The 53440-nt window shown below is 47.1% G+C and overlaps 2 protein-coding genes across 5 annotated transcripts in view; one reads left to right on the top strand and one right to left on the bottom strand.

Moving 5' to 3' along the window:
* RAB19 (RAB19, member RAS oncogene family) overlaps positions 1 to 4320 on the top strand; it is a 14260-nt gene extending 9940 nt beyond the window's left edge. Inside the window, exon 4 of the mRNA XM_047694911.1 lies at positions 3646 to 4320. Coding sequence (XP_047550867.1) covers positions 3646 to 3914 — 269 coding nt within the window. The 3' untranslated portion in view covers positions 3915 to 4320. The remainder of the gene's footprint in view (positions 1 to 3645) is intronic.
* A 12579-nt stretch (positions 4321 to 16899) lies between these two features.
* MKRN1 (makorin ring finger protein 1) lies at positions 16900 to 51331 on the bottom strand. 4 transcript variants are annotated; one of them, XM_047694909.1, is made up of 8 exons: positions 51215 to 51331; positions 29912 to 30040; positions 22389 to 22615; positions 21765 to 21991; positions 19330 to 19544; positions 18431 to 18541; positions 17735 to 17873; positions 16900 to 17395 (listed from the first exon to the last, which is right to left on the bottom strand). In XM_047694909.1, exons 2-8 carry the CDS (start codon positions 30031 to 30033, stop codon positions 17183 to 17185), a joined length of 1254 nt encoding a protein of 417 aa, XP_047550865.1. In that variant the 5' UTR covers positions 30034 to 30040; positions 51215 to 51331; the 3' UTR covers positions 16900 to 17182. The 4 variants fall into 4 exon arrangements, with proteins under 4 accessions (XP_047550865.1, XP_047550863.1, XP_047550866.1 ...); XM_047694907.1 differs by lacking the exon at positions 51215 to 51331 and adding an exon at positions 41903 to 42266; XM_047694910.1 differs by lacking the exon at positions 51215 to 51331 and adding an exon at positions 41638 to 41658.
* Positions 51332 to 53440: the final 2109 nt, after the last annotated feature.

The raw sequence follows: 53440 nt of genomic DNA on the forward strand, positions 1-53440 counted from the left end.
GTGACCCTGTGTTTAAAATCCTTGGGGCCCCCCACATCCCCCCTGGAGAAGGCTGGCTCTTACCTTCTCCTCATCCCGTCTGCTGTTTGTGACCTCCCGGCTCTTGGTACCCCCCAAGAGAGGGAGAACTCAGAAGCCAACTTCCTTTACAGGTTACACAGGATGCTCTTTGACTTCCCTCAGCACCTGCTTTGTCCCCTTAGGATTTCAGGCAAACGTCCCACTTCCACTGCTGTTCTATTTCCAGGTCCACAATCTCTCAGAAAAGAACTCTTCATGCCTAAGATTTCAGCCTTCAGATCTGTCAGATCTTAGAAGACTGCATTCTGTGTTATGTGACACCCTCAGTAGGTCTGGGCCAACACCCCAAAGTCAAATGCATCCTTATTTATTCAGTGCAGTGGAATGTGCAACCTAGTCATACAAAGCAGGTTGAATAAAAACTTCAAATGCCAGTTTGGGGCAGATTTTACCATCGGAGGAATGACCAAATACACTTAGGGGTTTCCCAGGTTTTTGGATCTGGGAAATGTGGACAAGGGATTATACACCTGTGCTATGAACAACTGTTACCATTCACCTGGTCCTCCGCCTGTATTTCTCCGTGGCTTGTGTCGGATCAGAAAGTTCTTGTAGTTGACTCAACTGTCTGTGTGTCTGTCTGGTCACCCTGACAAGATGAGAACTCCTTCCTTCTGGGCAGGAACCTCTCTCTGGGTGCCCCCCACACAGCCCTTAGCAAGCAAGGGCTCAGACCGCAAGGGGCGAACACACGGTTTCTTTCCGTGTCCAGGTGTCCCGGCTCATCTTGAAGTGTGCCGCCCCCAGTGGCGGGGAGGCCGGGCACTGGACAGACGGGGCTGCTGACCTGCCGTGGCGATGGGGCAGGTTGGCGGGGAGCAGGTCCTAAAAAGCAGAACCAATGCAACTGAGCCCAGCACCCACAGCTCTGAGGGAGGGATGCAAGCAGACCACACTCCCAGCTCGGGGACACCCACTCCTCTGGCATCCCTTCCCCCACCTGCCTTCCAGAAGCAGCACTGTGCCCCGAGCTTCAGCCTCATGGGCTAGAGATGCACGTGCAGCTGTGTTGGAAGATACGTGCCTGAGTCAGTTTCCAGTGGCAGCTTAAAATCGTGGGAAGGTGTTCTCTCTCAATTCCGGAGGCCAGAAATCTAAACCCGGTATCACTGGGCCAAAACCAAGGCATCCGCAGGGCCACACCGCTCCGGGGGCTCTGGGAGACAATCTGTTCTTTGCCTCTTTCAGCTTTTGGCGGCTGCCACAGATCTCTGCTGTGGCCACAACACCCAGTGTGTATGTCCCTCTCTACCTCCCCTCCTGCGCGTGTGAAGTCCTCCCCCAGCCCACGCAGCAGGTTACATGGGGCTGTATTGGGGCCCAGGCAGCTAATCCAGGACCCTCTCCCCATCTCTAGATTCTTTTTTTTTTTTTTTTTAGATTTTATTTATTTATTTGACAGACAGAGATCAGAAGTAGGCAGAGAGGCAGCTAGAGAGAGAAGGGAAGCGGGCTCCCTGCTAAGCAGAGATCCCAATGTGGGGCTCGATCCCAGCATCCTGAGATCATGACCCAAGCTGAAGGCAGAGGCTTAACCCACTGACCCACGAAGGTGCCTCTCATCTCCAGATTCTTAATAACATCTGCAAAGACCTTTCTTCCAAATAAAGTAATATTTAGTCTCCAGGGATTAGAACCTGGTTATCTCTGGGACTCAGTGTTCAGCCCAGCCCCGTAGGTAGATGGTGTCTCAGACTAAACACTTATAAGAAAGATTCCCTTGGCCCCGAGCCGACACTGCCTGACAGAGGGATGGAGTCCTGCAGCCCGCAGCCCAGGTCTGCATTAGTGGGTCCTACTTCAGCCTACTTCAAAAACAAAACAAACAGAAAAATTAAGTAGTCTCTACACCCAACAGGCAGCTCAGATTTACGATCCTAAGATCTGAGTCCCACGCTCTACCAAATGATCCAGCCATGTGCCCCTGAATAGGTATTCTTTTAAATTATTTTATTGAGGGGCGCCTGGGTGGCTCAGGTCATGGTCTCAGGGGCCTGGGATTGAGCCCCGAGTCGGGCTCTCTGCTCCACAAGGAGCCTGTTTCCCCCTCTCTCTCTGCCTGCCCCTCTGCCTACTTGTGATTTCTGTCAAATAAATACATAAGATCTTAAAAAAAAAAAAAAAAAGATTTTATTTATTTGAGAGAGCGCGTGAGTGGAGGGAGCAGCAGAGGGACAAGCAGACTCCATGCTGACCATGGAGCCCAACATGGGGCTTGATCCCACATCCTGAGCTGAGATCAAGAGTTGGCTGCTTAACCAACTGAGCCACCCAGGCATCCTCTAAACAGACATTTTTAATTTCAGTATATGTCAGTCCATCAATCTTTCCCCAGCGATACAGTGCACACCTCTGCATACTGTTCATGGTACGCTAGACACCTCCCTGACCTGAAGGTCCTCCTTCAACAACCTGTGAGTCTTTAACTGTTCTTTTTTTTTTTTTTAAGATTTTTATTTATTACAGAGAGAGCGAGAGAGGGAACACAAGCAGGGGAAGCTGGAGAGGGAGAAGCAGGCTCCCTGCTGAGCAGCGAACCTGATGCAGGGCTTGATTCCAGAACCCTGGGATCATGACCTGAGCCCAAGGCAGACAATGGCTGAGCCACCCAGGCGCCCCCTGTAATTGTTTCAAAATGAAAAATTTTAAAGGTTTTCTTGGTGGGGACAGTTATTTATGGGAAAAAGGGTCTAAGAAAGCTCCTTTAAAGGAAAAAACACCAGTTGAGAAACACCAGTCTGGCCCATCTCAGTTTACCGTAGATTTGTAATAAATTCTAATGTCTGGTAGAACAAATCCTGGGAAAACAATTTTACCTCTGGATTCCTGCCTCAGAGAAATCCAAGTCTAATGATTAGAGGCATGTTGGGGCTAAGTGGAGAAGTAAAGAGATGGGTCACTCTTCCTTCTATAACCATGTTCACAAAACCTGTCACTGAACATTCCGAGGTAACAGGGAATGTTCTATATCCTGAGAGGAATGATGGTTACAGAGCACGTCCGTTTGTTAGGATTCACGAACTGCACACTTAAAAGTCTGCATCCGACTGTATTTAAGTCACAGCTAAATCTGTGTTCATCCCACACCTTCAATCCAGCAAATCCTAATCACAATCCCCTCAACTAGCGCAGGCCCCATCCCACCGTATCCAACCTTTTGTGGTTTGGAAAAGAGAGCAGAAAGAGAAACAAGATTTGAAGGAAGCAGCATGAAGCCTGAGACACCCGCTCGGGCACCGTTTTTACCTTGTTAGACTTAGAAGGAAGGAATGACTATTGCTCCCTAGAACAGAGGGGCTCCATGGGTCCCTCCATATAAAACACACCCCTCCAGCCCATTTCTCCAAGCTCCTCAAGATGTCATTTGACAGTGAATTAAGACAATGGCTCTGTTTTCATCATCAGGGGTTTCATCTTCAGTAAATCTGCCCACAATGGCTGTTCAGGGATGAATCATGCATGCCCATCACTGAACTAAAATGTTTCTATTAAAGGTTCATTAAAAAGCAACAACAACTCAGATTCAGTTCACCCATGGAACATCTGCTTCTCTCTTGCTCCCAGGGAACAAATGTGACCTATGGGAGAAACGGCATGTCCTGTTCGAGGACGCCTGCGCCCTGGCTGAGAAGTGCGGCCTTCTTGCTGTTTTAGAAACATCCGCCAAGGAGTCTAAGAACATAGAGGAGGTCTTCGTGCTGATGGCCAGGGAGCTGATCGCCCGCAACAGCCTGCACTTATTTGGGGAGAGCACCATGAACAGCCTGGCCCTGGATTCTAGGCCAATCCTTGTGGCCCAGGGTCCGAGGGAAAAGACCCACTGCTCGTGCTGAGATGTGCACGAGGCCAGCCGCAGCCAGGAGACGCCGCGTCCGACGTGGAAGGTAGCCGGGTACCCTGTCAGCGGCCACGCAGCATTTCAAACCAAAGCAGACTTGCCGCTGGTCCTTAACCCTTCCCGCCCAGATGGGGACCACTGTGCCTGGACTCACACCCCAGGCCAGACCTGCTGCCTCTGAGCAAAGCCACACCACTGTTTCTCTTGGCTCCGCTTTGGACTTGAAGGCAGAGGTAGGAAGACAAGGTCTGCTCTTCCTTATACTTCCATTTTGTCTCCCCAACCCTTCCAACCATTTCCTACTGAATTCTGCTTCTTGCTTGAAGAAGGTAGTGAAGAAAGAATAAAGGAGGGATATTAAGAGAGGGGAGAGGATGTTTAGAACATTCCAGAGCAGTTTAAAATAGCTGGGGTGAGGGGCGCCTGGGTGGCTCAGTGGGTTGAGCCGCTGCCTTCGGCTCGGGTCGTGATCTCGGAGTCCTGGGATCGAGTCCCGCGTCGGGCTCTCTGCTCAGCGGGGAGGGAGCCTGCTTCCTCCTGTCTCTCTGCCTGCCTCTCTGCCTGCTTGTGATCTCTGTCTATCAAATAAATAAATAAATAAAAATCTTTAAAAAAAAAATAAAATAAAATAGCTGGGGTGCAGGGGAGGGTGTGTGTGTGGGGGGGGGGCTGCAGTGAAAAACCAGAATGCTGTTCACTTTTGCTTCCTGAAGTTCACACCTCAGGTCTTTAGTTTGAGGAGCAAACCCTTGACATCAAGACCATCAATATTGTCTTGCCGAATGGTCAGGAGCCATGAGATGGAGATGGAACTGATCTCATTCTATCCTAGTGGGGCTGATGTGACCACCCTCCTAGAATGTGGGAGATGCTGACAATTTCCTTCTATAGTACCTTCTACAGTACCACTCACTTCTACAGAAAACTCACTTCTGAATTGAAATTCAGTTGAGTCCTAGATGAATGTCAAGCCAATACTGGCCTCGCTGAGTGCCCCCCACCTTGCAGGCTATGTATAGAACCTGTGAATAAACAACATTGTTTTTTCAAAATTCCCTGACGGTTGCTGCTGGGGCACATCTTGTAATTGTAGTAAGAACCACAGGGCTGGAGCAGCCGCAACCATGGCCCTGAACCAGGAAATGTCCGTGGGGTGGGGACTCACCCCTCAGCACCACCCAGACGCTGGGACCAGCACAAACAACCACTAACCATGGGCAGCTCCCAAGTACTTGAAATGTGGTTCATTCAAATTTGACCTGAGCTCTAAGTGTAAAATACACACCAGAATTTGAACACTTAGTGCACACACACACGATTAAAGTATCTTACAATCATTTTATATTGATTGTATGTTGAAATGGTATTTTAGATATACTAGGTTAAATGAATATATTAACGTTTCACCTGTTTGTTTGTTTTTTTTTTTCATTTTTTAAAATGTGGCTACTAGAAAAACTTAAATCACGTACGTGGTTCACACCATGTATGTATCAGGCAGTACAATGAAGCAATGGTCCTCAAAGCATAGCTCACCAACTGGACATGTGAAACCAGCCAGGCGATGCTCGGTGCCAATTCTTGAGCTCCGTGATTGGACAGAATCAGATCTTTTCAGAAATCCACATTCACCCAAGCTTGCCGGCCAAGTCTTCCCCACACTGAAACGTTCAAATTGTTCCTGCGTAGAGATGGGGAGGGGAGCACGGTTAGGAGGAAGACCATAGAGAATTAATCACACTTTTTTTTTCCTTAAGATTTTATTTATTTATTTGAGAGAGAGAGAGACAGTGAGAGAGAGCATGAGCGAGGAGGTGGTCAGAGAGAGAAGCAGACTCCCTTTGGAGCTGGGCACCCGATGTGGGACTCGATCCCGGGACTCCGGGATCACGACTTAAGCCGAAGGCAGTCACCCAACCAACCGAGCCACCCAGGTGCCCCAATTAATCACATTTTAATTCATTTCACTCTATTTCACTCCATATTTGTTGGACTCACCTTTAAGAAGAAAGAGGGAAATCTAGCTCCAGGCCACAGAGAACATATGTCAGAGGAGATCGACCGCTTTCAAGTTCCTGTTAGTTACTGTTCTAGAGGAAGGGTGAGGCACAGCAGCCTCTCGCAGGCAGATCAGGAATATATCCGTACGGAGCCTCTGCAGGATATTCCGAGGAGGCAAGAAGCAGATAGTCGTTACGAAAGGTAAGGAATATAAGGAAAACCGAGTAGGTCGAGGGAGAGAGGGAGCAAAGAGGCTGAGAATGATAGGAGAGTAACTCCGTTTCCGTGCACATCAATCCCAATGCTCTGAAGACCTCATCACCGGCTTCCCGGGTTATGCCCTCTGGGGATCAGCTGGAATTAAAATATTCCTCCCAGCAGGGTACACGTGTGAGAACACGGCCCCCTGGACACCAGCATGCTCTAATTCACCAACCCGGGCTTCTGCCGAGATTGCAGGACTTCCACAGAAACCCTCAAGTACCCTGGAAAGGGACTTGAAAGGGTATCCAGCGTGGAATGATGGGGTCACTGAGTGCGGGGGCTCAACTCCTGGGGTTCAGGGCAGCCTCGTAGCCCTGCAGGCTCCCCTTTAGAGGGCCTGGCACCCAAGAAGGCTGTGTGTTGCTGAATTCTGGTTATATTTTACATCCCCAAAATTGTGTAGTTGTTAGGTAACGAGTTATGTGAAATTAAATTCTAGAAGGGGCCCTTTGGAAGGACAGTAAGATGGCAAAGGCCTCAATATTTTGTCTGCCCATGTCAAGTACGTTTCCATGTGTGCGGCAATCTTTCAGTTAATATTTCATCATTCAGAGACAAGCCCTAAATCTCTTTCTGCCGCTTCCAGTCGGCGACGGGAGAAGAACTGGGCACAAACAAGTCAGCTGCAAGAGTTGGGGAGCAGGGGACAGCCGTCGGAAAGGACGACTGCCCCGAGCAACTCCACAGTCTCACTTTTGTTGGATAGAAACAATAGCCAACAGAAGGACCGGTGAAGGTCAAACGTTAGTCACGTCTTGGTCAAGCAAGGAGGAGGATAAAGTTTAGAGTTAACCAAGCACATTCAAAGGACTCATCTAACTAACAACTCATCTAACTAACAACGGGCACTTCTGGGAAGAGAAAGGAACGAAAACGGAAAAGGGAAGCAGGCGGTTTTCATTCCACCCTGAGCTGACCAGGCGTTCCTGGGTGCTCGGCTTCCCTGAAGCAGGCGGCATTCTGCCCTGGGCGGGCCGGGCATCCCCAGCTGCACAGCTTCACGGTCCTATATCGTCCTTCTCCCCAAAAACCTGTTGCCAGTATATGTATTTCTTAAGGCCATTATCTAAATGTGCTTGGCAACTAGTAAAATCCTCCAGGGGTTACAGTTTAAGTAACAAATTGTTCCGAGGGGCAGCAGCATCTTTCCCCTTCTGTTACTGGGAAGGTCCATTCATAGTAATGGGAATAGGACTACAACAGTATTAATAATGGCAAACACATAGAGCGATTACTGTGTGCCCAGTGCCGTACCAAACACTTTATATTAACTCAGTAAATCCTGGCTACTATCTGTTGAAGTGGGTACTATTCATAATTCCTATTTTAAAATGACAATATAAAATACTGAGGGATTAAGGTCACACAGCTGTAAGTGGCAGAACCAGGATTCCAAACAATCTGGTTCCAGGGCCCACTCTCAGCAACAAAGCTGTACTCCCCCAGCAGATAATGACCGGTATCAGACTTGGGTTCCGTCCTATTAACCCCTCATCATTAATACACAAACACAGAGAAATAATCCTAAAATACACTCTCAAACGTATGTTTCACTATCCTTCAAAGTCATCCAGCTCTCTCTAGAAGCAGCTGGAGGGAGGGGAGGAGGCAGTGTGGGAGAGACAGGGGCCAAGTGGCCGGTTGGGTGGATTAGGCTCCTCCCATCCTCAGGCATGGAGGAGCCGTGCCTGAGTGATGCGGCCCAGCTGGAGTCCACTTCCTCTTGAACAGGGATGATGTGGAAAGTCCACTTGGCTCATATGCAAGGCTATCTGGGGGACCCAAGGCCAAGTAGGCGGAGTTCTACCGTAGCACAAGGGTTAGATGGGGAGGATGGAGAGGCAAGCACCTTATTAGTGGTCCCTGCAGGTCGCTTACAAACCTCCAGGTAATGAAGAGGTTCTGGTGATTCACATGGAAGGCAGTAATAGTGCCTACTTCAACTTTCCATTTTCAAAAATACCAGTGTTGGGGCACCTGAGTGGCTCAGTGTAGTTAAGCCTCTGCCTTCAGCTCAGGTCATGATCTCGGGGTCCTGGGATCTAGCCCCACATCTCTCTGTTCAGCAGGAAGCCTGCTTCCCCTTCTCTGCCTGCCTCTCTGCCTACTTGTGATCTGTTAGATAAATAAAATCTAAAAAAAAAAAAAAAAAGATACCAGTGTCTGCTCAAGAGCCTGTGATCAATTATTGAACAAACATGCAGACGCTCCCAAGATTCACTTAGTTGGCCTGCGGGGCCATCAGAATCATGATAGATGTTAAGGTGGTTTTGACGACATAGTTTCTTCTGTGCTCGTTCTTGAACACATTGCTTCATCTATACCCAAAAACAATTGCCGAAGACTGGAGGCACCAGGAATTGGAGGTCAAGTACAAGTTAATAAGGAGCACAAGTAATGGGTGATAATCCTGCTGCACGTAAGTTGCATTTACTTAGCATTATTACTTAATTCTACTTATTTTTTTTTTAAAGGTGTCGATTGTACGTTCTGCACCCAGGGAGGAGCCCAATTCAGGGCTCAAACACATGACCCCCGAGACCTAGAGTCACACACTCCACCAACTGAGCCAGCCAGGTGCCCCTGAATTTACACTCTTACATGGTATAGCAGGATGTCCCTAGAATTTAACAGACCCTAAAACAACAACAAAGTGATGATTTTATCCAACTAGTGTTTTCATTTATTGGGAATAAAATTATGCACACACTGTGTCAATTTTCAGAAATGCTTGCAAACAGCTACCTGAAACCTTCTCATCTAATTTAGAAGCAAAATTCCAATTACAAAAATAAAATTTGTAAGATCAGTAAAACACAAAACCATTTTTTATTTCATTACTTGGGAGAGGGAGGGAGGAAGGGAGGTGGGGAGGCAGAGTACCAGCAGGCAAGAGGAAGGGAAGAGATAGTCAAAGGCAGAGGGAGCAGCAGACTCCCATAGAGTAGGGAGCCCTATACAAGGCTTGATCCCTGGACCCTGGGATCATGACCTGAGCAGAAGGCAGACGCATTATCCACTGAGGCACCCAGCATGTGCCACTTCGGAAAAGTTTGTTGGTTCCTCAAGATGTTCAAACATAGAATTATCAAAACCCAGCACTTTTGGGGGCGCCTGGGTGGCTCAGTGGGTTAAGCTGCTGCCTTCGGCTCAGGTCATGATCTCAGGGTCCTGGGATCGAGCCCCGCATCGGGCTCTCTGCTCAGCAGGGAGCCTGCTTCCTCCTCTCTCTCTGCAGGCCTCTCTGCCTGCTTGTGATCTCTCTCTGTCAAATAAATAAATAAAATCTTTAAAAAAAAAAAAAAAAAAAACCAGCACTTTTGCTTTGAGGTATATATACCAAAGAAATGAGAACGTGTCCACACAACTTGTACGTGCTGAGTGTTCCCAGCAGCGTTCACAGCCAGGACTGGGAACCCAAGTATCTAGGCATGGACAACCCATGAACAAAATGGTCCAGCCACACAGTGGAACTCCTCTGCCCTAAAGAGAAGTGGAATTACGGATACACGCTGTTAATAAACCTCGAAAACATCATGGGAAGTCAAAGACGCCAGTCACGAAAGCTCACATATCATGATTCCGTTTGTGTGAAGCGGTCACAGTAGGCCAGAGACAGCAAGCCCCTCTCAGGTGCGAATGCCACAGGCCAGTGGTTGCTGGGGATTATGGCAAGGGAGGGATGAAGAGACTAATGGGAATGGGGTTTCTTTCGGGAAAGATGAAAATGGTCTGGAACTAGATTGTGTTGAGGACTGCTCAATGTTGTACTGGAAAAAACACTGAACTGCACTTTAACCCGTTCTTTAAAAAAAAAGGAAATAATGGCATGAGAAATGGATCAAGATAAAGGATTTTCTCAAAGGCGGTCTATCGGTGTGATGGGTGGGCATAAACAGCACTACCAGGATAGTGGCAGGGGTGGGGTGGGGAATGGGATGTCAGAGGAGCATAGGCACGAATGGCCCCCAGCAGCCTGTACAGGTGCCCAAGACGATGAAGGACTGCCATGGAGAGCAAAGCAGCAGCGGTCCTAGAAATGGTGAGTCTACAAGATGTGGCAACTCCCCTAGCAAGATGAGCTGGAGGAATAACCAGTTATGGGTATGTCAGGATAGCCTAGGGGAGCTCAGTCGGTTACAGGATCCTACTCTATCTCAGCTCAGGTCCTGATCTCAAGGACAGGAGTAATTTCCCACTGAAAAAAAAAAAAGGGGGGGGATCAGTTAGAATGTAAATCTTAGGAAGGAGACATTTACTATCTGTTCTTTTTTATACACCCAGTCACTAAAAGAAGTTGAAGGCTCAAAATTTCATTAAATTAAGATTAGAAGTACAGTGTATTTAACTGGACTTGGACCCTTCCTGCTGAAAAACTATTGGAACAGCAGGAGAAAGAGATGTGTTGCCTGGTAATTATAGTGGGGTTGCAGAGCAGAAAGTATGTTCTTGAGTACTTAGGGGGTGTCATGTCTCTAGTATCCTCAAATGGATCCGCAGGGTCAGACATATGCAGAATGAAAACTCAAGGATAAACAGTCAATCTGAAGTTTAATACACTATCACTGTGGTTTTTCTGTGAAGCTGAAGGTTAAATGACACAAGGCCATACACTCTGAAGAGCTCACTGCACCCACCCCTCAAATCCAACAGTGATCAGAACAGCAGTGTGCTCAGCTTGAGTATTAGAATACTCGAAGATTGAAACTAGACTTAAGATTGGGCCTTTCAAGTTGCATGCAGGAGGGTTTACTGGTCACTGACTTGCTTGACTGCTGGTTATCAAACACTGGAATGAGGTAAAAAATGCTCTCGCTCTCTCTGGCTCTCAATGTGTTGCTGCTCCGTTAGTTAAGTCTGCAGTTCCATATGCTGTCAGTTGGAAATTTCTAATTTAAATCAATACTCCACATTCCCATGGCCACTTAGTTTTTCCCTATCACATGCCTGAGCATATAAACTCACACAACATAAATCCCAACCAGTGAAAACACACAAGCCCCATAGACTGCTTTCCCAACACCAGGCGGGGGGCCAACAGCCTGTGCTGCCTGTTGAAACACACACACACACACACACACACACACCCCAACTTCTCAGGCTCCCACAGTCGTCCCAGCGCTAGCAGGAAAGGACCCCCACTCAGTTACAGGCTCCAGCTCACCGAGGTCCCCACCTCCCCCCACCCTTGGTGAAGTCTGAGCTCTGCTGGCTGGTTCCAACAGCAGGGTCAGGAAGGATCTCACTATTTACTACAATACCGAACTTCACCAATGCAGCCTGGGTTACTGACACTTGAGGGGCCACCAGATGCCAAGAATGGACCTAAGAACTGCTGTCTGCTCTGCCTGTGACTGCCTCAGGGCTTCCACACAGCTCTTCCTTCTGAAGGATGCCCTTTCTCCCCACCCTCCCACCCCCCCCCCAATCTCTGCTGTCAGAGGTGAGCCAGGCCTCTTATTAAAACCTCTCATTATAGGGGCACCTGGGTAACTCGGTCTGTTAAGTTTAATCTCAGCTCAGGTCATGATCTCAAGACCTCCAGCAGGCTCTGCTCAGTGGAAGGCCTGCTTGACATTCTCCCTCTTCTGCTCACACTATCTTTCAAAAGCTCATTTTCATCTACACCTTTATAATACTCAAATTATCATAAACAACCACTAAAACACAGTATTTACTCAAATACTTGAGGTCCGCAGTAAGAAAATCACATGAATATGCTAAGTTCATGGAAAAAAAAAGTGTTATAGGATAGTTCATGCCAGGATACATTGGGAAAATGAGCACCAAATCCCAACCTCAAAAATCTTCCACATCTCGATCATTTGGGATGGAGACTCTCCCCTCTCCTGAGACTTAGGGATCCAGGTAACATCTCCATGACAGCAAGAGGGACTGGACTGGAGGCCTGTAGCAGGTGCCCGGGAGCACTTACATGGCACCAGATGAACTGCAAAGGAGTCTGGGATCTGGAGGGACCACAAGGACCATTTTGCAGAGCACGCTTTCTGCTGTGTGCTCACACCTCCAGGGTAGGCCCAGTAGCTGGCAAGTGCTCTGTCTGTAGAATGTTATCCAGTAATGGAGTCGAACACCAAAGGCAAGGGCCATGGGAGAGTGAGTGAGGCTGTGTCTACCCTAAGTAAAAGCCAGCCCTCTGGTAAGCATGCCATCTGGAAGGAGTCTTCATTTTTTTTTTTTTTTCCAAATCCAGTTTTACATTATAGATTATGTTCACTGTTGGCCAAGACAGGACTGCATAAGCATTCTGGAAGTCTCTACATTTGAAGGGGAAGCAGCTTCTGATTAAAAGGAAATAAGCACATCAACTGGACCCGAAAATTAACCGGCTTATTGGGTACTCCATGGTGAATTTGCGTCTATGTGCAGCTGAGGTGGTCTAATGTGGAGACCTGGTTAGTTTTGGGGAGGATCTTCAGTATTTTGTATTTAATATCAGCAATGGGAGTTTTTTTTCCTTTTAAATTTTGGAGAAGTGAGAGCAGGAAATGGGAGGTTCAGAGTAGCCTATAGTGGGACTCCGGGATCATGACCTAAGGCAAAGGCACCAACAGAGACACCCAAGCACCTCTCCTCCTGTCATTTAATACAAAGCAGCAAGCACTGCCTTGCTCAAGTTACTTCAGAGGCCCACTTTTGTACAAAAGGAGCCTGCTTGGGGTGGCGAGGATCGAGCCCCATGTTCAGCGGGGAGTTGGCGGCTTCTCTGCTCCCACTCACGTGCACCCTCAAAATCTGGAATTCCTTTGCTGCACATGCCTACAGAAACGGCTTCCGGTGTTTGAAGGGTATTTAGAACTTACCTTCTTCCGTCTCTACCCTACTTACAACAATTTTCTCTTAAACTGATCTCTGAGCACAATGTGGGGCTTGAACACTTGAACCCAGGACCCTGAAAGACCTACAGACGCATGCTCTGATTGAGCCAGCACCAATTTAAATAAGTGCTTGACATTTTTTTTCTAAACATTTGTCAGAGAAGCAGGCAGACAGACGGAAGTATCCTGCAGAGACCCTGATGCGGGCTTGACCCCAGAACCCTGGGATCATGACCTGAGCAGAAAGCAGAGGCTTAACCCACTGAGCCACCCAGAGGCTCCAATGCTTGTTGCCCTTTTGAATACTGGTCTCCTGGGGGCACTTGGGTGGCCTGCGTCGCTAAGCAGCTGCCTTCAGCTCAGGTCAGGCCAGGGTCCTCCTGCATCTAGCTCCTTGCTCAGGGGGGAGCCTACTTCTCTGGTCCCTCTGAGAAAAAAAAATTTTTTTAATTTTATTTGTCAGAAAAACCAAACACCAAGTAGGCAGAGGGAAAAGCAAGCAGGCTCTCAGCGGAGCAGGAACCCTGACAGGGCCCAATCCTGGAACTCATGACCTGAGCCTATAAGGCAGCTGATTGACCAACTGACCCACCAGGTGCCCTGACAGAATCCTTAAAAATCTTACCAGTGGGGCGCCTGGGTGGCTGGCTCAGTGGGTTAAAGCCTCTGCTTCGGCTCAGGTCATGGTCCCAGGGTCCTGGGATCGAGCCCCACATGGGGCTCTCAGCTCAGCGGGGAGCCTGCTTCCTCCTCTCTCTCTGCCTGCCTCTCTGCCTACTTGTGAGCTCTGTCAAGTAAATAAATAAAAGCTTTAAAAAAAATCTTACCAGTTAAACCTTCTAAAAAATGCATTAAAATCATTAGTAACACTACCAATGGGTAAGGCAAGAAACCAAGTACAGTTCGTGTATTTTCCCTAACAATTTTTTTTCATACCCATTTTTTTTAAAGGTTTATTTGCCAGAGTGAGTGAGTGAGCACAAGTAGGCAGAGCAACAGGCAGAGGGAGGGAGAAGCAGCCTCCCCACTGAGCCGGGAGCCTGATGCGGGACTCAATCCCAGAACTCTGGGGACCACGACCTGAGTGGAAGGCAGACACTCCAATGACTGAGCCACCCAGGCGCCCCTTTCATACCAATTTTAAAACACCAAGTTTATATTGGTTGAGCAAGACAATTTAGTCGATCAACAGTTTTTACTTGATTACCTTGAGTACGATGCCTAAAATTACTAACCTAACAGTACTTTGAACAGGAGTACCCCACTTAGTTTTCCTTGTATGATGGGTTTCCACCTGTGTGCCGTGACCCACGCCCTGTACCTCCTCCATCTCAAGTCTTAGCTAGTATTTGCTTCTCATTTCCCCCAGATTCTTTTTAAGGAACGAACCTGTGCATGTTCCTATGAGCTAGGGACAGAAACATCACTTCTTGTGTATGGTGGCAGGACAGATGTTGGGCCAAGGAGCCCAGGGTTTCGGGACCAACAAGCAGTGAGAACGCACTTGCTACAGCCAGAACAGGCACAGGGCAGCCACACACATTACGACTGGCAGATACAGAAACTTCCATTGCCTTTTCCAAGAGGCAAAGGGAGCTGCTCCCAACACAAACCTCCCTAACTGCAGAAGCTAGCTCGTCACCTCCCCAGACCATTCTCTCAGCCAGAGACACAGACACACCTACAGCACAGCTATCCAGGGGTGCCAGCCTGCTTTCCGGACACCAAAATGTAGTGCCTTTCATGTAGTGCCTTTCATGAAGTCTCTCTTCCCCACTCAGAGCTCCAACACTGCCCCCTGGCCTCGGAGGTTCTCCCATCAACTCTGGGAGTTCATGTGATCCCCAGCACAGCCTGGGTCACTAGCAGCTGGAGACAGACTGAACACTTCTCAAAGAAAGCAGTGGATACATACGCGCACTAACAGACTCCTCTGGGACCTACAGCTGTTAGCGTGACTACGCCACGTCACAATACAGTTTCTAGAAATGGAAACCTGGAACACCGTTAAATCATAGTATCAGTATTGTAAGCAGTACCTTGGGAAGATTCCACTTGTCTGAGAGTGAGAACAAAGAGGAGGGACAGAGGACTACTCCCCACGGAGCAGGGAGCACAAGGCATTGTTGTGCCGCCCTCTGAGCCAAGAGCCGATGCTTAAGACCGAGGGAATCTCCCAGGCCTCCCCGAGCATCAGTACTTCTACCAACAGGGAATGTAAGGTCATCACAGAATGGTTTTTACTCAAAGATGGGAGAGTTAAGGAGTAAAGTAGCCTTTCAAAGCACTATATTGTGCTTTGAAAGGCTACTTTATTGTAGCCTATTGTAGGCTACTATATTGTGACCTACCTGTTATCTGTGGGTAGGAGGCAAGTTCCTACAGGCAAGTGTTCGGGTGGTAGAAGAAAACTGGAAGGCAGCCTGAGAAGAATTCTACCACCAATAGTTTGAGGATCCCAGCTGGTCAGAAAGTTTCCCTCTTTATCACTCAAGTAGTGCTTCTCAGCAGGCCAGGTCTTATTAGGAAAGCGATCACTTGTCTCAGTGAAACTACATCCAGAGTAATTGATGAATTGATCAGAGTCCATGAGAGAAACGAATGTTATGTTTTTGACACCTCCACATTTCAGAACAGCTCATTACATATATTACACAAAACAAAGCCAATTTGGGTTTTTTTATTGTTTTATTTGGGAAAAGTGCTTCTTACAAAACGGCAGCTGCAAAATACAGAGACCTCTGCAACAATTACTTATTTTTTCTTTGAGTATAAAGAAATGGGTAGGATCCAAGGACTCAAAAGCAGTAGATGGGACAAATGAGGAGGATCTCCAAGTTGTTTTAGGAACAAGAGACAAAACTCAAAAGCTAAAATTTCCAATCAAGAAATAGATCTTCTAACAACTTAGCATTTAGCTCACCTTGTGGATTACCACTCCCTCCCCCCTTTAGTGGAAAAGTATGACTGAACTCCTGCCAACCCCTGACCCACCACAAGAAACACCTTAGAATTTAAGTTCTGCATCACATCTGTCTACCTGCAAAGCTCAGGGATGTAAGGAGGCAAATACCCACAAAAACGAACACAAAAACCTGACAACAAAACCTCAAACGAGGACAAACTTTGTCCAAAAAGTGCCTGGGCTAGAAAGGCTGGGAAACCCTAAAACATTAAATACAACCGTGTGTCCAAGCCCTGGTTTGTGTTAACGTATGGGACCACCGGACAGCTGAAACTCTGCGGCTATGCCCACTGCTCTATGTGAAGACAGAGCTCTAGCACTGCTCTACTGACAGCTACCGACATACTGCTCTGTCCCTTACAATCTACGGGCCATACGAGGCTGAAACCACAAAACCCATTGTTTACCCACTAAGGCTAAGAACACAACATCTACAGGGACAAGCAGCTTTCGCACGCTCTCACCCACCCACACCAAGTCTACCCGCCCTCGGGAGTCTGCTTCCGGCTCGGCTTTTCGTCGACGCCACTGCATCTGCCGTGTGCCCCTTCACAATTCTATCACACGTGACAGTAAAAATCTCAACACATTCGCACCTGGTTCTGGTTACCCAGTAGTAGTAGGACGTGTGTGCAGTTCAACAAGAGACCAAAACCACAGAACAAGTGCACAGGTGGGGGGAGGGGACGGAGATAAACTTGGATGTGCAGACTTCACCAGAAACCGGGAGGAGCCCCCGTCAGTCTGCGGCCAACTACGGGCCACAGCGCAGATCCATCACCCATCACCTGTGTTCTCGGAGCCCAGAGCAGGGCCACTTCTACTCCTTCTGAACCTGGGGTCCTCCGAGCAAGTGTGGCGAGTCCATCAACTCTACCTTAGAACACGGTGACTCTGGTGGGAAACCGATGACCCCATAGACCTACGCTAACTGTCTGACAGTCAAATTCATGTTACAAAAAAAAAACTAGCTTTAAGATTTATTTTTGTAACTTTTTTTTTTTTAAACAGAGAAAACAACACACTCCTTGGGGAAAGGTGAGGGATTGAAAAGACAGGCCCTGGGTAAAGAGGATCACGACAGCACCTGGAGTTTAGAGGCCTGCCTAGGAGAGAAACTCGGGCACTGCCACACCACCGGGGACAGCCACTGCCTGAGGCCCAGCAGACCAGTTCACCCGCCACGCCAAGCTGCTATAGATCCAAGTCATAAAAATCTTCCAGCTCATCATGAAACAAGTCCCACTCGTCTTCAGAGTCTGTCAGGTCGTCGTCCCCACCTGCAGCCAAAAGCATAAGCAACATCTCGCCCAGCTCAAAGGTGACAACCTCCTCTTCTTCGTTGTCAAAAGGATTGCTGCTCTCTCTTTCCTCAATGAGCTCCCAGAAGTGGTTCCTTCGTTGGGCCTGTAAAAAACAAGGCCATGATAGGGATGGCACTGTCGAGCAGTATCTTCTAGTCTGTTGTTTCTAAGGCAAAACGTCCAGCACACCAGAGGGCATGACGAACCAGACTTCTTATTTAGGGTTTCGAACTTACCAATTCCTCCCCTCTGGTTGAGGCAAACCACGAGCTCTAGCTTTCCCTCACCTATCCCTCCCGGTTTCCTGGGGTGGCCGGTCTCCTTTCATCCGCCAGTCTCACTCCCAGACCTGAGTGTTAATCTCCTTCCCCTACCCCAATCTGTACAGGGCTCAACTGATCGCGTGCTATTTCCCCTCCTTTAAAAAAACAGCGAGAGTTACCCGGTATCTGCTTGATGTTCCCACTTTCTGTCTCTGTGGCTCCTCTCTACGGCCATCAGGGTACGCATGCTTGTAAAAACAGTTCCCTCCAAATGGGCAGCTCCCACGTCCTTCATCAAAATACCTGCACGCCTTGTTGCTGGAAAGGAAAATATCGCAACCCTTATTCACAGTGGACTTCAGGTCTGTATTTGACTATCATCCGGTCTTTCTTTAAACAGGGAAGGATAGAACCAGCACCTGTTTCCAGCCCTCCCCAAGGTGTGTTCTCAAATACATGTGCACTAATGCATGAAGCACCGACTACAGAAACACTTTGGTCAGGTCCTTGCTGTTTTTAACAGCTCCAGTAACGCAGATCCAGTAGAGACGGAGAATCTCCTAGGAGGCCCACACACGAGCACATGAGACAACTGTAACATGGACGGAGGAGGTGGTAGCAGCCCACTCATGGGGCATCAGGTAGCAGTACAGACTTCGTTATAACACAGCCCCTTGGCACGCACCCCAAGGACTGTGTTATAGCGAGGTACGTCCCCAGCGAGGTGATATCAGGGGTGACAAAAGGAAACCGCCCTGGAAGTCAAAGAAAGGGTAGGAAGGAGGTAGGAGTTGTGTAATGCAGCGCTGTTCTTTTCAAAGTGAACCCAAGCTATGTTGGGATCTTAGCTTGAGAAAAGGCTGCAGTGCTCATACCTCATCGCTTCCTGGTATTTCTGAATGAGTTTCTGCTTCTCTTCCTTCTCCTCCACCCAGTACTCACTTGGAATGACAAAGTTAGAGGTGATCCGGCATTCTGGGCAGGACCTGGGAAACAATGAACAGGCTGCAATGCACATCCCCCTTCACGGCCCGCTCCTCTGCAAGGACACACCCTGGTGCGTCCCCTCCATTCCTTAAAGACTTAACTGAAAGCCAAGTGGGGATTTCCTGAAAGGGCTCCACATACTGTCACACAACTGCCATCTCTTGTGAGGGAAGACAAGTCCTTGATAAATTCAACTCAATGGCTAGCCAGTTCACTCAAAAAAGTAACTTTGTTAAAAAACAAAACAAAAACAAAAACAAAAAAACCAACAACAACAACAAAAAAAAAACAGAAAACAAAAGAAGACATTTCACACGGACTCCTTTTTCTTTCGTTTAAATAAATTTATTTCTTGCAACTTTGCTCTGTTTCGATTATGTAGTTTTTGTTCAGTTATGAGAACAATCTTTAAAGGATGGTGGATTATTGGCTAGCTTAATGGATGGAATAGGAAAGTGGAAAATGTAAAATGTCAGGAAACATACATTCAGAGCTATTTAGTTTGTTCACGGAGCCTAAACTGGCTAATCCATTAAACACAATCTCCTCAGAAAAAGCACGAAGATTCTACTAACTGATACATAGGGTTTCCTCATTCAAATAAGTAGTAGATATACCAACTAACCTAGAAGCTAGCTGAAATACAAAGAAATCCCCATTAGAATACCCCAGTTTCAAGAGAAAACGCATGCATTTAAATGCGGTCCATCTGGTTGAAAGTTGGAACAAGATACTAAATTCTTCCCCAAAATAGAAAGCACAAACGGAGATTGGGGAGGAGTCTCACTTTATGATCTTGCTCTCAAATTGCTTAGCACTCCTCCACTTGCGGATACACTTGAGACAGTAAGTGTGGTTGCAGTTGGAGAGAATCCCAAAGCGGCGCTCGCTGGGGTTGGCTTTCTCATAGACCACCTCCATACAGATGCCACACACCATGTCCTTACTGCGCTGGACAGCAAATGAGAGCTCCATGTCCTTCTCATGGGCCTCAATGCAAGACTAGAAAAAGTGGAGAGATAAGTGTAATCAAGTCACTGAATAATAATGAAAGACTTCAAGTTGACCTTTCACAAGCCAACTGAAAAGATGTTCCCAGTTTGACACCAAAAGCAGCTTTGTTCATACTTGAATACAGGTGGACAGCCATTCTAGGCCTTTAACATCACTGGAGTCAAATTGTAAGAGGTTCAGAAGGGGGGGCGGGGGGACACGACACACCCAATCTCCACTACCTTCCATGTTAGTTTTTCATACTTAAGTTTTTCAATCTTCTGGGTTCGAGATGGAAAATGTAATTAAAATTAAACTAAGGTTTTAGTTTGCAATGTGTCATAAAGAAAGGGTGAAGGAAACTAACATTTATTAGGTGACAACTGGGGCTGGACACTTAATTTTCACATTAAAAAAGAGCTTTAATATACTTAATACTGTGTGATTCATTCATTTTTAAAGAAAAAATTACACAGTCTTGGCAGGTGCACAGTCACACAAGCATCACACCACTCTCAGTATTACAATGTGTGCACCACCCTAAGAAAAACCCCATACCCCCAGCCAGTCACTCACTTCTCTAAAATCAACCCCTTCCACCACAGTCACTCATCTGTGGCTATGCTTACTCAGGGCACCTCACCACGTGTCCTTCTGTGGCTGGCTCTATTCACATAGCACAGTTTCAAAGTCACCTGTAGTGTAGAAGGCATCAGCACTGTTTCTTTTTACTGCTGAGTAATATCCCATCACATGGACACACAATTTATGTACCCAATCATCAGGTGATGGACATTTTGGTTGTTTCCATTATGGGGCTTAATTAAGAGTTATGTGGGCACTTTGTTCACCCAGAAGAACGTGTAACCCTTCAACTCAGGGTTGTGGGTCCTAGCCCCACGTTGGCTACAGAGAAATTTCTTTTTAAGATTTTATTTATTTATTTGTCATAGAGAGAGAAGCGAGAGTGAGCACAGGCAGACAGAGTGGCAGGCAGAGGCAGAGGGAGAAGCAGGCTCCCTGCCAAGCAAGGAGCCCGATGTGGGACTCGATCCCAGGACGCTGGGATCATGACCTGAGCCGAAGGCAGCTGCTTAACCAACTGAGCCACCCAGGCGTCCCTACAGAGAAATTTCTTAAATAAACTGAAGAGTCAGGGATGCTTGGGGGCTCAGTCTGTTGAACACCCAACTCCTGATTTAGGCTCAGGTTATGGTCTAAGGGTTGTTGAGAGGGAGGCACCGCATGGACTCTGCACTTACTAGGGGGTCTGCTTAAGATCCTTTCTCCCTTCCCCTCCTCCCTCAAATAAACCTTTAAGAAAGAGCGGTGACTAACTGGCTCAAGACAGTGAAGCATGTAGCTCTTGACCTCATGGTCATGGGTTTAAGCCCCATACGGAGGATGGAGTCTACTTAAAAAAAAAAGTAATTATGCTACTGGGACGCCTGGGTGGCTCAGTGGGTTAAAGACTCTGCCTTTGGCTCAGGTCATGATCCCAAGAGCCCCCCATCAAGCTCTCTGCTCAGCGGGGAGTCTGCTTCTCCCTCCCCTTGCCCCCTGCTCCTCTTCTCACTCAAGCTCTCTCAAATGAAAACATTAAAAAAAAAAAAACAAAAAAAAAAAACCTTAAATCCCTAGTATGAAATCCTCATAAAATGGTATAGTCAGTGTCCAGAAAGTCTGGCACTGCTCAAAATGTTAGGCACTGTTTACCAGATGACCCAGCAACTTAGAGAACTTGAAACATGCCCACATATGCATGCTCTTGACCTTACAATAGCCAATGAGTGAAACAACCCCAAAGTCCTTCAACTGAAGGACGGAAGGACGAAATGTGGTACAGCTATACAGTGAATTATTATTCAGGCAGAAAAAGGAACGCAGTACTAGTACACACTACCATGCTAAGTCTTGAAAACATTATGCTCATGTTTGAGCCAGTCACAAAAGGCCACACAGGATTCCACTCATAGGCGATGTCCAGAACAGGCCAAGCCAGGGACAAGAGACAATTAGCAATTAGCTATTACCAGGAGTGGGAGGAAGGGCAGAATGGAGAGTGACGGAGCCAAGGAGCCTGAGGTTTCTTTCGGGGAGACGGGTTCTATCATCACTCGAGAACACTGGGAAAGGCTGCCCAAGTCTGTTACTGTGTTAAACACCCGTGAGATGTGCATCTTGGAGAAGTCTCACATGGACTAACAGGGCACTGCCCCGAGGACTTACTTTGATATGCTGTGACCTCTGGGCAGCGTCCATTGGATGCAGGACCTGCAGTCCACACATGTCACAGGAGTCTCCGTGGAGGTACACACAGTTCTCCCCGTAGCGGCACTCGCCCACCGCAGCGTAGGGGCAAAGCTGCTTCTTGGTTTCTGCTGCCGTCTGCTCCTTCCCCGATTCCTCTTTGCTCACTGAGCCCTGCGGGGGAGCTTCTGTGCAGGAAGGGGCAGCTGAAAACGGTTAAGAGGGTAGTAAAGGTCCAAATAGGTAAGGCAGATATGTGAACTGAAGTAACTGAACCTAACTGAACAGGAAGAAGTGAGTAGTACTTCAATTAAACTCCTAGTCTACTGAACTATAACTCCCTCACTCTTTAACTGATTTTCTAATGCTGAAATTTCAAAGATTTAGCTTGTTTAAAAAAAAATAAAAAAAACAAAACACACACACACAAGACAAAACAATACCATTTCTTGTACGACTGCACTGATTGAAGAGGCTTCAGGTTTTCAACACACTCTAAATTCACTATCACTGGGGTTCCAAAAGTTCCCTTCACTCCATTGGGTAAGTCTTGGGTAATCCAATTTAGTGCCCTAAGTTGTTTCTAGTCTTCAAGATACTCACTCCGGCCACAGTAGGGCTGCCCAGGAACAAACTCAATGGCATTCACCCAGTCTTCTGAACCTGCTCCTACAGTTGCAAAGTTTGAATTTCTTGACTCGGCTTCACCCATATTCATTTCAACAATTGGTCCAACTCCTGATGAGAGACTTGAAGCAGCAACAGATGATTTTGAAGTTAGATCTGCAGCCGTCACTTCTTCCTGTTTCAATGGCTTGCTATGTTCATACCTTAAAAAAAAATTGAAGAGGTCAGCAGTCACTGCTTGGCCAGCAGCCCCACATGAATTAATTATGTATTCCCTGACCTTCTCTCCTTGAGTTTTCAAAATACTGCACCTATGATCACCTGGGAAAATTGTTAAAAGACAAGTCTCAATTTCTAAGTCTGGGGCAGAGCCCGTGATTCTGCATGTCTACCAAGACCCCACAAGATGGTACTACTGCTGGCCCAAGGACAACTCTTGAGTAGAAGGTCATAGACCAGGGGTCAAAGTTTAGAGCCTCTGGCGAGGTTTGCACACTCCAACAGCAGACCGTCTATCACCCTTCCAATTCTACTGGAAACCGAGTCTCACGGTTGCCATGGCAACTCTGCTAGAGAGACTGTCCACCCAAGCATTAATTGAAGAAAGGTGGACTCTCAATCTCCTAGAAAATGTAAAACATTTTACCACACATTACAATGTTCACATTAAGCAGGATGCAGGATTTACAATATACAGTATATACACAGTATATACTCTTTTCCTATATACATTCGTTGACCTAATTACTTTACTCCAATTTTTACCCTATACATTCCCTCATTCCTTTTTGTCTGTCCAATTATTAAACCACATCTCAAAACTTGGGAAAAAATGATTCCCTTCAAGTACCAACTTCCTGGGGAGCCTGGATGGCTCAGCCACTGAAGCATCTGCCTTCAGCTTAGGTCATGATCCCAGGGTTGTGGGATGGAGCCCCATATCCCTTCTCCCTCTGGTGCTCCCCCTGCTTGTGTTTCTTCTCATGTGCTCTCTCGCTGTTTGTCAAATAAAATCTTTTTGAGGAAAAAAAAAAAAACAAAAAACAAACTTTCTGCCCAATGAAGTCCCCGCAATTCAGACATTCATTTACACACAATAGTGAGAGACCACAGTTACATCTGAGCTCAAACGGACTTACACTACTCGAATCTAGCAGGTCTTGCAATTAATTACTGGGCCACCCTAACCATGGGCCAACCGTTACCAAAACAAACAAACAAAGTCTTGGGGCGCCTGGGTGGCTCAGTGGGTTAAGCCTCTGCCTTCAGCTCAGGTCATGATCTCAGGGTGCTGGGATCGAGCCCCACATCAGGCTCTCTGCTTGGCTGGGAGCCTGCCTCCCCCCTCCCCCAACCTGCCTCTGCTTGTGAGCTCTCTCTCCTTGTCAAGTAAATAAATAAAATCTTTAATAAATAAATAAATACTGATCCTTAAATAGAAAGCCCAGTTGGTCCTAGCACTAGCCATATTTTCTTCAATGTTCCACACACACACAGGGAGCTCATAGTTACCATATTAGAAGAATAGACAGCCATTTCTTTGTAGATTTTATTTGAGAGATAATAATGTATGAGGAGAGGCAGGAGGGAGGAGCGGTTTCCCAGGAGCCTGAAATCCCGACCCCAGATGAAGACAGACGATTAACAGACTGAGCCACACAAGCACCCCAACAGTTCAGGGTTTGTTTTTTTTTTGTTTGTTTGTTTGTTTGTTTTTTGTTTTTTGTTTTTTTTTTTTTTGAGCAACACCTGATAGTGAACACCGACCACACTGTGTAAGTGTATCACATGGGGCACCCTGTTGGCTCAGTTGGAGGACATGATCTTGGGTGTCCTGATACAGTCCGGCCTCTGGCTCAGCCTGAGTATGGAAGACTGCTTAGTAGTAGCCTTGCTCGCGCACGCTCTCTCAATCCACTTTGAGAGAGCTCTCAAAATAAATCTTTGAAATGAATAAAATAAGGTCCTTGTATACAAATGATTATCTATTTTGAAAATTAACTTTTAAAATCAAATCAATCTACTTAGGGCAAAGTTAGTCCCTTAATGCAGAACTGGTTTTTTTTTTTTTTTTTTTTTTTAATTTTAATTATTTGACAGGGGAGAGTGCACGCCAAGTACGCAGAGCAGCAGGCAGAGGGAGGGGGAAGTAGGCTCCCCAACAAGCAAGGAGACTAATGTGGGGCTTGATCCCAGCATCCTGGGGTGATGACCTGAGCCGAAGGCAAACACTTAACTGTCTGAGCCACTCAGGTACCCCAGGAACAGAACCCTATCAATGTTCTGAAGATTTGTGCTTAAGTACGAGGAAAAATACTCAAAAGAAAAACATTAATAAAGAAAATCCAAGATGCATTTTGAAAAGTGCTTACTAGGGGCACCTGGGTGGCTCACTCAGTATCTGCCTTATCTTAGGTCATGGTCCCAGGGTCCTGGGACCAACCCCACACATCATGCTCTCCACTCAGCAAGCAGTCTGTTTCTCCCTCTCCCCTCAAGTTCTGCCCACTTGTGCACTCGTGTGCCTTCTCCCTGAGCCAAATAATAAATAAAAACAACAACAACAACAACAAAAAAAGTGCTTTCTAAAAGAATATGGTTCTCGGGACGCCTGGGTGGCTCAGTTGGTTAAGCAGCTGCCTTCGGCTCAGGTCATGATCCCAGCGTCCTGGGATCGAGTCCCACATCGGGCTCCTTGCTCATCAGGGAGCCTGCTTTTCCCTCTGCCTCTGCCTGCCATTCTGTCTGCCCGTGCTTGCTCTCTCTCCCTCTCTCTCTCTGACAAATAAATAAATAAAATCTTTAAAAAAAAAAAAATAAAAGAATATGGTTCTAAATAAATAAATAAATAAATAGATAAATAAATAAATAAATAAATAAATAAAAGAATATGTTTCAGTGAAGCAAGGACCTGAATTAAGAACAGGATCAATGCAGTCTATAACCCTCAGGCCAAACCCAGAGCGAAAACTGGTTTTTGATACTGAGCAAGCCAGTCAGGCATCCCAATCTTTACTATTTTTTTAAAAACAGGCATTTACACAGGCAAGTAGAACTGTATTTTCAGGAGACAACTCAGGAAAACAACCAGACTTGTATTCTTGGTTTTGATTAATTTTAAATGGTTGGAAAAAAGACTGTTGTATGCCACGTGAGATGCCAATTTCAGGGTCCCCATAGAGCTTCCTGGGAACACACCACATCCATTAACTACACATCACCCATGGCTGCTATCAAACTACAGTGGACAACCTGGCCCCCACAGCCAAAATACATTTATTACCTGGCCCTGCACAAAGGAACCCTGCCAGGTCCTACTTCAGACTCTCTCAACTCCTGGGGCGCCTGGGTGGCTCAGCGGGTTAAAGCCTCTGCCTTCGGCTCAGGTCATGATCCCAGGGTCCTGGGATCGAGCCCCGCGTCGGCTCTCTGCTCAGCAGGGAGCCTGCTTCCTCCTCTCTCTCTGCCTGTTTGTGATCTCTGTCTGTCAAATAAATAAATAAAATCTTAAAAAAAAAAAAAAAAAAAGACTCTCTCAACTCCTGGATTTGGAGTCCAGGATAATGTACTTATAATGCTTATTAATACCTTAAGATTATCGCAGGTCAGTGATCCTTTTTATCGAAGTGTTAAGTGTTGAGACAGCACTGAAACTAACATTGGGCTTTTCTTTCACATCTTTGTAAATACTCTATCATTAAGAGTATTGATTTCTTTTTTTTTTTTTTTAGATTTTATTTATTTATTTGACAGAGAGAGATCACAAGTAGATGGAAAGGCAGGCAGAGAGAGAGAGAGAGAGAGGGAAGCAGGATCTCTGCCGAGCAGAGAACCCGATGCGGGACTCAATCCCAGGACCCTGAGATCATGACCTGAGCCGAAGGCAGCGGCTTAACCCACTGAGCCACCCAGGCGCCCAAGAGTATTGATTTCTATGTAAGAAGTTTTATCAATTTTTCCTCCAGTGTTAAGCAAGAGAAGACACATGATGCTTCTTCTCTGGTTGGCTACTTCCCAGCCCCAATCATTCCAAGGTCTGGAATCAGTCTTTATTTTAACTTACAGCTTGGTTTCTCCCCTCAGGTCATCATGTTGGGGTATCTGGGATCTTCTGGGAATCACTCAATGGGGAGCCTGTTTCTCTGCTCTGCCCCTACCCTGCTTATATGCTCTTTCAAAGAAATCAATCTTAAACTTTCACTAATGGGAGTCATTGGGAAAGGGCCCTCCAAAGAATACAATATCTTCCATAGCAATGGTTGTCAACCAAAGCAATACTCCCTCTCATCTCCACGAGTATTGAGTATTCAGTAGCAAGTGTTTTTCTGGCTTCAAGTAGGTGGGGGCAATGTTACAGGTCACAGGACCAGAAGTGCGCACAGCAGTTCTGAGTAATGGAGGCATGTCACCATCATGAAGTACGGATGCAGTTGTGTGAGAACTGCTAACATTAGTGTATCTTTCATTATGAGCTGCTCCCTCTATGAGGAGTTCATCTCTGGACACTAGCCCGTTTGTATACAAAGAGCCCTGCACAGGTCAGAGTGCAGGGTAGGTGTGAGGACTTCTGGCACATCAGTCCCACACTATTACCAAGCTTCCTTTCAGGCAGACTTAATGCATACATAGGCTTTCCTAATTCCTTTCACTTCGCCCTGGGAGCTTTAAACCCAGCTCAAAAGGGGAACACTTGCCCAAGAGGGGGCTGGGTCTTTCTTAGAAAACTAAAAAGAAGCTGTTCATTAGGTGACTTGAAACTGCCGGTCAGAGTGTCACTGTAGCAGGGCACCCACCTCACTCCCTGGCCTTCAACTTCATCTCCCACAAGGAAGTCCACTGAGTACAGGGGTTACAGTGAAGACAGGCTTCCATACTTACTCAAGGAGAGTATGAACTGCCACGTAGGGCTGGCAAAGTTACCTGAAAAAAAAGCTGATTAACACACAGCCTTGGCCTCAGCTTGGGTTTCTTCAATTTCACCTCATTTCATTCTTTCTATATGGTCCAATAAGATGGAGTCCCTCCTCTGAAGCGAGCAGCTGATGTTAACCAGCCAGCCATACCTTCCCTATTCCTACCACAGAGCGCTCTCTCCACCTCTCTCTGCCGGGACATCCTTGAGTCTCACTTCCACTCCTGACGTTTATTTCCTCTCTCCCTGGACAGAGTTTACAGATTCTCAGCAAACTGTCTAGGCGAAGAACCCAGCTACCCTACCATTACGTTGGCCCAGAAAACCAACGGACACCGTCCTGCTACAAAATATCACTTCCTTAAATGAATTTTTCACATAGTAACATATACTCAGACAGGGGTTCCATTTCCCAGCTCTCACAGTCACAAAGTGTTTTTCTCTATCCTTACGAGATTTCCTAGTAAAATGAATGTGGGGTGACTGAACATTTGTATCACCCATCAAAAATTTCTTAGCCTTTTCAATTCTAAGCATCTGAACACAACAGCTGACATATTCTTTTCTGACCACAGAATGCTAAAACTGGCTGACAGTGTCTTACCCAATGTCTTACCTAATATGATGGTTTAAAGTGTGTCCACAAGTCTTTAGTAATCCTCTCTTCAAAAGCTAGGGCCCACTCTCTCCCCCCTTGAATATGGGCTGGACTTAGTGACTTGCTTGTACTAATGAGCAGACTGGAAGTAAGTGTGGGACTTTGGAGACTAGGTCGTAAAAGGCACTGTGGATGTGTCCTTGCTCTCTCTCTCTAATCACTTGCTCTGGGGAAGGATAGAGACCAAGTAAAATACTGATGCATCCCTAGGGAGAGGACCAACTGGTAAAAACTTAAGGTTTCCTTAGTAGTGTGTGAGCCACCTTAGAAGTGATCCTCCAAGCTCCTGGGAGAGGACAGACGAGAGCCCTGCCTGAAATCCTCATGCAACCTCTGAAATCTCAGAACTAGAAGAACCCAGCTAAGCCACACCGATTTCAGACTCCCAGAAACTGGGAGATGTTGCTTATTTCTAAGCTACTAAATCTCGGGGTAAATTTGTTCAACATCAATAGGTAACTACTTTGGGGGAAGACTTTAGAAGTGCCTACCTGGCTCAGTCACTTGAGCCTAGGGCTCAAGGTCATGATCCCAGAGTTCCGGGATCAAGGCCCAGGCCAGGCTTCCTGCTCAGCATGGAGTCTGCTTCTCTATCCGGGGCTCTCCTGTTCTCTCTCAGATAAAATATTAAAATACACACACACACACGCGCGCGCGCGCGCGAGCGCGCACGCGGTGGGGGGGGGGGGGGGGGGGGGGCGGCTGACAGAACAAGCCTGAGAAGCAGCAGACAGAGCAAGAAGAGAAGCAGGCTCCCCAACCAGCAGGCAGCCCGACCCAGGGCTCCACCCCAGGACCCTGGGATCATGACCTGAGCCCAAGGCAGATGCCCACACCCAACCGACTGAGCCATCCAGGCACCCCAATTAACAGGAAACTAAAACACATCTTTGACTTGGAAATAAAGAAAAGCTCCACCTGATTTCTAAGCAAGAGCCACAACTGCCACATTGCTGATTTTAACGGGATTATGGTACCAATTCATTGAATAATGATAGAGATTACAGAATGAATCCCTCTTGGTTCTTTAACATTCTGATGGTTACTAGGCACATTCTTGAAGTATTTTCCCTAAATCCAAGCTTACACCTAGTGTTGCAAGCTCAAAAGGTTCAGCAAAGTTGACATGCAATGACAAGCTCTTGTAACTAGCAACCTAATACTATCCCCCAAATGCCTACGATCCCATTTTCTCTCCATTTAGTTCACTATTAATAGAGATCTGAAACTATGGTCAAATATGCACATCATTCATAGTCTTGGGGGGAAAAAAGGTCATATACAAACATTCTTTCTCCACACCTATCCCTAGGTTTGCAGAAGAGGATCCTCAGGAATTAAACTTCGGACTGCACTACAAAAAAAAATTTTTTTTTAAAGACTTTATTTATTGATTTGACAGAGAGAGCACAAGCAGACAGAGAGGCAGGCAGACCGACGCGGGACTCAATCCCAGGACCCCGAGATCACGACCCGAGCCGAAGGCAGCAGCCCAACCCACTGAGCCACCCAGGCGCCCCCAAATATTTTTTTTAGTGTATTAATTACATGCCCTCCAAGTTGAGATTTTCCAAGTTGAGATTTACCAGTGTACTAACACTGCTAAGGAGTAATTTTCAAAGCATTTACCTTAAAATTTACGAAGCTGTTAAGAATTATTTTATTCCCCCTTCCTTTTTTAATGATTTTATTTATTTGACAGAGATCACAGTAGGCAGAGAGGCGGGGGTGGAGGGTGGGGAAGGAAGCAGGCTCCCCACCAAGCAGAGAGCCCGATGTGGGGCTCAATCCCAGGACCCTGAGATCATGACCCAAGCTGAAGGGAGAGGCTTTAACCCACTGAGCCACCCAGGCGCCCCTTTACTCTCCCCCTCTCCCAACCTCTCCCACCCCACCTCTGAACAAAACTGATCTGTGAACAATTCTTACCTGCAGCGGTCTCCGTAAATACAGCACCCTCGCTGAAAATACTTGCACGCTACACCGTAAGGACTGTCGGAGAGGTCATGTGAGTAGCGACAGTTATCCCCTTCCTTACAAACCCCATGCATGAAATACCTGTTGAGAGAAAAAAACCACAAAGTTTGATTTAAAAGGGACTATACAGCCAGTCCTGATTCTGTGACTGGGGCACCTGGGTGGCTTAGTGGGTTAAGCATCTGCCTCAGGCTCGGGTCATGATATGTGCATCTCTAATAAATTTAAAAAAAAAGTTATTTACACAGGTTCAATTTGGGGTGCTTCACAAGCCACTGTTAAGAGAATTTTCTAAGTAAGCCACAGACTAGGAGGAAACATTTGCATATCACTTATCTAATAAAAGACCCCCCATCTTGCCTATAAAGAACTCTCACCAATCAGTAATACAAAAACAAACAGTCCAGAACACTGGCTGGCTGAGTCGGTGGAGCACACAACTCCATCTTGGGGCTGTTAAGTTCAAGACCCACACTGGGGGCAGAGATTACTTTAAAAAGAAAATTGAATTAGGGCACATGGGTGGCTCCATCATTAACCATGTACTTTTTCACTCAGGTCATGATCCCAGAGTCCTGGGATCAAGCCCGTTGGGCTCCCTGTTCAGCAGGAGCCTGCTTCTCCCTCTCCCACTCCCTCAGCTTGTGTTCCCTCTTGCTGTCTCTGTAAAATCAATTTTAAAGATTTTATTTATTTGAAAGAGAGAGATCCCAAGTAGACAGAGAGGCAGGCAGAGAAGAGAGAGGTGGAAGCAGGCTCCCTGCTGAGCAGAGAGCCCTGACATGCATCTCAACCTCAGGACCCTGGGATCATGACCTGAGCTGAAGGCAGAGGCTTTTACCCACTGAGCCACACAGGTGCCCCTGTAAAATTTAAAAAAAAAAAAAAAAAAAAAAAAAAATCATGACCAATGTACTCCCCAAAGTTAACACACTAGTATCCTAGTGCTGTATAGTAATACACCCAATATATCCTGTTCTACACCAACATGTGGAATGAACACAAAACCAAGACAGCATGGTAAGATTATCCATTAATGGTACCACAAGAAGGTCTCCCGTACGCATGTGCACCAATTTACATTTCAACTGATGTCAATTTACATTTCAACTGATGTCATCATTAATCTGCTCTCCACAGGTTTTTTTTTTTTAATACTTTTAAGATTTATTTTATGGAGAGACATAGGAAGAGAGGGAACACAAGGAGGGGGAATGGGAGAGGAGAAGCAGGCTTCCTGCTCAACGGGGAACCCAATGCAGGGCTCAATCCCAGGACCCTGGGATCATGACCCTGCAGTTAAGTCTGACAATTCTCATTTTACAGTCCTAGGGAGGTAGCATCTTGTTTTTCACTGACTTTTGCCATAATGGCAGCTCTCTCTGTAGAAAGATCAAGAAGCAAGAAACAATCTAAACGAGAATGGGTCAGACTACCTTTTTCACTACTTGCAAGAAACCATTTTAGGGGCACCTGGGTGGCTCAGTGTTAAGCAGCTGCCTTCAGCTCAGGTCACAGTCCTAGGTTCGAGCACGGCCTCGGGCCCCCTGCTCAGCAGGGGCCTGCTTCTCCCTCTCCCTCTGCTGCTCCCCTGCTTTGTGTGCTTTTCCTGTCAAATTTTATAAAATCTTTTAAAACACCATTTTAATTTTGTTTTTTAAAAGATTTGACAGACACAGCAAGAGAGGGAACACAAGCACGGGGAGAGGGAGAAGCAAGCTTCCTGCTGAGCAGGGAGCCCGATTCGGGGCTTGACCACAGTCACGAGGCAAGTGAGCCACCCAGGCACCCCTTTTATTCTTTAGAAGCCACCATGAGAGGGGAACCCGAGTGGCTCCGCTAGTTAAGCAACTCCTGATCTCAACTTAGGTCTCTTCATCTCAGTGTTTCTAGTTCAAGCCCCGCACCCAGGACTCCAAACTGGGCATGGAGCCTACTTAAGAAAAAATCCTGTAGGGACGCCTGGGTGGCTCAGTTGGTTAAGCAGCTGCCTTCGGCTCAGGTCATGATCCCAGCGTCCTGGGATCGAGTCCCACATCGGGCTCCTTGCTTGGCGGGGAGCCTGCTTCTCCATCTGCCTCTGCCTGCCATTCTGTCTGCCTGTGCTCGCTCTCGCTCTCCTCTCTCTCTGACAAATAAATAAAATCTTTAAAAAAAAAGAAAAGAAAAGAAAAGAAAAGAAAAGAAAAAATCATGTAAAATCTGCATGTGAAAACAGAGGCAAAGAGAAATCATTATGTTCTTTGGCTAACAGACTACTGCTTCTCAGCCTTGGAGGACATGCATACCTAATGAGTAGTTTCCTAAACACCAATTATCAGAGTATGCCCTTGTAGGACATAGGGAACCTTGACTAGCAGCATCAGCACGGATCGGCTCAGTGGGTTAAGCCTCTGCCTTTCGCTAAGGTCATGATCTCAGGGTCCTGGGATCAACCCACCCCCACCAACCCCCACCCTCCCCCAATGGGCTCTCAGGAGGGACTCTTGCTTCCTCCACTCCTTGCAGGCTGCTCTACCTACTTGTGAGTCAAATTAATAAAATATTAAAAAAAAAAAAAAAAGAAGAAGTTAGGGACCATCTCATATCTACTAAGTCAGAAAAAGTGGGGATTGGGTGAGGAATGAGTAGAGCAAGCGGCAATCTCCATTTCTCTAGGTGCAAGTGATATGGGCCATTATTTTTTATAGATAACCCTGATCATCAAGAACTACCACCACCACCACTAACCTCGATCTACCCATCACCAACTTCTGTCAGGTTTCCTCCCCACCCCCCCACCCAATGATTTTATTTCAAGTAAACTCTACACCCACTGTGGGACTTGAACCTACAGAGACCAAGAATCACATGCTCTACTGAGCCAGCCAAGGTTCCCCAGGGAGGCTTTTTTCCCATTTTTTTTTTTTTTAATTAATTCTTTGGTCCTCTATTCATCTTTTTCTCTTGAGTAAGAGAAAATGATTTTTGACAGGCCACAACTCCCCAAACTGGCATCTATGTACAGCTGGTCGAGTAAGGGTAAATACCTGTTTCCTAGGTGTCAATGTGGCTGGCCTTGTAGGACACATCACTGTATCCCAGACTGTCAGTCATCCAGAGCTGGTGGACAGAGTAACGGTATGTATATTCCACTTACCACTGATTCGAGTATGCAGAGAAACAGCCATATTTACCTAAGAAACCTTGAAGGCAGCTGCCCAAATCTAAATGTAAAGGTTCTACTGGAAGAATTTCTGCAAGGGAAACTTCATGTTTCCCCACATACCTAACATGCAAAGTTGTAACATTGGTGGAAACAGTTAAAAATAACCAAGATCCTGAAATGCCCTGGGTACAAGTAGTCAGTTAACAAAATGGAAAAATATACTAGGAAACCAAATTGTAACTATAGTTGACCTAATTTCAACTGCTACTATGTTTACCATACTCTAACGCAGGTATGAACAAAAATTTTACTCAACCACAGGGCAACTCTGAGTTAGTAACAGTTGTTCATCAGGACACCTGGGTGCTCAGTGGGTTAAGCCTCTCTGCGTTCGGCTCAGGTCTTATCTCAGGGTCCTGGGACTGAGCCCCACATTGGGCTCTCTGCTCAGTGGGGAGTCTGCTTCCCCCCCACCCCCCGCCTGCCTTTCCACCTGCTTGTAATCTGTCAAATAAATAAATAAAATCTTTTTTTTTAAGATTTTATTTACTTATCTGAGAGAGATCACAAGTAGGCAGAGAGGCAGGCAGAAAGAGGAGGAAGCAGGCTTCCCGCTAAGGATCAGGACCTGAGCCGAAGGCAGAGGCTTTAACCCACTGAGCCACCCAGGTGTCCCAATAAATAAAATCTTTTAAAAAATGTTGTTTGTCAATAGAAAATTTGGGGGGTGCCTAGGTGGCTCAGGTCATAATCTGTCGTGGTCCTGGGATCACACCCAGCATCAGGCTCCCCACTCAATGGGGGGTGTGCTTGTCCTTCTCCCTCTAATCGTCCTAATGCTTATGATGTAAGCATTAAAAAAAAAAAGCTAATTTTTGACCACATAAATGAAGACATCAACACAAGACACCCCCAACAACTAAATAAGCGAATGATTAATTGCACTGTCATCACCACTATAGTATTATCTTGCTTCCAAGTACACAGAAAGTATCCAAGTCCAACTGGGTGGCTCAGAGAGCTCAGGTTATTTTCCTTCAGCTCAGGTCATGATCCCTGAGACCCAGGATACAGCCCCCCCTCTCCAACCTCCTGCGCGATGGGGAGTTTGCTTCACCCTCTGCCCCTCACTCTCTTCTGTGCTCTCACACTCGCGTAAATAAACATGAAAAATCTTTAAGGAAAGAAAGTATTCAGTTGGTAATAGTTATCCTTTTGTAAACAGGACCAGGGCTTGAACATAGTTTATACTGTCTCATTCCCAGTGGGAACTTTTGCTTTTTAAACACACTACAAGGGGCGCCTGAGTGGCTCAGTTGGTTAAGTGGCTGCCTTCGGCTCAGGTCATGATCCCAGGGTCCTGGGATCGAGCCCCGCATCGGGCTCTCTGCTCAGCAGGGAACCCTCTTCCCCCTCTCTCTCTGCCTGCTTCTCTGCCTATTTGTGATCTCTGTCTGTTAAGCAAATAAATAAACTATTTTAAAATAAATAAATAAATTAACACACAACAAAGGTGTCTATACCATCAATGTTTCTTTGTGACCAATTTGAAGTCAGATACATATCCTGATTCAGTTTTAAGGCTTCATAATATATCTAGAGATTCCAAGCTGGGAAGGTAGCACCTAAAACTTCAAACAGAACTGTTTCACATTTGTTCTGAAATCTCACTCTGTCCAACTTTCATTCAGTTGCTGCACTTGGGTTTGATGCTCTTTGCTACGTCAGATTCTGTCTTCCACTGACCACTCACTGCCTGACAGCTGCTGACCTTAACCTCAGTTCCTTAACCAGTTGCTTCAAGGAGTTCCATTCCCTAATACAGCTGCACCTTAATTCACTTCCTTAGTCAACACCTCCACTAACACCTACACCAGCATTTACTTGTTGAAAACCCAGGATGGTTAAAAACTTCTGGAGAATCCAAAATGATAGTGAAAACTGGAGCTCAGAGATTGTGCAGTTTGCATGGACAGTGGCGCATGGACCATTAGCACTTTCCAGTCAAGAGCACTAGAGAACATATATATGACCAAGAGTGAAGAGAACAAGGACAAGGGGGGGGGGGGAAGAGATGGGGCTGGACAGCTAAGAACAGATGCTGTGCGGGCTTATAAGTCAAGTTGTCTTTAAGCAGTAAGGAATCACTGAAGATTCTGAAACGAGGAAGCCATCAGAATTAGGTTAGTACACTGAACTGTCGTCCACATGACCAGTCCCAGCCAACTGCTAGATTTCCACCTACGAACTTCAGCTGACCCCAAGTTTCAAGAGCCAGAAGGGAATGCAGCTACCAGAAAGTCAATACAATCAGGCTGCACTAGTAGTAGACTGTTTGAACTAATGGAGTGGGTACAAAAGCTCAGAATTGGGGATTTTTATTATTTAAGTAATCTCTACACCCAACATGGAGCTTGAACTCTCACTTAAGATCAAGAAGAGTTGCATGCTCTAAGCCAGCCAGGCCTCCTCTATCAGAACTTAAGACTAAATTCTAGCTTTGTCACTTCCTAGCTACGAGACCTTCAGGTGATTTCTGCAATCTTTTAGATTTAAGAATTTAAGTCAGTAACTGCACAGTCTGGGGCGCCTGGGTGGCTCAGTGGGTTGGAGCCTCTGCCTTCGGCTCGGGTCGTGATCCCAGGGTCCTGGGATTGAGTCCCACATCGGGCTCTCTGCTGGACGGGGAGCCTGCTTCCTCCTCTGCCTGCCTCTCTGCCTACTTGTGATCTCTCTCTGTCAAATAAATAAATAAATAAATCTTAAAAAAAAAAAAAAAGAATTTAAGTCAGTAACTGCACAGTCTTTGGTGCTGTGCACATTCATTCAAATCTGTACTTCCACATCTTCCCTCTGCCCTGCCACACTGCATTTGTTCAGTACAAGAGGTACACATGGGGGCACCTGGGTGGCTCAGTGGGTTAAGGCTCTGCCTTCGGCTCAGGTCATGAATTCAGGATTCCTGGGATGGAGCCCAGCATCAGGCTCTCTGCTCAGTGGGTAGCCTGCTTCCCCCCCTCTCTGCTGCTCCACCTACTAGTGATCTGTCTAATAAATAAAAATCCTAAAAGAAAAAGGAGAGATTCACATGAACAAATCAGCTAAGAAAGATTAAGCTAAGCTAAGACACCTAGATGTCATGCCACAAGATTTTATAAATAACTGGAGTAACAGAGCCAGAATACAAACAACGTTTTTGGGCACTATCCCTGACAAAGTACATATATGTAAGAGAGCTATATCATGTAACTGGTTCTATGTGAAAACTGAGAAGAACTACCGAGCTAGGAAATGCATTCCTGAGGTCCAAGACTAGCAACACCGAGTTCAAGCAGACACAAAATCACAGAAACACTAGAATACAAGCCCTGATTAGTTACTGCCAAAAAATAAGCATTGTTTCACATGGTTGTTTGTTTTGTATGGTCTGTGTTTTCTGTTTATTTTTCTTGCCTTTTATGCCTCAGTGATAGGAACACTATTGGTATATCCAGAATTGAGTACAATCCATACAGTAAAATCCCTCCTTGCCAACCCATCTTTAAGAGATTGCGACCTGAGCGCCTGGGTGGCTCAGTTAGCTGGGCAACTGTCTTCTGCTCAGGTCATGATCCTGAGTACCAGGATCAAGTCCGACATCGGGCTCCCAGCTCCATGGGGAGTCTGCTTCTCCCTCTGACCTTCTCTCCTCTCATGCTCTCACTGTCTCTCTCTTAAATAAGTAAAATCTTAAAAAAAAAATTACAATATATGTTTTTTTTTCCCCTTAAGATTTTACTTATTTGACAGAAAGAGGTAACACAAGCAGGGGTAGGAGAGGGAGAAGCAGGCTCCCCACCAAGCAGGGAGCATGACCCTTGAGAGATCATGACCCAAGCCAAAGCCAAGGCACCTAACAACCGAGCCACCCAGGTACCCTACAACACTAAGTTTTAACAGAAAGTGGATTATTAAAAAAGGCAAGCCTCTCCCAAGAATTTCACAGCCAAAGGAAACAAATCAAAATTAAGTGCTTTTGTTTTTTAATGCCACCAGCAAACCAACATCCAAATCTTGATGCCATTGCCTAGACTGACGCATCCTTTGGTCAAAGGGCGATGCGACTATTTTTTAAGATTTTATTTATTGATTGATAGAGATCACAAGCAGAGAGAGAGAGAGAGAGAGAGAGAGAGAGAGAGAGAGAGAGGAAGGGAAGCAGGCTCCCAGTGGGGCAGAGAGCCCCATGCGGGGCTTGATCCCAGGACCCTGGGATCATGACCTAAGCCAAAGGCAGAGGCTTTAACCCAGAGTCACCCAGGCACCCCCATGTGACTTTTTAATAAAAAATTTATTTTATAGAGAGGGACAGGGGCAGGAGGGAGAGACCACCTCAAGGCAACTCCCCACTGAGCTTGGAGCTAGGTACTGGAGTTAGGTACGGGACTCCATCCCTCCACCGGTTATCCTGACCTGAGCCAAATCCAGAGTTGGTAACCCTGGTGCCCTTGTCTGGGGCCCTGTGATTTCTGAGATTCCTTCCACCTTGAATCTGACTTCCGGGAAGCCTGGGTCTTCAGTGGGTTAAGCATCTGCCTTGGCTCAGGGCACCATCTCAGCGGGGGGCATCCTGCTTCTCCCTCTGACCCTCCCTCCTGCTCCTGCTCTCACTTGATGTCCTCTCCCAAATGAGTAAAAAAAAAATCTTTTGACTCCAGACATTGTCCAGTAATGAAGACCAATATAATCAACTGGAATCTCCTACTGCTGTACCTCCTGGAAAACTAAGCATGTTTGCCAAACTATATTACAAAGCACCCCAATAGTAGCTTTTAAGGGTACAACGGAAGCAAAAAATACCCCTCGAGTACCTCTAGGCATCATGACAACCTGCCTGGGCATTTAGTGGAAATTACAGAACGCTAACTAATTTGGCATTTACCACTTCACTGGCTATGGCATTTTTTACTTTGCTTCGGAATTTTCTCATGAGTTCACCTACCACTCTTTATACTAGACTGCTAATTCCTGGTGGCTGAGGACCAAGGTTTACCCCCCACCCTTTTTATCTCCTATTAATACCTATACAAATAATAGTCCACGTATTTGTTTTACTGTAGAAGACACCTAGGTGTCAGGGCAAATCTAATACCAGCAGCAAATTAAGTCTTATAACGGCTTTTTCGGTGCCGCCCCTCCAAAAAAAAAAAAAAAATCACCTATGTAGTTTCCAAGTAATAAACTTCACTATGGGTATGTCACAGCAATTGGGAGTAATTTCCTTTATTTTTTCAACTATACCAAATACACTTGAAAAAACTGAGGGGCGCCTGGGTGGTTCAGTCCCTAAGTCTGGTCCTGATCCCAGCAGCCAGCCAGCCAACCAGCTCCCTGCTCAGGAGAAGCCTGCTTCTCCCTCCCCCAATCCCAGTGCTTCTGTTCCCTCTGTGTCTCTGTCAAATAAAAAAAATCTTTAAGAACAAAAATATTGAAATGAAAAACGCTTGTTCTTGGGTGTCATTTCATTATTTCACCTGTTCATCCACCACTGTAGAACTCTCATAAAGCAGTGCCCTTAATCCAAAGTTACAGCTTGCCAAGTGTTTTTTTTTTTTTTTTTTTTTAATTTGTTAGGGAGAGGAGAGAGCGAGCACAGGCAGACAGAGTGGTAGGCAGAGGCAGAGGGAGAAGCAGGCTCCTTGCTGAGCAAGGAGCCCGATGTGGGACTCGATCCCAGGACGCTGGGATCATGACCTGAGCTGAAGACAGCCACTCAACCAACTGAGCCACCCAGGCGTCCCGCCAAGTGTTATTTTAACCCCACACTCTCAAAGAAGCTAAAAGCAATAGCGTAGTTTGGAATATCCCTCCAATTAAAAAACATGAAAAACAGCCTGGTGGGGGCAGCATAATACAGCTCCTTAGGAAAGGTATACGTAGTTACTCTGTTTTTAAGCAGCTGACAAGACACAGAGAATTCTGAGAAATATAAAGAAAATAAAAACCAATGAGAAAGTATGGATTGAGCAATTAAAAAAATCTGTCATCCAAACAACTTCTGAGAGCATTATGCCCTAAGCCTAAGAAATAGCCTTAAACCACTAAACAGAAAGCAGAAACACAAAATACATCCCTACCTTGAATTCTCCTGAAAGATATTTTGCTATCAAACACAATGAAAATACTGATAATGGGTTTCTGCATTCCCTCCAACATCCAAGACCATCATCCCTCGTTGAAGGCGCTAATGCTTACTTAATAACTGAATGAGGTAGTCCCCAAGACAGATACACTAAGTCCTTTGCCAGGACAAAGCGCATGTTAGAGTGGGTAATTTCAGGTGTGGGCTTACCACCAACTTAACCATTTACTAAGTACAGATAAAAAACAAAACAAGGGGGCACCTGGGTGGCTCAGTGGATTAAGCCTCTGCCTTCGGCTCAGGTGGTGATCTCAGGGTCCTGGGATCGAGCCTCGCATCCGGCTCTCTGCTCAGCAGTGAGCCTTGCTTCCTCCTCTGCCTGCCTCTCTGCCTACTTGTGATCTCTCTCTCTCTGTCAAATAAATAAAATTAAAAAACAGGGCCCCTGCTCTCAGAAAGTTCAAGTTCTACAATAAAAGATAACCGTATTTGGTATTCCACGCCTCAAAGGAAATTTTTAAATAGATCATGTTGGGGTGCCTGGGTGGCTCAGTTGTCAAGCATCTTCCTTCCACTCAGGTCATGATCCCAGAATCCTGGGATCCAGCCCTGCCATCAGGCTCCCTTCTCAGCGGGAGGCCTGCTTCTCCCTCCCCCACTCCCCCTGCTTGTATTCCCTTCTCAGTCTGTCAAATAGTCTTTAAAAAAAAACCACAGATCATGTTGGTACCTAAAACTGAAAACAACGTCTGATATTAAAATCTAAGACATACAAAGTACTTTTAAAAAATTAACTTTTTCACAAAAGCTAGACAGATTAAAAAGCTAGTACATCTAAGCCTGTATTAGATTACTGCGCTATGTAAAATTTTTAAATACATAAACCTATTGGTTCATGGGCAAAAAATTCCCACCATTCCAGTAAAAATCTACAATCCTGCTTTTACTCGAAGATGCTAAAGGCAACCAAAGAAGAATGCTTAGTCTGGTAAGCTATTTTGAATTCTGATTATATACTGCTAAAATAAACTACAAACAGTAACATGGCAAAAGAAAGTTAAGTGACAATGAATTCTGTGCACTGCTGTGAAGTTAGGTTCAAGTTACAGCTGCAAGATACAAATGGGTAAGTGTGGTTAATGCCAGGTTATGATGGGTGTTCAAGGCTAGACTATATCGAGAGTGGAAAGGATAGGTTAAAAATCAAGGCTTTGTATGGCGTTCTTGAAAGCACTCAGATGTTCAAGGAACCTTATTTTCAGCACACAAAGGCAGATATATAGGGACTCGTCTAACTGGTTTCATGGACAGCAATTTTGAAAATCCTTAAGATACTGCACACTTCATTTCATTCTTAGGATCTACAAATCACTGATGAGAAGCTACCTAAAATAAGCTTTTATCCGGGCTGCCTGGGTGGCTCAGTGGGTTGAGCCTCTGCCTTCGGTTCGGGTCGTGATCTCAGGGTCCTGGGATCGAGTCCCCACATCGGGCTCTCTGCTGGACGGGGAGCCTGCTTCCTCCTCTCTCTCTCTCTCTCTCTCTCTACCTGTGATCTCCTTCTGTCAAATAAATAAAATCTTTAAAAAAAAAAAAAAAAAGCTTTTATCCTTCATCCCGCTACTAAAAGTAACCTTAATTAAGATTATTCATGCCTTACAAGTATTTCCTGAACAAAATACTGTATAATCACTGTTAATACGACAGGAATTCTGTATACTACGAATTCTTACGTGTTGCATGGAAAATTCAGCCCCCCTCCATGGAAATCGGGGTTCCAGTTGCATTTTCTTCAACTGGGAGAAAAAAAGCTTCCAGTCGCTTATGATCACTTCGAAAAGAATCCAAGTATAACATCCAATTCAATGCACTCATCCTGTTATGTACAGCTTGATCATTTTTTACTCGCGTACACACATACCTATAACCGCCATCCACTGAATTTTTCAAATACTTGCATCTGACATACCAAACCCAAACAAAACCGCACTCCCCGGGTAAAGAAGCTCTTTGATTCTCTCTTTAGAAAAAGGAAAGGTGCATGTATTTCAGAGAGAGTATTTTCTCCACGGGGGAACGGCAGCTCCTAAAATTTAGGGCGGAGAAGACGACCCCTAACTAGACACTCGGTTCTAAGACAAAGCTCAGAACCGCCAACCTCGATAAACATACAAAGAAAAAATAACAAAAGCTACGGGGGGGGGGGGGGGGGGGGAGACGCGCGCAGTCGTTACTAACGGATGACACCAAGGCCACCTCGCCCGCGCTGGCGGCCCCGGTCCCCGGCCCCGCAGGGCTGCGGGAGACTGGCTGCACGCTACTACACGCAGCCCCCTCCCCGCACCCGCGGAGCTGCAGCAGGGACTGCGGGACCGGGCGACAATGAAAAGGAGGGAGGAGTCAGCCCACCTTTCCCTCTGCGCGGCGCTCCGCTCCGCGGGTGCGGGGAAGCCGGCGGGCCGTGCGGCGGCGGAGCGGCGCGCGCTCGAGCCCGCGGCGGCCGGCGGGGGTTGACGCAGGGCGGACAGAGCGGCGCGGCAGGCGCGGAGGCCGGGGTGGGGGCGGCCAAACGCCGCTCTCCTCCTCCCCGCTCCGCCCGCCCGCCCCTTCCTCTGCGCCCTCTCCGCAGTCTGGGCCCCTCCCCGCGCCGGCGCCGGGCCGCGCAGCGTCTCACCTGCAGGTGACCTGTTTAGTCCAGCCGCCGCCGCTGCCGTCGCTGCCGCCTCCCCCTCCCCCCGCCCCCGAGGACGGGGAGGTGACTGTGGGGATAGGGGTGGGGGAGGCCGCTGCCACCGCCGCCGCTGCCGCTCCTGCTCCTGATGTTGTGGCTGTTGTTCCGGGAGCTGCAGCCTCCGCCATTACTGTTTATCCCACACAGCAATGGCCCCGGAACTTCCGGGATCACATAGTTCCGGTCCGGCTGCGGGAGAGGGCGGCGAGGCGAGGGGAGGGGAGGGGAAGGAGACTGGGGCGCCCGCTCGCTCCCCTCGGCTCCGCGTACCGTCTCCGAGCGCTCTCGCCGCTCGAACTGCGGGCTAAGCCGCAGCGTCCGCGGCCCGCCCTCCGCCCTCCCGATTGGCGGACGGGACAGCCCCGCCCCCAGGGGCGGAGCGGGGGGGGGCCGGGCCCCGCCGACTGGATCCGCCCTCGCTGCACCGCCCCCCCCAGTCCCCCGAATACACCGGGATGCTTGTATGTGCAAATGAAGTCAGTATTTCACGTGTGCCAACCCAGAAAAATATCTGCGAGCAGAGGCTGATGCAGTGGAGGGCGGGACTGGAGGACTGGAGTTGGAATCCAGACTGTCCCTTTCGTTTACTGACTCTACCAACTGTTAGCTGAACGACCTGGGGATACATACCCATTCCTGAGCCTGTTTCCTCATCTCCAATGGGATGCTAGCAGGCCCTCTCCCCGGCACAGCGTTACTGTGACGATTATGGGACATGCACAGACAGCAGTCACTGAGCCTAGTGCCTGGTACATAGTCAACACTTAACTTTTTTTCCTCCAGTCAGGGTGTTCTCAATCTTAAGCCCAGGAGACTAGCATGGTAGCCAAGCACAGATCTGGGGTCAGTTTGTCTCCCCAATCTCCCGGTTTTTCCAATTCCTGGCTATGTGCCTTTGAGCAAGTTAATTTACCTCTTAGTGTTGTTACTCCTTTCTCTACCTGTAGATAAGTAACAGTAACGTATTATTTGAATCCACAGAAAACACGGTCCTTTCACACTACGGTTGATATGGAACACACAGTAACAAGAGGTGTCCGGACATCCCAAGCTTAGAGCCACTTGTAAAACTGTTTAAATTAGAACGTATATAATCCTATTTCCCCATCAATGTCCACTGTCCTCTGAAATACTGCCTCTTATTTTTTTTTTATTTTTTTTTTTATTTATTTGACAGATCACAAGTAGGCAGAGAGGCAGGCAGAGAGACAGGAGGAGGCAGGCTCCCTGCAGAGCAGAGAGCCCGATGCGGGACTCGATCCCAGGACCCTGAGATCATGACCTGAGCCGAAGGCAGAGGCTTTAACCACTGAGCCACCCAGGCACCCTGAAATACTGCCTCTTAAAATCCTGTTTTTCATAGTAAGCTCTTGATGTGCTTTCTCTCATCTACCTTCGGAGTGAAAATCCTCCCCACTGGCTACCAGACCATGATGTACCTAACAGACACAAACAAGGACAGTGACAAAGCCAACAGAAAACAATGTTTCTCCCCAAGGCCACACCAGGGCTGCAAGACTTAATCCCTTTTTTCAATAACAGTTTTTAAAATTAAGTCTTCCCGGTCCACTTCATAGCTCCCTCCAACCTCCCAAACAACTAAGTATCACAGAGATGCCCAGTTCCTGAACTGCCTCAGGACAGTAAAATCCACAGCTGGTTCCTCTTCTGCTGGTCGCTACAAGCCAGCTTCAATCCTGCAAGAGGCCCCTTCCTACTGTCCTTCCACGTCACCCCCACCATTTCTTAGCTGCAGTATGTTCTGCTGCAGCAAGTTCATAAACTTAACTTTGTGGGACTACAAGTATATTCCCAATAGTCTCTGTTGACTTTTACCAAGTCAAGTTAATGATGTGATTTTTCTTTTTAAGAAGTTGACATCGCGAGGGGCGCCCGGGTGGCTCAGTAAAGCCTCTGCCATCTGCTCAGGTCATGATCCCAGGGTCCTGTCTGCTCGGCGGGGAGCCTGCTACCTCCTCTCTCTCTGCCTGCCGCTCTGCCTACTTGTGATCTCTGTCAAATAAAATCTTTAAAGAAAAAAAAGTTGACAGTGCGAGAGAACACAAGCAGGGTTGGTAAACAGCAGAGGGAGAGGGAGAAGCAGGCTCCCCCCTTAGCAGGGAGGACCCTGGGATCATGATCTGAGCCAAAGGCAGATAGATGCTTTACCATCGGAGCCACCCAGGGGCCCCAACGAGGTGATTTTTAAAAAGGAAGGTGGGGGAGGGGAACCCTAGCTGGTTTACTAGGTAAGGCAGCACTTGATCTACAGGTCCTCAGTTCCACACTGGGCATAAAGCTTGCATTAAAAAAAAAAAAAAAAGGCGGGGGGGATAGGGGAAGCATGCAATTTAAGAGGGTTGCCTGGGGGACACCTGGGTGGCTCAGTTGGTTAAGCAGCTGCCTTCGGCTCAGGTCATGATCCCAGCGTCCTGGGATCAAGTCCCACATCGGGCTCCTTGCTTGGCGGGGAGCCTGCTTCTCCCTCTGCCTCTGCCTGCCATTCTGTCTGCCTGTGCTTGCTCTCTCTCCCTCTCTCTCTGACAAATAAATTTAAAAAAAAAAAAAATCTTTAAAAAAAAAAAAAGGGCGCCTGGGTGGCTCAGTGGGTTAGGCCGCTGCCTTTGGCTCAGGTCATGATCTCAGAGTCCTGTCTGCTCAGCGGGGAGCCTGCTTCCTCCTCTCTCTGCCTGCCTCTCTGCCTGCTTGTGATCTCTCTGTCAAATAAATAAATAAAATCTTTAAAAAAAAGAGGGTTGCCTGGGCACCTGCTCCCAAGCTCACTGCTGAGTATGCTTGTCCCTCTCCAAAATAAAATCTTAAAGAAAAAAGAGTCACTTAAATTTAAATCAGTCCTCTATTTTAGGGAAATCCTCTTGTAAATCACGGATTTGTTGTCTCCATATTGCTGTCTTCACCTGGAAAGCATTCGTGCCTAGCTCAGAGCCCTCAGTGCAATCATACAGGATCATGTTAAGATCTAAGCCTCAGTAAACACACCTGGAAAGGCCCTGGAGCAGGCATAACTTAAGAATAATCCAGACCTTGTCCGAAGGTCCTATGATGGGAATGGAACCCAGGGTGTCCCCAAGGTCACATGTGCCCATACAAGCTCATTCCTCAATTTCTGATCTCCCTGCTCAACACAGCAACAACCAGAGTGAAAGTGTCATTCTCTGCTCAAAGTCCTCCATATCCATAAAGTAGGGTTTCAATCAGGGTCAGTCAGTCCTTGGCAAAGAATAATGAAAAGAAATTCTCTCCTGTAAACTATGCCTTGGCTCACCATCCATACCAACAGGAATAACGATGTTTTATTTCAGGAAACAAACTAGAATCATCTGTTTTTGATTCCTGGGAAAAAATTTCAGCACAAGTGCAATTCATGCATTTCTTCACTCAAGAAGTTACTGATCAGTTAACTTTGCTATACCAAACAGCCAGGTTCTTTAATTGTAGGAGCCAAGACCATCCTGTGTGGTCTGATGTGATGGCACCAAGAACCACCTCAGATTATGAATGCATTCTTAAATGCCAAGGTCCAGATGGGGATGACCACAGGCTGGGGAAGACTCCCTTGAGAGCCCTCACTCTATCCACCTCCACGGACTGGGCTTTTTTTTTTTTTTTTTTTTTTTTTCGGACTGGGCTTTTAAGGCCAGTTTAAGAACCCTTGGCAGACACAAGGGAAGGAGAGAAAGAATTTCTTCCCAAGAAAAGGCATGGTGGGCATTCTCCTCCACTATTTTGCAAGAAGCTGTAGTCCTCCTGAGTGAGGTGATCCTATCCGCTAAAACAAAAATGTTGTTGCATGGCTTGACAAGGAGAGTACAGTCCACTGGTGAGAGAAACAGAAGCTTCAAGTCAGACGTGAGCAGAAAAGCTCGGTGACGGGGCGCCTGGGTGGCTCAGTGGGTTAAAGCCTCTGCCTTCAGCTCAGCGGGGAGCCTGCTTCCCCCTCTCTCTCTGCCTGCCTCTCAGCCTACTTGTGATCTCTGTCTGCCAAATAAAATTAAAAAAAAAAAAAAAAAAAAAAGGAAAGCCCGGTGACCTAGGAATCATATCAACTTTAGTGGGTGAACCTAGTAGTTGTGACACAGGGCAAGTTACTGCCTGTTTCCTCACCAGTGAAATACCTCCACCGAAGTATTAGTACATATAATGCTCCAAGGACAGTCACTGGCCTTAGTAAGGACGAGTATTTGCTATTGTTTCCATTCATGGTGGCATAGAATTGTTTTGGCATGGGATATACTTACACTTAAAATGATTCACGGGGGCGGGGAGGGCCGCGGGTGGCTCAGTGGGTTGAGCCTCTCCCTTCAGCTCAGGTTAACAATCCCAGGACTCAAGAGATCCCACCCCCAGACTCTCAGCTCAGCAGGGAGCCTGCTTCCCCCCCACTTCTCTCTGCTTGCCTCTCTGCTTACTTCTTATCCCTGTCCAATAAATAAAATCTTAAAAAAAAAAAAAAAAGATTCACTGTATGGGGCACCTGGGTGGCTCAGTTGGTTAAGCAACTGCTCAGGTCATGACCTCCGAGTCCTGAAACAGGCTCCCAGCTCCATGGGAGTCTGCTTCTCCCCCTGACCTTCCCCTCTCATGCTCTCATTCTCTTTCTCAAATAAAAAAATCAAATCTTTAAAAAATTTTTGAAAATAAAATAAAAAATGATTGAACTCAGATATAACAAGGCCTCCTTTACTTTACGTGACAACCGCAGGACGCTGGCAGGCCAGGTTGGGGGGAAGGGAGACTAGGTAAGAGGGTCCTGACCTTCATGTAGGATGCACATCAAAGTATGAGCCAGGAGTGAAAGGAAGTTTAGTGTATGAGAGACCCCCAGGGACAGCGCATCCAGGAGACTAGTAACAGGAATCTCGTCTCTGCTTGAGGTCTAGGCTTCTTACTGGTGATTTTGGGCTGATGGACTTGTCCTCTTAGGCATCTGGGCAGCGCCAGGCAGCCTTCATTAGTTTTGGTAGCACGTGGTCTGGGAGAGTACTTAGGAGGACCCTGCCCAGTCACACACACAGAAGTTACTGGATACAAACAAAGTTGGAAAAGTTGGGGAACCTGGGGGGTCAGTTAACTCAGTCATGGGGGTCTCTGCTCAATGGGAAGTCTGTTTCTCCCTGTCCCACAAAAAAAGTGGGGGGGCACCTGGGTGGGTCAGTCCTTAAATGTCTGCCTTTGGCTCTGGTTGTGATCCCAGAGTCCTGGGCTCGGTCCGCATTGGGCTCCCTGCTCAGTGTGAAGCCTGCTTCTCCCTCTCCCACTCCCCCTCCCTTGTGTTCCCTCTCTCGCTGTGTCGCTCTCTAGTCAAATAGAATCTTTAAAACAAAACGAAAAGCTGGGAAAGGAGCACAAAGGAAAAAAAAAAAGTTTTCCCCACGGTCTCAAAACTTTTTCCTACCTTCTCCATCTTGAGCCTCCCAACAGGCTTTTGCAGTAAGACAAGCACAAGGACTTTACATAAGGTGCAGACACGCAGTGTTACTCTGCAGGATCACACAGCCACACACCCACCACCCCCTTAGAGAGCTCAAGGCAGTTGAGCCTGTGGTCTGGTGCTCCCTCCCCCGGGGGTGGGTAGGGGGGTGGTTTGCTGGCAATCTGGGCCCTGCCTAAACGGAGCTTTTCATTTGAAAGGGGGACCTGCAGACCAGACACAATCACGCTTGGCTTGTCCCTCTGTGTGGGAGGAATCAAGTATGAGACAGGTCTGACACAAACTTTGAAAACTTTAGCCTGAGAGTAAGCAGTGCTACTACTCCTGCGGTTATTTTTCTTCCATACAGGATTTACATTAAAAAGATTTGAGAGTGCCCATGGCCCATGCAGGCATAAATCGCGGGTGGGGCACAGGAAGAGAATTTCTAGCAGACTCCCTACTGAGCGGGAGGCAGCTGCAGGGGGATCCATCTTCTGACCCAGACATCAGGACCTGAGCAGAAACCTAGAAACCAACAGTCCCAACAGTTCAATCACGATGCCACCCCGGGGTCCCTCCAAAGCGGTTTTAAAGAATGATCTGGACCCAGTAAAAAATAGCTGAGAAAGTTCGTATCCTCAGGCCTGTGACTTCCCCTGACTTTGAAGTATTACCTCCCACGATTTTTTTAATCGATTTGTCCATTTTTACAAAAAGATTTTATTTATTTACTTGACAGGGATCACAAGTAGGCAGAGAGGCAGGCGGGGGGGGGGGGGGCAGGCTCCCCGGTGAGCAGAGAGCCCGATGTGGGGCTCGATCCCAGGACCCTGAGATCACGACCTGAGCCGAAGGCAGAGGCTTTAACCCACTGAGCCACCCAGGCACCCTACCCCTAATTTGTAAGAATATTTCGTAGCAAATACTGTTGTTAATTTGTGGTCTGCATAAATTTCTCCAACAATGCACTCACCTGACAAGTATTTGTGAAGTAGAAAGGCAGGACAAAGATTCTCTGACCACAACCAAAAGCTCTCCTCAACTTTTCCGGTAGGCCTCCATTTCTGGATCTTCATATTCATCTCCGCATTGTCTGGTTTCAGCAAGAATCCTGAACAATTGCTTTAGCCAGAACCCTCCACACCCTCCATATCTGATCTGGTTCACCTAATACCATCCCCTCAAGCTGGAAGAGGACTTCAACTACCTCCGTTTTGACCTCAGTTTACTTTCTGGTTAAAGTTTTCCTTTCCAGTTCATCTCTCAACTCAGTCCACAAACGTTGCTGTTAAGAGATGCATCCCCCATGGGAACGGAAACTGCCCTGAGCCACTGATTGAGCCCAACGTAATGATCAACCTGACCTTTACCGACTGACCACCTGCAGCTCCCCACCCATCTCTGCCCCGCATTCTTTATATAAATCTGGAATTGGGTAGACTAAAACTCGTAATTTCAGGGTAGGATTCAAGCCTCATACTGGACATAGAGCCTATTTAAAAAACAGAACACCAGGAAGTATTTCCAGCACTCTAAGCCTGCCATCTCTGAGTGGTCAGTCTGCCATCCTCCCAGGGGTGGCCTTCCCGAGATTAATCCCCTTGTATCACCATCACGGTCTGCCTTTGGGTTTTTGACAGCAATTGGAGGCCAACCCAGTCTGTTTGGAAGCCCCGGAGCCAAGTGCTTGGTCACCCCCAGTCCTGCCTACAGTGAGGTCTCATCCCCCTGTCTTGCCTTCAGAAGAGTTCTGTTAGAGATCAGTTTAGCCGAAGTGCCTTTATGACCCTGTTTTCCCTTAATTTCCCATCCGCTGAATCCCCCAACCCACCCCTACTTTGTTCTTTGGCTTTAAATTCCCAAGCCGTATTTGAAGCAGAGGCCGATCAACCCCCCCCCACCAACCCCCCGCCGCACACTCCCCCTGCCTCACTTATATTTAAGTAAATTTTCATACTCATCTTTAAGTTGGTCTCCCCATGATTTCAATTGCCACTACAGTTCTTTTACAAGATGTTATTTTCTTTAACAGATATCAGGTGAAAACGTCACCAGCTAGGCCCCAAGACCTGGCCTTTACCACCGCCTGTTTGAACTAACCTTTGTCTTACATTTTCCCGGAGCTCTTCTTCCTGGCTTTCCCCTTAATGCAGGCTAATGAAACCCAAAACCATCCCCCAGGTGACGGGGATGGCCGGGATAAAATCTCCCACTGGCCCAGACCACCCAGCCCGAACTAGAACTCACTGGTGCCTGCGCAAATGGACCATAGTGTGACCTCCTGAATGACCCAGAATCTTACCTCCTAACACTAATAACATCTCCGCCCCGAGGGGAGCCTCAGCCTCACAGAACACACTGCAGATGTAGGCAAGTTCCCTTAGGGTGCATGTGCGACCCTCCTGCCCGCCTCTCCTCTACATACTATGACGGGGGGACAGCCTCCCCTTTCTAAATATATTCCTCCTAGCCATAAACAAAAAGACTATTCACCCTTTCTCAGGGAGTCACCATCTCTGGAAGCCATTCTCCATCAACTCATTTGCCGAAAATGAGTTTTCTTTGTGCGGCGGCTCAACCTGGTCGTTTCTGACTCACCAAGGAATGAGCTTAACTCTTCCTCCCGTTCCTTTACCCCAGCCTCCCCGCCCATCCCCCCTTAGCCAACTACTGCTTTTTCATTTGTCTGTGTAACCTTCCAGATGTATCTAATGAACGTTCAAATACCTATGTGCTTCCTCCTCCTCTTGAAAAGAAGAACTAGGGGCGAGCTATACTGGACCCCACAGCCTTTAACAAGCAGAGTATTTGAAGCTCTTTCTATGATCAGAACCTAAAGAGTATCTCCATTACTTTGCATACTTTGTTTTTTGCTGAGCGGATATACCCCATCATTTGTGGCTGGTCCCATCAATAATTGGTTTTGAGGGGCACCTGGGTGGCTCAGTGGGTTAAAGCCTCTGCCTTCGGCTCAGGTCATGATCCCTGGGTCCTGGGATCGAGCCCCACCATCGGGCTCTCTGCTCAGCGGGGAGCCTGCTTCCTCCTCTCTGCCTGCCTCTCTGCCTCCTCGTGATTTCTGTCAAATAAATAAATCTTTAAAAAAAAAAAAAAAGAATCAATTTTGAATTCTTTGTAATGAACAGTACTTCAATCACATTTTATGTACAGTATCTTGCACATGGGGGATTGTATGTAGGATAAACTAGAACTGGTATTACTAGGTCCACGAGTATGGGTATTTGCCATGCTAATGGAGGTTATGAAATCATCCCTCATACAGACTGTTCCCATATATAGTCTCACCAGCAAGGCCTGTAACACATTTGCAAACAACGCCACCAATCCCACAAGCTACCAAGTTTTTGGCTATTTGCCAATCCGATGAGGAAAAGAAGACTACAGTACAAGAATGTTATTTTCCCGAAGATTTTGTTAGGTCACCTCTACACCCATCATGAGGCTCGAACTTGCACCCTGCAATCAATAGTCACGTACTCCACCAACTGAACCAGCCAGATATCCATTTTGTTTTTTAGAAATGATCTCCCACTAGTAACTTCAGAATTTCGTTCTGTAGTTATCAAATCCTATTAGTCTTATTTTTAACGCCCAACTTTAGGGAGGCACCTCCCTACCCCCCTCTGAACACAGTTCTTGGAAACTCCTTCTCCTCAGCATTGTAGGTCAACACCTGACTCAGATTAAGGGACAGACCAAAATACTTTAATTAGAATAAACAAATGACTAGACAAAAATCAACGAAGGACACGACCAGGCTATGGAATGGGTAAATTTAGATCAGTGGGGCCTTACCTTACCTCCCTGCTTTCCTTCGTGCTTCTGGTTTGGTGTGGTGGAGTTTGCAACTGATGGCCAAAAAAATTCTTCAGAAATACTCGGTGCCAAAATCGTTGTCTCACCACAGCAAACCCACAGGACACGTTGGCAAAAAGTCACGGCTCCAGGAGGCCTAGGAGCAACTGGTTATATACTGTGGAGTTAGGTGGCAGTAAAGACAATGGGAAGTTTCCAGAAGGACTTTCATATGCTAAAGAAGACTCACCAGCTCCCGGAGGCCTGCCTATTGTGAAGCTAAGGTTGTTTTTTCCCTCTAACAAAGCATTAACATTAAGACAATTGGGAGTTTCCTGGAGGGATGTGACACTCCGCCTGCCTCGGGGCTGGAGGTTATAAGGAGATTTAATTTATCTACGTTTCTTTCTGCCTTTGTTCCCCACATCTCTTTGACGGAACACAAACTAATGTTTTAGGAAAAGAATAAGGAAAATTTAGGGTAACTTAGCACTTCTTCTTTAAACGGCTGGCTAGCTCAGCTCTTCCTCTTCTAAAAGGCTTTGTGGGAGCCCACGGGTGTTTGGCTCCAGAGAGCAGACTCTTAGGGAGGGGCAGAACGTGCTAGTAGGTTTGCAACTTCCATTCTTCCCTTTGCTCCTTGTGGGAGCTGAAAACAATTGATAATCTCAAAAAAGAACAGTACCGGCCTGGGGCCATGGACTAGGAAAAAGATAAACTGGATTGTAGAAAAGGGCTCAGATCCACCTTTTAAAATACGGAGACTTTAGAGTTAGAAAAATCCTGTCAGCTTTAACTTTTACTTTCTTGCTTCTGTAGGGGTGGGGGGAGGGGGTAGAAGTCACAAATGAAACCCTGCTTAAAGCCCTAGGACCGGGAGGGCAGCCCAATCGCCTTGGAAGGGATCCATTTCCGAGGCTGCTGGAGTCCCCACTGAGAAGGAGGTGCTGAGAAGGACTTTGAGAATTTCGAAGTCGTATTTGGTGAAAATACCAGATTTTGTCTTTTTAAGAAAAAGCCTCTTCCAGCTTCAGCCGAAAGGCGCCAGAGTGAGGGGATACGGCATCAGTGAGCGCGTCCACTCATACATTCTAACCTATCTGCACAGAGACCAACTAAAGGACTAGAAAGAAAAGGCTTCGAAAAACCCAGCAGGGTCGTGGCCAGGACAGAGGGATCGGTGGGTATAGAAGCTGTGCTTGGGGGCCTTGGCTGATGGGATCCAGGACCGGCTGATGCCCGCGTGGCTGGAGCCCAGGGACAGAGGATGTGGGCGCAGACGGGCAGGGGAGCTGGAGGGCACTGGGAGAGATGGTGGGAGCTCGTGCCCTGGCGAGCAGGTTCCCCCCAACACCTTAGCTCCCAGCTGCTTCCGGGGCGCAGGGGTACAAGAGCACCTGGCTTGGGCGGGGGCCAACCAGACCAGATCAGGACAAAATCCGAAGGCAGAGAGACGGGGGTGGTGAAAGGAGGAGTTCATCTCAGCGAGGTCCACACCGGGAAGGCAGTAGACGAGGGTCTCCAAGTACTAAAGCTACTTCCAAGGTTTGTGGAAGGAAAATGTGGGGCAAAGATGACTGGGTTCCCGTGGGTTGGGTTTGATCCCTGTCTTGGAGTCAGTCAGGGGTGGGGTCTTGCTGGCTCCTGGCAGGCCTCACCCCTCCAGGGGACAGTTTTAGTGCTCAGCAACGGATTGCCTGTGGTAAGAGATAAATTGGAAAGAAGAACTTAATCGTAAGAAAGTACTAACTGAGGTCAAAAGGGAGGTGAAAGGGAGGTGTTTGGGTGCCTGGGTAGCTCAGTCATTAAGCATCTGCCTTCAGGGCGCCTGGGTGGCTCAGTGGTTAAAGCCTCTGCCTTCGGCTCAGGTCATGGTCCCGGGGTCCTGGGATCGAGCCTCACGTCAGGCTCTCTGCTCAGCAGGGAGCCTGCCTCCTCCTCTCCCTCTCTCTGCCTGCCTCTCTGCCTGCTTGTGATCTGTCAAATAAATAAAAATTTAAAAAAAAAAAAAAAGCATCTGCCTTCAGCTCAGTTCCAGCCCCACATAGGGCTCCCTGCTCAGCGGGGAGCCTGCTTCTCCCTCTTCCACTGCCCTCCCCCCACCCCCGTGCGTGCTCTCTCAAAATCTTTTTGGGGGGGTGGGGGGGGTCTACTTGAAGGGACGAGGCAAGGGGGGTGGCGGGTGATGAGTCGGGGCGTGTGGCCAGCATGCTATGAAGGCTCGAACAATT

This window comes from Lutra lutra, chromosome 11 (genome assembly GCF_902655055.1).
Source record: "Lutra lutra chromosome 11, mLutLut1.2, whole genome shotgun sequence".
Taxonomy (NCBI): domain Eukaryota; kingdom Metazoa; phylum Chordata; class Mammalia; order Carnivora; family Mustelidae; genus Lutra; species Lutra lutra.

What these genes read in the sequence shown, in the direction of transcription:
- MKRN1 (XM_047694907.1), bottom strand. Translation starts at nt 42,087, where the DNA reads ATGGCGGAGGCTGCAGCTCCCGGAACAACAGCCACAACATCAGGAGCA. An exon ending in ATTTACGGAGACCGCTGCAG is followed by an intron (nt 22,616 to 29,911) that starts GTAAGAATTGTT and finishes TTTTTTTTTAAG; the next exon opens with GTATGAACATAGCAAGCCAT. An exon ending in TTTGAGAGCAAGATCATAAA is followed by an intron (nt 18,542 to 19,329) that starts GTGAGACTCCTC and finishes ATTGTTTCCCAG; the next exon opens with GTCCTGCCCAGAATGCCGGA.